This window comes from Vigna angularis, chromosome 7 (genome assembly GCF_016808095.1).
Source record: "Vigna angularis cultivar LongXiaoDou No.4 chromosome 7, ASM1680809v1, whole genome shotgun sequence".
In the NCBI taxonomy this organism is placed as follows: domain Eukaryota; kingdom Viridiplantae; phylum Streptophyta; class Magnoliopsida; order Fabales; family Fabaceae; genus Vigna; species Vigna angularis.
In genome coordinates, this window is record NC_068976.1 from 31,716,424 (window position 1) to 31,777,371 (window position 60,948).

At 35.5% G+C, this 60,948-nt stretch overlaps 5 protein-coding genes and 1 pseudogene across 5 annotated transcripts; 4 read left to right on the top strand and 2 right to left on the bottom strand.

Moving 5' to 3' along the window:
- Positions 1-13,239: 13,239 nt before the first annotated feature.
- Positions 13,240-16,175, bottom strand: LOC108345105 (laccase-4). The gene is made up of 6 exons (XM_017583677.2): positions 16,012-16,175; positions 15,528-15,679; positions 15,190-15,434; positions 14,863-14,991; positions 13,829-14,752; positions 13,240-13,708 (listed from the first exon to the last, which is right to left on the bottom strand). The coding sequence occupies exons 1-6, from the start codon at positions 16,105-16,107 to the stop codon at positions 13,578-13,580; spliced, it is 1,677 nt and encodes a 558-aa protein (XP_017439166.1). The 5' UTR covers positions 16,108-16,175; the 3' UTR covers positions 13,240-13,577.
- Positions 16,176-20,486: 4,311 nt separating this feature from the next.
- Positions 20,487-23,581, top strand: LOC108344601 (zinc finger CCCH domain-containing protein 63-like; annotated as a pseudogene).
- Positions 23,582-28,835: 5,254 nt separating this feature from the next.
- Positions 28,836-38,535, top strand: LOC108345257 (protein NRT1/ PTR FAMILY 8.1). Its single transcript, XM_017583844.2, has 6 exons — positions 28,836-28,923; positions 29,019-29,105; positions 29,325-29,475; positions 29,550-29,767; positions 36,141-36,697; positions 37,517-38,535. The coding sequence occupies exons 3-6, from the start codon at positions 29,370-29,372 to the stop codon at positions 38,352-38,354; spliced, it is 1,719 nt and encodes a 572-aa protein (XP_017439333.1). The 5' UTR covers positions 28,836-28,923; positions 29,019-29,105; positions 29,325-29,369; the 3' UTR covers positions 38,355-38,535.
- A 1,464-nt stretch (positions 38,536-39,999) lies between these two features.
- On the top strand, positions 40,000-40,996 carry LOC108345075 (uncharacterized). The gene is made up of 2 exons (XM_017583641.2): positions 40,000-40,156; positions 40,354-40,996. The coding sequence occupies exons 1-2, from the start codon at positions 40,117-40,119 to the stop codon at positions 40,791-40,793; spliced, it is 480 nt and encodes a 159-aa protein (XP_017439130.1). The 5' UTR covers positions 40,000-40,116; the 3' UTR covers positions 40,794-40,996.
- A 3,069-nt stretch (positions 40,997-44,065) lies between these two features.
- LOC108344694 (protein OCTOPUS) lies at positions 44,066-45,719 on the bottom strand. Its single transcript, XM_017583150.2, has one exon. The coding sequence runs from the start codon at positions 45,618-45,620 to the stop codon at positions 44,142-44,144; it is 1,479 nt and encodes a 492-aa protein (XP_017438639.1). The 5' UTR covers positions 45,621-45,719; the 3' UTR covers positions 44,066-44,141.
- Positions 45,720-56,734: 11,015 nt separating this feature from the next.
- LOC108344984 (uncharacterized) lies at positions 56,735-58,765 on the top strand. Its single transcript, XM_017583529.2, has 3 exons — positions 56,735-57,005; positions 57,142-57,282; positions 58,469-58,765. Exons 1-3 carry the CDS (start codon positions 56,811-56,813, stop codon positions 58,610-58,612), a joined length of 480 nt encoding a protein of 159 aa, XP_017439018.1. The 5' UTR covers positions 56,735-56,810; the 3' UTR covers positions 58,613-58,765.
- The last annotated feature ends 2,183 nt before the right edge of the window (positions 58,766-60,948 follow it).

Below are 60,948 nucleotides of genomic sequence, written 5' to 3' on the forward strand. Positions count from 1 at the left end.
CCCTCTAACCACTATCATGTGAGGAATGCAAAATTCCTTTGACCACGTATTGGAACAAGAAGAACAACCTTGTGAAGAAGCCATTTCTATCTAGCCACAACCACTTTGCTCAATTCAGTGAACAAGTTGTACAAACCCTCACCAACCCTAACCCTTTTCTTTTACCCAATAACTTCATCTTTTAACATTTCATTGCCATGTCAATTCACTTTACATTGCCACGCAATCAATAAGTGCACAGGTCATTCACATTTGGCCACGGAAGCAATTGCACTGTTATGTTTTTAACGCTGTAACCCAAAAGGACCAACTTGAACCGTTTTTATCGAAATATGGGTCATTAATGAACTTTTAAAAAAGGTAGGACGACTTTGAACACAACGCCCCAAACTAGGTACCAAATGATGTATTAAGCAAATTATAAATGCTTGAATGAAAAAGTTATGATGAATGAAAATTTTGAATTGTGAATTTTAGATAAAATTTGGGACCACTAATGCAATAAAGGTTTTTTTATACCGGTTAAAAAATATATTTTATATCAATTCTTAAATCAGTATAGAAACCATGGGTATAAAGAGATTGAACTGGATTTAAACCGATACAGAAAATGTCACCCTTATATCTCAATCCAAGAGGGGATGAATTGGATTTAAACCTTTTTCAAAATCTTTTTCAAATCTTTAAAGAGTTCTTGAATCTTGAAATCAATAACCAAAGATAAATGAATCAACCAAGTAAAGAAAGATGAAAGAAAAATTAAAGCACACAAATATTTATATTGGTTCAGCTTCTCACAAGCCTACATCCAGTCTTCTTCCAACAACCTGAGTTGAGAAACAATCCACTAAATCAAATTTGAGTTTGAGAATACAATGAAACCCTCAATTGATATCCTCACCACTCTCAAATCAGAATACAACACAAACAAGAGATGAAACATTCACTCTCCACCAATACAAGAGATGAAACACTCAATCTCTAATCTAGCCAACCCAGCACAGGTGTCACAACACTCAAATGAATGATAAATTGATTAGAACACACTCTTATAGTGTAGAAGTATCAGTCCAAATGAAGTCCAATTGATCTTGAATGAATTCTTGATTTGCTTGATCACCAATGAAGTTTGAAATCCTCCAAGAACACTTCTTGAGAAAACTTGTACTCAAAACTCAGAGAATGTTAGTATATGCCAATTAAACGTTAAAGAATAGGTCTCAAGTCTGGTTTATATAGAAAAATCAAATCTTGTCGCAGTTTAATCGATTCTGTTAATAGCGTAATCTATTAAGCTTTTCTTTCTGTTTTAATCGATTATGGTACTTATGTAATCAATTATTTAGACATTTATGCTTATAATTGCCTCTTTCAATTAACCTAACATATTAGGTTATTTGTATAACAGATTAGACCTTTCTCTCTGTTTTAATCGATTATGTAACTAATTTAATCGATTATTTAGCCACTTAACTTTGTTAATCATCCATTTGTCTCTTTTAACAGATTATGTTATCTATGTAATAAATTATGCATTTCTCTCTATTTTAATCGATTATGTAACTAGTGTAATCGATTATAACATAGTGTTTTGCCCCTATGTTCTGGCTTAATCTAACAGACTAAATCACATATGTAATCAATTATTATTACCAGAAACCTAGATTTTCAATCTGTTTAGGCTTATTTCACTAATCAAGAAAGGATTCAAACCACTTGTTAATGATTTAAACACATGTTATGCCATTTTCTTGTGCAAGAAAGATTAAAACCATTTCTAATCATTTAAAATTATTCATCATCAAACATCAATATATGTAAAGACTAGGCTCTCCCTATCAACAATCATCTTTTATTTGAAGCCACCAACCCTTCCTCTTTGAGTCTTATTTCACTTACTTTTATGTTATGAATACATTCAAACACCCAATTGCAAACAAAAACCAGTAAGCTCTAAGATCACAAAAAAGAGAAAGAAAAATACCACTTGCATAAGCAAAAAAATGCTTTGTTGGTCTAGTTTTAACGTATCAAAAGAAAAGAAATGACCTAGTAGATTTAAATGTGTTCCATATTGAGATATTATTTATCAAGATTTTGTGTTTCCAAGCCAGACAATGATACAACAATATTGTTTGACTTAGAACGTGAACACGAGTGATATTAGTCATAATAGACTAATTTAACATGTAAATGTAATAATTATAATAATTTATCTAACTAAAAACATAAACAAATTAATTAAAAATTTAGAAAATATTTTATATGAATAAATATTATTTTAATATTCATTTATATATATATATATATAAACAAATTTTCAAAATAAAAAATTTAAAAAAGATTGAAAAAAAATTAATTTAAATAAATAAAAATAAAAAGAAGAAAAAAATGACAAGTGAACTAGCTCGACTTGTTTGTCAGCATGTTATGTGTGATGAATTGTCATTGGTTCGCTTTTGTTTGATAGATCAACCCAACTCGGCTCGTTTTGCAATCCCCAAAAACCACTACAAATGAAATCTCTCATCATTAAAATAAGGTTTAATCATTCACTAAGTCCCTATTTTCGCATGGAATCTCAATTTCGTCCCTTTCTTTCTAAAAATCTCAATTGGGTCCCAATTTAATGAAAATTGCAACAAATCGATCCTTTCCGTTAATTTGGCTGGACGGCGTTAAAAAAATTGATGAGTCAATGTTGAGATGACGAACGAGCGCTCGTCCAGCAGCGAACGAGCGCTCGTCCAACAGCGAACGAGCGCTCGTCCAGCAGCGAACGAACGCTCGTCCAGCATCGAACGAGCGCTCGACCACCGAACGAACGGTCGTCCAGTGTGGAACGAACGGTTGTCCAGCAGTAAGAGGTCGACGAGCGTCCGTTCTCTGGTGGACAACCGTTCGTTCCACACTGGACGACCGTTCGTTCGGTGGTCGAGCGCTCGTTCGCTGCTGGACGAGCGCTCGTTCGCTGCTGGACGAGCGCTCGTTCGCTGCTGGACGAGCGCTCGTTCGCTGCTGGACGAGCGCTCGTTCGCTGCTGGACGAGCGCTCGTTCGCTGCTGGACGAGCGCTCGTTCGCTGCTGGACGAGCGCTCGTTCGCTGCTGGACGAGCGCTCGTTCGTCATCTCAGCATTGACTCATCAATTTTTTTAACGCCGTTTGACACTATTTAACGGAAAGGATCGATTTGTTGCAATTTTCATAAAATTGGGACCCAATTGAGATTTTTAGAAAGAAAGGGACGAAATTGAGATTTCATGCGAAAATAGGGACTTAGTGAATGATTAAACCTTAAAATAATTGTCAAATTTACATGTTAAAAATAGTTTATGACAAAAATATTTTAAATGTTGATAAATTTGCTAGAAAAGGAAAGCAGTCATGTGAGACAAAGTTGTAACAGGCGTGAAAATAGATGGCGAAAGTGAGTGATGGAGGTAGAAATGAGATAAACAAAGTTGAAGGGGAAAATGTGTGAAATACTTTGTATACTAGCTGTGGATTTAATTGGTACAAAAAATAATACTTTATATACTCTCTATATCTATATCATTTTTGAAATAGATATAAAAGATCCTTTTAATATGCATAAAAATGTTTTCCTGGTTATGTGTATCAATTTTTTTTAAAATTAAATTAAAAATAGTGTTGTATATATTAGACCGCTCCTTTGTAAATTTTCCTTTAAAAAATCCATAAAAATTAAATGACTAAGTTAATATATGAATAATTTCAAATACTTTTTTAGGTTAGATGTTGTGATTAATGAAATTTATATTTTCAAATCCTCTATGTTTTATATAGATTACAATATGATCCTTACAAACTTTTTCCAATAGTATTTTTCATACTATTTCCTTAATCAAATTCAATCGAACATATCAAAATACAAACTCAAGAATTTTAATATCACTAGTAAAAAAACGGATTTAAAAGCGCTATATACGCTTCGGTTTTAGCAAACCCGAAGCGTATACAAGCGTGGTGGCAGAACCGTAAATAAAACTAACCTATATGCCTCGGTTGCTTTAAAACCGATGCCTAAAGCATGATACTACCTCGGTCCAACACCCAACCGAAGCATAAACCTACCAGCTGATGTGACTTTCCAACCTCTGACTGCATTTACTAACTCGATTTACACGAAATCGGTGCCTAAAGAGAGATACGAACTCGGTTCTGCGCTGACCGAGGCATATAGGTTGCTCCAGACCTGCCACCACCTGCCATGCCAGAAAAGACGTGCACCTCTACTAACTCGGTTCTCCTCAGAACCGAAGCGCAAAGCTCTGCTCCACTGCCAACCTCTGACGTACGCGGTTTGGCCTCGGGTTTGTTCAAGACGTACGCGGTTTGGGCATCGGGTTCGTTCAAGACCGATGTTGTTTCGTCACAGAACTAACTCGGTTCTCCTCAGAACCGAAGCGTACGTTCACGAACAATAAGGACCGAGGCATAAGCCTCTCCTGCCACACGCACAATAAGGACCCGAGGCAAATAAGCCTCTCTTATCTCCTGCCACACGCTCCCTCCTCGCTCTCGCCTCCGTTCGCTCTCCCTCCCTCCCCTCGCTCTCGCCTCCCGCCCCTCGCTCTCGCCTCCCGCCCCTCGGTCTCGCCTCCCGCCCCTCGCCCTCGCTCTCGCCTCCCGCCCCTCGCTCTTGCTCTCGCCTCCCGCCCCTCGCTCTCGCTCTCGCCTCTCGCTCTCGCTCTGGCCTCCCGCCCCTCACTCTGGCCTCCCTCCCCTCGCTCTTGCCTCCCTCCCCTCGCTCTCGCTCTCGCCTCCCGCCCCTCGCTTTCGCGTCCCTCCCCTCGTTCTCGCTCTCGCCTCCCTCACCTCGCTCTCGCCACCAAAATCTCCTGCGAGTGCGTCGCCTCTGGACGAGCAACCGGTGGTCTCGCGTCAATGGTGGCGGCGATGCTAGGTGGTGATGAACAGAGTGTTTTCTGTGCTGGTGTGTCAATGGAGTTTTTTGGTGAAAAAGGTGAGTGCGATTGGGATTTGATGTTGATGGTGGTGGTCGCTGGTGGAGAGGGCACTAGATGGTGCGATTAGGGTTTGATGACGGCGGAGGAGGAGGAGAAGCGACGGAGGAGGAGAAGCGGCTCTGTTCGGTGGTCGCTGGTGTCCGCGTATGGGTTTCTTTGAGAGCTTAGAGCTCGTTGCATCTCTGTTCTGCAACTTCCTGGAACATTTTTTTTGAAAATCGAAAACTACTATACGCCTCGGTTCAGGTTCAAGCGGGACAATAGAATCCAAGATATTGACTCGGTTCAGCAGAAACCGAGGCAAAATGCTATTGTTTTTTGACTCAGTTCACAACCGAGGCAAAAAGAGGTAGATTTTTTACCTCGTCTGGATATGCCTCGGTTACGGAACCGGTGCCTATAACCGAAAATAACCGAGATCATATCCCTTGAATGCACTAGTGTATCAATAGCATTTAATAGACATTACATAATTATAATGAAATTATAGTTGAAAGTAAAATTTCTTACGAAAATATCATCTATGTTCCACACAATAAAGGAGAGTAAGAATTACTCGAACTCTTAGAGCTAAAGAAAAATGTAAAAGAACTAGCAAAATGTATGGTTTAAGTTCCATCCATAACTATAAAACGACTAATCTGCAATCAAATGTTTTCTCTCTGACAAAAAAATAATTAAGGAATGATGAGTATAACAGCAGATAATAGTGACAAAAAAAAATCAATTGCTAATTTCAACGTTGTTTAACAACTTATGTCATATTCTTTTTATTTTGGTTTAATGTTTCGGTAGGTTTCTATTTTCGTTCAGAATCTCAAATAGGTCCCTTTCTTTTTCGGCGTCTCAATTGGGTCCTTAGTTTTGTAAAATTAAATCGAATAGAGGCTTGCCGGCAAATTGAAAAGACGCTGTTAAGAAGGGTGTTACGTGGCGTGCTGATAGTATACATGTGTAAGGGAAGTTGGCATGCTGACGCCCTGATGGTCGGCCACTCGGTCTGGTGGTCGGCCACTTAGTCTGGTGGTCGGCCTAATGGTCGGCCACTCGATCTGGTGGTCGGCCACTCGATCTGGTGGTCGGCCTAGTGGTGCCAGGAGACCGTAGGGTACAAAACAATATGTTACTACTATAGCAAGTCATAAATCTTCATTGAATTGACTTCTCATATACCAATTCTCATAAATCTTCATTGAACTGGCACCACTAGGCCGACCAACCACCAGACCGAGTGGTCGACCATCAGGCCAACCACCAGACTGAGTGGCCGACCACCAGACCGAGTGGCCGACAACCAGGCCGACCACTAGGGTGTCAGCATGCCACGTAACACCCTTCTTAACGTCGTCTTTTCATTTTGACGGCAAGTCTCTATTTGATTCAATTTTACAAAAGTAAGGACCCCTTAGAGACGCTGAAAAAGAAGGGGACCTATTTGAGATTCTGGACGAAAATAGGGACCTATCAAAACATTAAACCTTTTATTTCATAGCACAATTGCTTCAGAAAAAAAAACATTATTTCAGGTTATCCATATAAGAAAATTAATTATTTTTGTTCTTTTAATTACTTAATTTTTACTAGTACAAAATTTTCATTTAAACTCGCACAATAGACCTCAGTTTACACAAAACCGATGCCTATCAAAACGTGGTGGCAGTTTTGCAATTACGGAGAACTTATACGCCTCGGTTCAAAGGGAACCGAAGCATAAAAGAGCTATAACCTCGGTTACACAGCGAACCGATGCCTAAAACACTGTAAAATTCCACTTGTCCGCTTGGCTTTTGGACTGACAACTTTATGAAATGGAGGTACTACATCGGTTGCACACAGAACCGAGGCTGAAAGCCTCTGCCACACCTGCAACACACTGAACATCCCTCTACCACACCTGCAACACAGTCAAGTCAGCCATAAGGCATCGGTTCCCCATAGGACCAAGGTAGTAAGTCAGTTATACGACATCGGTTCCCCACAGGACCGAGGTAGTAAGTGTTGTACAAGACCTGACAGTTATGACTTTTGAACGTTCTATTGGTTCTGTCCAACAGCTACTACTTCGGTTTTATAAGACCCGCTATCAAAAGGGGATTATGCCTTAGTTTGCTGTATAAACGAGGCATATAAATCTAAGATATTTTCAAAAATGTCATTTCCTTTTTTTTTCTCCTGTCAATTTAAGCATCGGTTTCTCTAATAACCGATGTGATAGGTTGTATTGCTTCAGGTCTTTTAGCAACCGAGGTAGTATCTGTCATTAAGTTCAAAAATTTCAACCTATTGTTCATTTCTTCTCGCACTGCTTCTTCTTCTTTCTCTTCGCGTTGTTGTTGCTTCTTCATTTCCTCAAGTGCCATTGCTTCATCGCACCATTTCTCTTCGCTCCATTGATTCTTTGTCTTCGTCGCTCCATTGTGTTCATGCCTTGCCTTGCGCCATCGCCGCTGTCGCGCCTTGCCTTGTGCCATCGCCGCTGCCGCGCCTTGCCTTGCGCCATTGCTGCCGCCGCCGCGAGACCGTTGTCCTCAACCCGTGTTCATTGACGCAATCGCCACCTACGCGCGACCGTTTTCCCCAATCGTCGTTCGCCATTGTTGCCATGCCAAACGTCTCACGCCATTGACGCCACCTGGGTTGTTCATTGCCGCCACCACCGTTGGTCGCCGAAGTTGCACGTTCGGGTCACCACGCTCCCAGGTTCCTCTTTCTTCATGATCAATAAGGAATATGAATGTTTGTATTAGTTATTTGATATAAAGATTCCCTTATGGTGCATTGTATTGTACTTTTGTTGATGTGTCTGTCATATAATAAAAATGGATTCAAATAAGTGTTTTTATGAGTGCAGTGGACACAAATTTAAATAGTGTGAATATTAAGTAGTATTTGATTACTTTAATATAAAAAAATTATATTACATTTAGATTACATGATTATCATAGTTGTTTTTATTAATACATATAATTATATTACAAAATTGAATAGTGTGAATATTCAGTAGTATTTATATTCCTTATGTTTGACTTTATGTCAAACCTTATATACATATAATTAGTTTTAAAGGACAAATGATTATATGATTACCTTATTCAACATAAAAGATGTTATTACAAATATTACCTTTGAATTAGTATTGTGCAATAATTAATGTGTTGTTTGCTTTTGTCCAGATATTGTATTTTTGTGGTGAGGTATTATAGCTTCTAAAACGTGGACATTCTTCATTGTTGACCGACTTTAACGCTACCAGGTTTCTATTTTTTAAAATTTTCTTTTAATATGAACATTAATTATTTGTTTGCTTGAAGTTATTGCATGTTGCATATGTAATTGTTTGTTTGCTTGAATATATATTGTTTTTGTGAAATAGCCCTAATTTTCCGTTTGAGATTCAATACAAAAATTATTTACTATCTCCAAATTGTTTTTGAAGAAATTTACCTTTTACAAATGAATAGAGAGGAGATGGTAATAATAATTTACAAGTATTGAATCTTAAATTATCCGGTTGGACAGTTTAAGAAGAGTAATAACTTTTTCATAGTTTATTAATATATATAAATTTTAATATACATGTCTTAAATTTCATGAAAATTTGTAGTTGTGTTAGGCTAAAATTTTAGTATATATGTTAATTTTAATATATGCTCAGATCCCATTGTACTTGCATCAGCAAGATGTTACCAATGAGGAGCATTGGTATCTTGAAGCTACTGTGAAATTTTGATGATGATAAAAGCTGAAGAATTCAAGACTCTAAATGCATCTTTGTTAAACGCATTTTGTAGAAACAAATGTATAGGATAAAATGTAATGATGTAAAAACTCTTAGAAGTTTTCGTATTTAGTGAGACATTGCACAAATAATCGATTATCAAGAGGAATAATCGATTATCACGAGCCAGTTTAGAAGAGAGTTGCTTGCGCAAATAATCGATTATTACACAGAATAATCGATTATCACTGTTTCATTTAATTCTGTCCAAGTCTCTGGAATAATCGATTATTGCTCTTGATAATCGATTATCACCATTTTGAAAACCCCATAACGGACACAAATAATCGATTATCACTTATGATAATCGATTATCAGTGGCAGTTGGGAGATGTCTTTTCAGTTTTTGACCCTGTACGAAATTAGGCTTATAAATAGAGGTCTTCACAGCTCTTAGAAAGTACTTTTCAATTGAGAGTATTAGAGCTTTGTGCCTAAGGGAAGCTCTCTGTGAGTGAAAAGGATCTATGCCATTTTGAGAATACAATTTGTCTGAGGAAGTTCTCAAAGTGATAGAGTGCTCTTGTCTGGTCTTGTGAATAGGAGAAGCTCGCGCTTTGTGTGTCAAAGGTCAGAGCTGTTCTCTTCAAGTTGGCAGAGCTGTAGCTTCTGGTTCGTGCGTCGAAGGAAGCTCTTCCGGTTCGTTTGTCGAAGGAAGTTATTTGCTGCACTCTTCTGGTTCGTTTGTCAAAGGAAGGTGTTTTCTATTCTTTGCTTATTTCATTATCTTGTAATCTGTACAACTATATTTTTAGTGAAAAAGGTTAATCACAATTTATAGTGATTAACGACTGGACGTAGAATCTTTTGATTCGAACCAGGATAAAAATTTTGTGTTGATTTTCTTGATCCCTAAACTCTTAGCACATCTATTCGATAAAATTTTTAACTTGTGTTGTGATCGTTACACGCTTTCCGCTATCTATATTTTATTCCGCTGCGCGACTCTATAACGGTACCGATTGTTCCGACACAAGATGTTAGGGAGCTTGCGTCAGAAAGAGAAGAAATTAATATTACACTCATTCAGTTGTGGATGATGTAAGTTTATGAGAACTTTTTTATATAAAATTGATTTATTAAGTTACTTATATCAGATCATTTCTTCATATATGTTTGGTGTCAATAATAAGATGGGTTTCAATGATGTATATGGGCTCATTGACCCCTATATGACTCATGAAGGAAATTGTTGAGATTGTTGATAAGGGGAGCACTAGTTTAGCCAAACCTTACAATCTCAAAGAACTTATGGTTTTTTATGATGACAACATAATTAATAACAACATGTGTTGTTATATGTTGTTAAATGTGTTACATGTTCATAGCTTTCATGTTTATGATTATTTGAGAACATGTCTGTGTTGATTTTTTCATTGCTGCAATTCACTGTGTTTTACATGAGATCTTATCTGTGAATGCATGACATATGTTTTAGAAAAGGAAAACCACATGCACTTTAGTTGAACTTATAATATGTGGCAAAACAACAGTTTTAAGTCGACTTCATTATGAAGTAAGTCGATTAAAACTCGTGGCTTTGCACAAATTTTTTCAAAGTGTGTTGTGAGTATTTTTGGAAAGAAAGTTTTTCAAAACTGCATTGAAGATTACAAAGTCAACTGTGTGCGCAAGCTACTCGACTTAGTTAGTTGTGTTTTGAAATTCTGTTAATGTTTGTGATGTCTAAACGACTATATTTTATATCTTTTACCAAGCATTGATTGTAAGTCAACTGTATTAAATGCGAAATCAATTAAGTTGGTTTTACTGCTACTAACTGTTATAACTGTCTGAGTAGAATTGACTTTATTAGTAGGATAGTGGACTTAGGAGCGTCAGTTTTATGGAAAACTATATACAGACGCTTATTTGATTTCTGCAAAGACTTTTGTGAATCTAACATTTTGATTGAATTGTTTCAGATTATTGATCTCTGGTAGAACGTCCTAAAGCTCCAAGAATCCATCAAGAAAGACCGAGGTGTTCATTATTTAGTGACTGCTTGACGAGCAAGAATTTGTGCGCATTGACTGATTGATCAACCTGAACTTGAGGTGTCTGATACGTGATCAACTTCTTCTCACAATCTTGTGAAGATTATGGCTGCCCTATTATGACTATAGGAAGAGAACGTGTGTCGTTCTGGACTTTGACGATTGTTCAAAGTGATTAAAGACTCTAGGAGAAGGGACATCTTGTTGTTGTTCTTTATTTGTATATGCCTATATTTTGATTATAGGGTTAGAGAGGTATTTTATATTTTGACGTGGAGGTCGCTATAAAATCCTTGTTGTAAAAACCTTGATCATTATAGTGCATTTGCTTCCTGGGATTGGAAGGACACTGGATGTAGGCAGTTTGGCCGAACCAGTATAAAAACCTGCGTTTGAATTCTCTATCCCTGCACTTTTAATTTTCTAAGTCGACTTTACTTTTCACGTAGTCAACTATTTCCGCTGCACTTAAAAAATCTTATTCCTTGCGATTCAAGAAACTTTTGAAAGATCATCCTTTATGAATTTTGGTATATGACAATTAAGTTATTACCAATTTCATGCGTCATTGGCAACTTGTGATCTCCTTGCCGGAGAACACTGCTATCTGGTTTTGTTCATTGCAGAAATCTCCTCCCAGCCTTCTTAGACAAGTAGTAGATTGGTAAGAACCTCAATGTTTCAACTTTCTTTGTTATATAAATGTATGCTAAAGCAATTTTTTGTTAATAGTTCCCTTGCAGCACATATGATGTTGTCTGGGAGATCTACTTCTACAGCTAAAAAGCTTGCATGGATGACCCTTAAGGTTTGGTATTTTAGTCCATACTTTGTTATATTTTGTACCATTCCAATGATGTTACTTAACATTTTATAATTATGATGATATTGTAGTGTAATAGACAAAATAGGTCATATGAGTGTGGTTACTACGTCATGTATTGGATGATGACCACTATTCGTGCACATATTACCAGTGGATGGGAAACGATAATATTTAGGTTTGAATTTTATTTTCTCTATAATTTAGATTTCATATACACTAATTGAAATCATTGTGTTTTATGCAGATATTCAATATGACTACTCCAATTCCAGAGAAATCACTTAAACTTGTGAGAAAAGCACTGGCTAAATATCTAATTTATCTATATAATAGTATGTAGTAGATATTAGGAAATAGTAAGTTCTAATTTTATGCTTCTAAGTTGTTTTATGTTTTTGTACATTATTATTAGTTTAACTTTGTACATTGGATTGATTTATGCTTCAAAGTTAATTTATGATTACATTGAATGGATTTATGCTTCTAAGAAGTTGATTTATGATTACATTGAATGCATTTATGTTTTAATATAATTTTTATTGAAAATATATGCTTCTGGATTGTTCTGGCTATAAAATATATGCAGGTCTGTTTCTGTAGTTGGGAATGTTGCAGAAACAGACATGTTCTTAAAAAAACAGAGGAATACGCCTCGGTTGTGACCATAACTGAGGCAGAAAACCCTCTATGACATCGGTTCAGGCCACAACTGAAGCAGAAAGTCTTGCGAAAAAGCAAAAAAAAAACACTCTACTGCCTCGGTTGGGACCAGAACCGAGGCAGTAGATGCCTACATACTGTCTCGATTCAAAAGGAACCGAGGGGTAAAGTCGTTCGAAAAAACAATAAAAACAAAAACCCTACTGCTTCGGTTATCTTTGAACAGAGGCAAAATCCTACCATTTTATGCCTCGGTTGTGAATCGAGGCATAAAAGGGTAGACTTTTTGCCTCGCCTTTATATGTCTCAGTTTAGAAACCGCTACTTATGGGCGAAAATAATCGTTATCGTTTTCCCTAACTGCAGTAGTGTTTGTTACCCTTAAGTGATTTTTCCACTGGAAAAAAATGAATATATATTAATATAATAGGTTAAACAATGTTTTTCTTAACATGGATCCTTCTTTGTACACAATCCTATTAGAATTAATGTCACATGTTAAACGTGAATACTTCATAAGAATTTAAATTTTAATTCCTTAATGAGATAATTTAATAAGCAAAGTCACACTTTCTTGAAATTAAGTTTATTTAACTTATTTTTCATTGTACATTTTTCTTAAATCACAACAGTACCTTTGTTCTTATTTATAAGAAAAAGATCACTATCTAAGATAAAATAGATTCTCAACATAATTTTCCCATTAATGAAACACAAACAGCTAAAGTTCTAGAAAAGGGGTGAGGAAAATCACATATATGGGCGAAGAGTATACCAATACAAAATTAACAATAATTCAAGTTTATCTTAATCCATTTGAACATGAAAAGAAGTATTTATTTGAAGATTTTTCCCTTGGAAACATAATTTTGATCTTAACAGTGAAAAAACAAATTTCATTCTCTTCAACTACATTGCATAACCAGTGCTGAAGCTTTGCAGAACCAGTGCTGAAGCTTTGCAGAACCAATAAACAACTTAACAGAACTGTTGATGCAAACACATCAGGCAAGGCTTTATGAAATCCTTTAAATTTAGATTCATGCTGTATATATAATTATATAAAACCCAAGTTATTTTTCAAGAAGAAGGAGATGAAAAATACAAATAATGCAAAAAAAAAAATGAAAAAATTACAGGGAAAAAACACAGAAACTGAAGACATGTTAATTGGTCTTATTTTCCTATTTTCAACTTGTTCTTTTCATTAGCTTCATGAAAATCTTGTTATTAGCTTTGATGGTTGAGTACATTTGGAAAGTATATTTCTTTACATGTTTCCCTCTCTTCCTCCTTAAGCAAAGATTGTACATTTGTCCTCTTCTCAACATTTGGGAAGATCACTTGGAGGTGGTAGCAATGACTCATTTGGTCCTTCACCATTGTCCACCACAAATGCCATCTTTAGTCCCCATGTAGTGTGAATTTCCAAATGGCAGTGCATAAACCAGACACCTAACCAAACAAAGAAAAACATGTGAGAAAAAATGTGACAAGCAATGCAAAATCTTCAATCTTTCTATGAACATTGAAGCCTCATAGTTTTATCAAACAGTTAAAAATTGAGCACTTCACCTGGATTATCAGCCCTGAATCTAATAGCAGTCCACCCCCCAGATGGAACACCAACTGTGTTTCTCTCCACAGGATCAACAAGATTAAACTTTTTGGTGTCCCTTTTGGGGTTGAAATTCCCTTGTCCTCTACCAACCACGAAGAAGTTGAATCCATGGAGATGAATAGGATGGTTCTCAGGCGTAATCATTCCAGTATCTTGCAACACTAACTGAACAGTGGAGTTGTAGGGAAGTCTGTAGACCCTTGTCCCTCTGTTGGTCCTCAAATTTGCAGGTTGTTGTGTTCCTGTGAAGTCATAAACCACTGTAGGCTTTCTGGGAAAATCATCAGTGAAAACTCCACTTATGTTGAAGAAATGTGCTTGGAGGAGAGAGACTTTTGGCATCACAAAGGTGACATTGTTGATGGCTGCAACCACCCTACTACCGTTGACACAAGTGGGACAAGGGTTGACTCCAAGGCTGACAGTGAAGAACAGGGAATGGTCAACCTTTATAGGGACTCTAGCAGGGTAGGTTTTGGAGTTTAGGCTTCTGAGTGAGTCAGTGAAGGTGGTAGCAACTGGGGTGGCATTTTTGGGAGGTAAGGAAGTGAGGGTTGTGATGGTGGAACTGAGTGAGCCTGCGTAGTGCAATGTTGCAGTGGCAGTCACATTGTCCACTGCAATAGGAGAGTCCATGAAGGGAGTGGCTGCTACTAAGTATTTGCCTGTGGCACGGTTGGCTTTCAGAAGCACATTTGTGGTTTGACCAGGTGCAATAACTATGGTGTTGGTTTTCAAAGGTTTTGTGTAGACAGCATCAACCTCAACAACAGTGAGTTCGTGACCTGCAATTTTAAAGAACAACTCTTCATTCAGTGCAGCGTTGATTATTCTTAGCAAGTAGGTGTTTCCAGCATGAACTTGAAGTTTGTACCCTCCTGCATGGTGGAAGTTACAATATATTCAGTCTTTGCCATTTCTGTAATTGTCAAAAGGAAATAGACAGTATCTGTGAATGAAATCATTTCCATCTTATAGTAAGTTTCACCTTGAGAGGCACACTGTTGAACAGATCCTGGATGACCATTAATGGTGTGAGCATCAGACACATTTGGGGCCAACCCAGATTTCAATGCTTCCTTTATTATGGCCTCTGTATCTGAATTCCACCATTCACCTGAACAAAATTAAATTTTTCAAAAACTGAGATTTATTAATTCCATATAAGACAAAAGCTTATGTTAAAATGTGTTATTAATGTATTCTTTTCTCTAATCTGTTTTGAATATCTTAACAGTTTAGCAAAATCTTATTTCTTTTCTCTGATTCAATGAAACAGTATGAAAATTATAGAGGAAAATGCAGGGAAACTGACTCAATAGGATAACTTTCTCTGCATTGGGTTTGGGAAAAGGGTAAGGAACTCCAAGCTTGGGCAAAATGACCAATGCACCATGCAAAGTTGACCTAAGCCACAGGATATGTGCATGCCACCAAAGTGTCCCTCTCTGCCCTGTGAGGGTGAAGTTGTACACAAACACCTGACCCGGTTGAATTGGGCATTGGGTTATGTATGCAGGCCCATCGGCCCAGCCCGTCCTCAATTGTCTCACCCCATGCCTGTTCAATTTTAATTCACCATCAAATTAGTAAAAAAAAAAAAAAAGAGTCAAAGTTTGACTTTAGAGTATATACTAATTCTAGCACACCCACCAGTGGATGCTAACATTGTACTTCACATGGTTAACCACCTTCACCAAAACAGTATCATCTTCCCTAGCATAGATAGTGGGCCCTGGAAACTTCCCATTTACTGTTACTATTGGCTTGGTTGAACACAATCTTGTGACATTCTTCACCACCACCTGTCCATAACATAAACCAGTTAAGGTTTGATCAACAAACATAATAAAGTGTAACTGCATGTCTCAGACATCCACCAAACTTGAGTGCCTTGCATTGCTCAACAATATATATGTCTCTACCAAAGATATGCATGGCTATACATATATACACATAAGCATGCATATCATTTATAACGATTTATAAAAAGATATAGGTTTAGTTGATGTAAAAAGTTAAGACCTCTATACTAAAATACAGTATAGTAAACACTTTTTACATGAAATGATGGAAAAAAGAAAGTTATATGATGATAACTAAAATGAGAGTGAAATGCTATATGCAATTCACCTACGTTGAACTTGTAGTGGCGAACCATGGCTTCCACTGAAAGAGGAAGCATGCAAGCCGCTAACAGAAGAATGATTCTGATCCACATGATGATGGCCATGAACAGCTTGAAGTCTCTCTGCCTCCACAGAAGATGGTAGCTTTTTGTTTTATGACTAGGTAGCTGTCTTTGTGGAATGCACAATGCAAAGCAAGTAAGAGGGGGCATGCTTATAAAGAGGTATAGATCTCTGATGTCATGTCCTTTTAATCAGTTGGTTGAAGACGGAATAAGCAGAATTAGTAAAATATTATATAGAGCAGAAGACAAAAAGAAGATGGGCAGAAAGTTGTATTATTTTTCTTGTATATCACATAAAGTAGCAAGTTATCCATCAACTAAGACAACTTTTGAAGCTAAGAAAGTTGAGTTTTCTGGGTGATGTTTTTTTTATTATGTTTATTTGTTTGTGATGGACTAGGTGGTCACATCAGATACTGGGTTTGGTCTAACCATATTGGGTGAAGTACAACGATTCTCAGCTAACATGGCAATTGGTGGAATGGATACACGGCTTCATCTTATGAAGTCAAGGAGATGACAGATACACCACAACAAATTATGAAATCTTTAACTATGAAAACTGTTGCTTTTAATTAGTATCTGTTATTCGAGTTTTTGGTTTGGTTGTTACAAACTAAATTTCTGACATAGAGCTTCCACTTCTTGAAAATAAAGTCATTCATGTACGGAAATGCAAATTATTAACTTGTAATTAATTATTCGCTCTCTGCCAAATGGAAAACGTGAATTTTGAATGGGTTTAGGGTATGATTAATTATAATTATGTTAATATAATTAATTACTGCCACAATTCATTATAATTAAAACTTTGTTTAAATAAATTTATTGAAAAGTTAATTTTTATGGGCAAAATTCTTGATCCAAAGATCTAATAGAATAATATGTGTAGAGAACTATATAGACAGGCGAAAAATATTTGTATAGTGATAATTAGTTTATAAAAAAAAAAAAGAGAATGTTAAAGAGTAAAGTGAGGGAAAATTAAAAATAGAAATTCTTCAAGAAAAGACTAATATACACTTTCTGGTGAGTTCTACTGCTACTTGAATATGATTTAATTTTAATAAAATATTATATTAATAGTAAAAATATATTAAAAATGAAGTTTCTAACAGATTCTTCCATAGATTGGTGAGGAACTTGACATCATGGTAAGAAAAGAATTATCGTAAAAAATTGAAACTGTGACTCATAAATTGTTTTTAATAACTTAAAAGTTTATATGTTTGAAATATTTTTGCCAACTCAAATCAATTCGCATTAGGCACACTTGCCAAACCACTTTTATTTGAATCAAGCTTTAATTCCTTTCACTTTGCGTTGAAATATTTTAGACGGACATCAAAGATGTTAAATGAATACATCAAGTTTCAGGTATTATTTTAACAAATAAACTTTTTAATTTAACTCAATCACCAAAAATTAATTTATAAAATGAATTTTACATTTTACTAGTCTCACATGTAAGATGGTAATAACTTAGTGTGAGATTGATGTAATAACATGATGGATTTCAATAATGTTTTGTTAAAATGATAGAAAATTTAACCTAATTCATTCTCACAAAATTGAATTGGAATATAAGATTATTTTCACTTACATAAGTGCAAATTAGTCTAATGTGGGTCTAACATAAAATCTCTAATAACATAATTTTTCTTTAATATTTATTGTTTGATATTCATTAATAGTGTTAATAATGATTAAGTATGGATAGTATACAATATTTTTTACCGTAATCTCATCACAATTATGGACATAATTTTTAAGGTAATTATGATAAAAATTAATGAAATAATAACATGGCAGTTTGTGATTCGATAAGCATGTAGCTTTTTAACATTACCAAAAGCAAAGAGTTGAACAAATGTTATTAATTATACTATTGGTGATTTTTCTATGGATTTAGCATTTTAACCTTTAAGGGGGTGTGGTAGTGGGTGAGGGTGACATAAGTATTAATGGTAGCCCAACAAAAAGAATATTGGTGAAGAATGGTTTTCAGAAATTGCTGACAGTGGAAGATTAATATTTCAGATCAAAATTACAAGTTTGTTTTCTTGAAAATCAGATATTGGAGGAGTTGGTAGCAGTTCATCTCATTAAACAACTCTTATCATCACATTCATCAATTTAATAATTAATTCAAATTGTACACATTTTTCTAACTCCTGCCGTCTTTCACCTGTTTTTTATTTCCACTAAATTCAAAACAGACGAAGTAATATCTAAGCATTTTAAGCCTAACAAATATTAGTCAATTTAATAATATTATTTTAACCTTTCAGCATTTTAACAGCAAACAACTACTAGAACAAAAAAAAAACCTTGACTTTGGTTACCTTGCATCCCTTCAGAAATGCTTCTGTTAAATAATTTCTTTGTAGTCGATACTTCAAAGCATCACAAATTACAGAGTGACATAATTTTGTTATGATTATTTTTTTTCTTTTATAATAAATGAATGTTGATATAGACATGCAAACGTGGTATTATCTGTGTTTGTCTGATTAAATTTAAATGAGTGAATGTGATGGTGTATGAAACTATTTACAAATAAGAAGTATGTACTTTGTGGTACAATTGTTGACATAACATAAATTTATAGTTGGTTAGGTTTATACACGTAAGGCTTTATTTTATTTTTCTTTTCAAAAATAAAATAATTGTATTGTAATGTATCACATAATGTTTGATGTACTCACCTAAAACAATCATGTAGATAAATTCTTCTATCCCTCTCAATCATAATCATAATGCATGTTTACCAATAGTGTTTGGATCACTCTCATGGTGGTGTAATTAGAGGTTTGATACCTTAAATTTGAATCATATACACAATTATCTGCATGATGTTATGTATTTCAAATATACAACAATTTATTTCGAAAAATATATAATATAATGTACTATATAATTGTTTGGTCAGTCACATACCAGATGATCACCATTAGGAACGAACGGTCAAAGAATCAAATTAATCGGTTAGTAATCAAGACAATTAACCTTAATGTTGACCAACTTAGAAGTAAAGTGTCCCAATTGGATCGTAATTAGGTCATTGTTAATCAGAAGTTCACCTTAAAATTTATAAATATAGGTTTGAGGTAAGGAGGAGGTGATATGCGTTTACTGCATCATTAATACTTGAACTACTAAACATTAAGTTGACTTTGACATTAAAGTGTCTTCTACAAGTACCCTCTGAATGGTTTGGATGAGCAGTTACGAGAGGACTTGGATTTAAAGACAACTTTTGGACCCTTGGACAACTTACTTGACGTTGGACCATTGAACTTGACCCTACACCCCGAAATATTTTGAGGCCCACTGTAGGATCGAGTATTCAACAACCAACAAACCCTATGATGACTACAAGGAATATGACGAGCAACGTCGTGGCATAAGAGTTAGAGGATCACCCTAGTCAGGTAGAGATTATCAGAAACATGTAGAGGCAGATGCAAGAAATGAAATGAAGATATGAAAAGGAATTGACGGTCCTCAAGGTCAAAAATGTCGCTATACGCCAAGAGCAAAGCGCTTGGCAGTCAGTGCTTCACACATTAGCCAATAACAACAGCATTAGTCTGGTCCAACCAAGCATAGAGAAGACCCATGAAAGACAACACATGAAGGCAACACGGGAGCTAGTAAAGAGAACTTTTCCATGTAGACAGTCAACACAACTGGTATTCTGCCTTTTACATCAATCATCATGGAGACTCTCATGCCTTCAATCCCCTCGACCTTCGAAAAGTATGATGAATCAACTGATCCAAACAACCATTTGAGGATATTCGTCAACCAAATTTCTTTCTACACTATGATCGACCTAGTGTAGTGTAGAACTTTCTCCATTTCCCTAAAAGGGGAAGCTTTGGCGTGGTTCAATTTGTTGCCACCCAATTTGATTGACAACTTCCTAGCCATATGCTAATTGTAATGTTTGTTTTTGTACAGTATTATCACTAGTACAGATTAATGAATAGGCACCGGTTATTTTCAGTCATCAACATCGGTTTTCAAACCGAGGCGTACTTAGGCGGGATAAAAAGTATACACCTCGGTTCTCTTTACCCGAACCGGTATCTAGGATTCAACTCGGTTAAATGAACCGAGGCAGTATCAGTATCAGTTCTTTCAGTGGTCATACGGTATCCTCATCGTTTCACTCAGGTAGGGTTCTCTTCCGGGGGAGACTTATTGATCTTGCAAGAAGCAGAAATGGTTGGAGACATGAAATTCTTTGAGTCCTTTGAACAAACAGCTGGTGATCGAACCTTCATAGGTTTCAAAATTTGATCTTTCCCATTTTTTTATCATCCAAGTAGTCTAGAAAAATCTGCAGAACACCAATAAAGCCTCTTCTAGAAAAATCTGCAGAATAAGTAGAGATTGGAAACGGGAAGACCATGGCGACGGGATGTGAGCCTCCATGTGCGAACACTGAACGGGAAACCCTAAATCAAAATCGTTCCTCCACCTGCAACCACAATCAGATCTGCAGAAACCAGATTTAACACCATATAACCATCACGTAGGGATCCAATTCAGAAATCGCGCCTCCGGAAGCAACGCGAACTGCATCAACCCTAATCGCACACAGGGGCGGCATGCTTTAGGGATTCTGGTGACGGTGGCATGATTAAGGGTTTTTGTTGCAGAGTTGCAGGTCCGGTGATGGTGATGGAAGAAGGTTGAAACGCGGTGGCAGGCGCGACGGTGGAGAAGAGGGGTTTCTGTTTCTGGATCTGTTTGAGTTTCCCTCTTTGCAGGTGATGGTTGCGCGCGACTTGGAATGGTTGCGCGTTCTCCGGTTGACGGCCATGGATGTGCTCATGGCGGAAAAGATGAAGATGGTGGTCGCGGCGTCCATGGAGTTTGGACGAGAACGAAGACGCTGCGGTGGCGGCTTGCGGGTTTGCGCGTGGTGGCGGCTTGCGGGTTTGCGCATGGTGGCCAACGGCGTGGTTGAACGGCGGTGCTTGCGGCGATGGCTGGTGGTGGCGGCGGCCTGGTGCTGGAGTTTGGGGGAGAGTGGAGTTTGGGGGAAAGGAGAAATCGTGAGGCAGAGGGTGAGAATCGCGAGAGTGCGAGAGTGCGAGGTGCGAGAGGCGAAGTTTGGTTTTTAACCTAAGGATACTACCTCGGCTATATTTAAAACTGGTGCCTAAACCCCAAACCGAGGTGTGAATATGCCTCGGTTGGCCTTCTACTCGAGGCAATAGCATCTATATGCCTCGGTTATATATGAACCGATGCTTATAATCACTCAATAATTATTGAAATGCCACCGCACTTTTATACGCTTCGGTTTCAGTAGAACCGAGGCATATATAGCGCGTTAAAAAGCTTTTTTTTACTAGTGTATGGATACAAAGTCTACTAGGATAAATAATGATAGTAGTGGAAAAACTTGTATTTACTGGTAAGCTGGGAGATGTAACAAAAATTAGTGCAAATTCAGACATGCAAAAACAACATTACCACATACTTCTTATCTTGGTATCAATGTCAAAAGCAAAATTTATGGAAAAAAATGTCATTCATCCTATAAGATTATCTCTAAGGATAGCTCCAACAAAACTTTGGTTCAAAAATGTGGGAACAGAGAAGATCAAACAAATATTGTAAAGGTGTCCAACAAAATATCTCTAACTATATACAAATATTGGACCAACAACATGTGTGTATACTGAAAAATGCATCAATTTGCATTCATGGTGTCATGGTGATAGATTTTCCTTGTTAACATAACTTCACCAAATCAAAAAGGTATTCACCCTAAAATCAATAATTAGTATTACAAAATATATTTTTAATAATGTATATTTAGAATAATAATTCAATCAAATTGGTATGACTACAGTTTTTAACATTAGGTTATAACTGGAATTACACTTCTAGCTGAAACCAACAAACTTTATTCTAGAAGCATTGATGGAATCGTTCGGATATGGGTAGGGATGGCAAAAAAACTCGTGCCCCCAAGTATTCGCAGATTAAACCGTTGTGGATAGTTGGTACCCGCGAGTAATAGGTATCTAGGGATAACGGGTATTTTAATACCCGCTTGTTAACGGATCGGGTTCGCTACCCGCTAAAAAGTTGAAATTATCCGTTTGAAGAATGCTATCAAGGTAAACACTTTTTTATCCTTGTTTTATTTTAATGTATAGTAATGTTCTACTTATATGAGTAGTATAAGCAAATTTATTACATAGATGTCTTTGTGATAAAGGCTTTGAATACCAAGACCAATTTAAAGTTCATTTTTTATGAACCCAAAGGATGGATCCTTCACATGATTGTTGGAAACAACATCCTTTTTTTTAGGGCAAAGGTAATAATCCATATAGAGTTTAAATGTTATATATGTTAAAATTTCATTTTTTTTAAATTCAATTAGTTAACTAAATGAGTTTTATGCTTCATTAAATTAAGATTTTTTGAATTATCTAAATATCTTATACCTTTTCCTTAACTATTCTTTCGTCATAGTTGCTTACACTACCATTTTTATTTTCTTTGATTGGGTTAAGAATTCTTGTTTTTTAAAAATATTTTCTTGTGTCCATTAACTTATGTTATGTAATTATTAAAAACTTTAGGACGATGTCATTAATGCATGGAGAGAAAGCTCTGAAGCTAAGTCTCCTTTTGAATTGGTTGACTCATTAATCAACCATACTAAATCTATGATTTGCCTAACTATTGGACATAAGATGTTGTACTCGGGATCCATGGACCAAAGTATAAAGGTATGTCTATCTTGAGTTGATATCGAAATATTACTTTTTTTTTCTTATATCATGTCAAATTTTCTTGAATTACAAAGTACTCAATTCAATTATCATTCACTACCCAAATCTTGTTACCTTGTTTTCTTCAAGTCTAGGACATGGATACATTACAATGTATAATGACACTCAATGAGTATATTGGTGTAGTCACATCCCTTATTTGTTGGGAGATTAGTTTTTGTCAAGTTCATCAATGACACAATTAAAATTTGGACAAGCATATAAGTGGAAACTAATTTGTTATGGACATTACACATAAATAGTAAAGTGTAAGATAATTAATCATTTGGTTGTATTTTTCTTAGAAACAATTTAACAATAGTCTTAAAGAAGCTGGTTAATTCACAAAATTCATATTGTTATTATATAGGTATTATATCACTTTTTGGGATGCATGATGCAAATAGCAAGCTAGTATTGTTTTCTTTTGTACAAATAATTTAGTTTGCATGTACGAATTACCATCTTATTTAACTTGAATTATATATTTTTTATACTACTATATATTGTTGTGTTGAATATTACTACATATCTTAACCATGTCCTTTTCCTATATAAATTTTCAGAGGAGTCGTTTATTTACTAAGAAAGACATTACATCATTTGAGTTAAGCGTTGATGGAGGACTCTTCTTCACCAGAGATGAGACTGGTTTGTTGAAGATATGGAAATGGAATGAGTTACCTAAGGTGGCATCCAATTAAGATGCTTTCTATATTCTTCATACATGAATTTATCTTTTGTTAACAAAGTAGTACATTGTGTCCTTTATTCTTATGCATGTCATCTTTTTATACATCTTACATCATTATTGCATTTACATAGTATGTACATTAAATATTGTTTTTTCAGGACACATGTATTGGAAATTCATCATCTTAAATCTTTAATTGGAAATTCATCATCTTAACTCTAGGTTCCAAGTTTGTTCATTGATATTTTTTTAGCACATTGTTGATATATGTTTCGTGATCATGATTACTTGTTGGGAAACGTTACACTTTACACATGTAGTCTTGACATTATGACAATTAAGGAAGATGGTTTTTTCGTTAATATACTTAAATATAATATGAAATGTTTTCTGTTATGTTTTTATTGTGACACCTATTGCATTTGGTTACTGGAGAATTGGTTGTCAATTATAAAAAGAAAAAAGAAAAAAAAATTGACACCCCTTTGAGACTATATGTTACTAGGGAAAGTGACACTCATTTGAGACCAAGTGTGCCAAGTGCAAAAGTATGGCAAACGCAAAGCATTTGAGTAAATTGACACCCTTTTGAGACTATGTGTTAATGAGGAAATAGACACTCTTTTGAGACCAGGTATGGCAAACGCAAAGCATTTGAGTTGAATATTCATGCTTAGTTGGTAGGTAAGCATCTTATAGGTTAGAAACCTAAGAGAAAATAAAGTTACAAAGATTATCTACCTTAATGTCTTGTGTTTTGCCTCAATTAATCAATTGCACTCAAAGACCCAACAAGTTAATCATTGTTCCAAAAACAATGTGAAATGTGTGTGTTTTTTGGGATATCATTATATGAATTGGATTTGAGATAAGACGATAGATTTCTATTTAAAAATATTCATCATTATGTTTGCATTATCATTATATTTTAGTTGAATTTTCTTTGCTTCACAAGACAAGAAAAGGTCTAAGCTTGAAAGATTTGGATGTGTGAATAAATTGCTTTGCATATGTACCTTAGTTTACGCTATTGTATGCATCATTGCATTATTTGAATGATTTCATCATGTGTTATATCTATTTTGAATCATACACTTGGGTTTTGTATCTTTCTTGAAAACATGTGTTTATAGGTGTTGAAATCACAATTTGGAGAGAGTTAGTGAAGCATATCATATTGCACTACTACAAGCTAGTGCAATTGTTGAAATGTATTAAGTATAATATTTTTTTGTGTGTGTGTGAACCCAACTTTAATGGTTGGGATTATATTTTGCCTACCATGGTACTCTATTATAGAGTACCAAAACATTGTAATAAACACATCAACTAAGAAATGTATCATTGGTTTTTTAACATGGTATCAAGAGCTAGACCTAGTGTGTCACAGTCACAACCATCGTTGTCGTCATCACTGTTGCAGTCATAACCATAGTCATCGCCATTGTCGCTATTGCTGTTGTAGCTGCCATCGTCTCTACTGTCGTTGTAGCCGCAACCGTCAACTATCGTCTTTCCTAGTGAAGTCAATGGTTAGGTTAGCCTTGAGAAGCGCGACCCAATCCTGGTGGTCTCCCCCTCCGCATGCGTATTCCTCACACGCCGCCTTCCCGATGTTAGAGCGCCACCACGCCACTACCAATCGTCTCGCCATTGCTCCCTGAGTGTGTTTTGGCCCCTGGTTCTGTGTTTCAGTGGTTGTGGCTCATACCTAGGCTTTTCTCCCTCAATTTATTTGTTTCTATTTTTGAACCCTAAGCCTTTTTTTTACTTCTCATATTTGGAATGGCCTCCTTTACTGGAATTAAGTCCTTTTATCTGTCACTCCTATCATTACATCTGCAAAACTAAATTGGAAAAATTATTTGTCATGGTCTTTTACTGTGGAATTATGGTTTCTTGGTCAAGGACACCATAATCACCTTGAACAAGATGTATTTCTGGTCCCAGATGAAGAGAAAACCCAATGGCAGAAACTGGATTTTCAGTTATGTGATATGTTTTGGCAATCAGTTGAGCAAAAAGTTCTAGATATTCTGAGACCCTACAAGACGTGTTCTTCTTTTTGGAAAAGGGCAAAAGATATTTTTGCAAATGATATACAACGCCTTTTTGACGCAACCGAAAGAGTATTTTCTCTCAAATAAGTCAATCACGATATGGTTTCCAATATAGCAAAAACTCGAGTTGCAGTAAAGGAGTTAAAGACCTTCTTTATAGCTGATTCATTAGAAAGCATCAGAAAAGGCTTGACAAATATTACATTGTCCTAATTCTGAGAAGTTTACACTCAGATTTTGATCATGTACGTGATCAAATTTTAGCAGGTGATCAAATCCAGTCAATGGATAGTTTAGTTACTCGATTCCTTCGGGTACCTACGTTGGTAAAAGATGGAAATTCAGGTGATGGTATTGAGACTTTAGCAATGATAGTGCCATAGGGAAAGGAGGAGGTAGGAGTAACTGAGGAGGTTGTGGTGGTCGAAGTGGGCGTCTGCAATGCTCATACTTAAGAAAATTGGCCAAACCTAGAAAGATACAAAATGTTGGTTGGAAAACTAATCTATCTTACCATAACAAAACCTGATCTTTCTTATCCGGTGGGAGTTATGAGCCAACTTATGCAAAAACCACACATTGATCATTGGAATGTCGTGATACGCATCCTCAGATATGTAAAAGGGAATTCAAGACATGGACTGTTTTATAAGAAAAAGGGAAGCACTAAGGTAGAAGGATATTGTGATGTAGATTGGGCTGATTGTCCAAATGATCGAAGATCTACCACTGAATATTGTATACTCCTTGGAGGGAACCTTGTATCTTGGAAAAGCAAGAAACAGAGTATTGTTGCTCGATCTAGTATAGAAGCAGAATATTGATCTATGGCCCTAGCTACATGTGAACTTATGTGGATCAAACAATTCCTTCAAGAATTAAAATTCTGTGAAAATAAGCTTATGAAGTTGTATTGTGATAATCAAGAAGCTCTTCACATTTCCTCCAATCCAGTTTTTTACGAGAGAAGAAAACATATAGAAATTGATTGTCATTTCGTCAAAGAAAGCTATTGTCCAAGGATCTCATTAGAGTTTTTTAGTTCTAATAAACAACTTGCAGATATTCTGACTAAGTCATTAAGAAGGCCTAAGATTCAATTTATATGTTCCAAGCTTGGTGCATATGATATATATGCTCCAACTTGAGGGAAAGTGTTGAAATGGATTAAGTTTAATATTGTTTTGTGTGTGAACCCAACTTTAATGCTTGGGAGAGTTTTTTGTCTACCATGGTACTTTATATATAGAGTACCGAGACATTGTAGTAAACACATCAATTAATAAATGTATCAGTAGCTTTTTAACATAAAGAATAGCATATAGAACGTGTAAATGTACGTTGGCGTCACTCAAACGTCAACCTTGGTTCTTCGCTCTGAATAGCAACCATTTCTCCCTCTCTCAATTATGTGTGCGCCTTCATCTTCACAAGATCTAAGTGCGATAATGACCATATTTGAATTACACGTCATCCAACCACTACATAATTGACGAATCTTACTGTCATTATTTGAATTTTCATAAGTTGAACATTGATTAAGGTTGTTATTTCCATTCCACCACAAAAATAAAGTTCGAATAGTTCGAATTTGTTATTATTTCCATTCTACTACAAAAATAAAAGTACCTGTTAATGCAAACCTAAAAAAACGAGATGAGAGTTTGCAAGTCAAAATGTTATATATAAATAAATCAAATTAAATAGATAAAATTAGCCACCAAAATATACCGGTAACTATTATTTAATTATTTTTTAAAATTAAAATAAATATCTATAATAAAAAATTACCTACAGTATAAACAAACACAATCTTCCATACAATTATAAAAATTATATGTATTTATTTTTATAATTATAATGATAATTGTATTATATTTAAAAATGAACACATATATTTTTTCCATTAATAATATAATAATAGTGGATTTTAGAATTATATTAAATTTACATATTAAATTTATTAAGTTACGTGTCCATTGGCGTTATCGATACTAGAAATTAGACACTTTTTTAAAAAAATTAAAGAATTTATGTAATGTAGAGCGACCATTAAGCTGCCGATATTATTATATTTTAATAAATATAAATAATATTTAAATACAATGTAATCAATATAATTCAAAATGACCTCTTTCTTAGTTTGTCTAAGATAATATCACAGTTTTATAACATAATATTATTAATTAATATATGTGTATATACATAACACTGTACAAATATTAAACATAATATACAACTGCCTTTTTTAACATATAAATAGGCACCCATAAGCTGGTCTTAAATGGTCATTTAGATCTGCAAAATAATTTGTTTTCGTATAAATTAATCATAATTAAATAACTCAACACGAGGAAAAGGTAAGCTAATATTTAAATCAAATCACACTATATATTTATGGCATGAAATCAATTAATTCACAATTGTATCATAGATAAACACAACATGTGTAACCATAAACTAACATTTAATTTGTGTGGATTATTCCTTATTAGTACATCAACTACAGTCACGATAATTCCTTGCACTTCTTTTATGTAGGTAAGAATATTTTTTTAGTTCCTAACTATCCCATATTTTAATCTACATTATTATAATTAGTGAAATTTTTTTATTGAATTTTCACTACTTATGTAAGGGGAAGAAACTTTTTTTATAAAAATTTTGATGGGTAAAGTCCTTTTAATTATACAACCTTCTAAATAATGCAAATAAGAAATGATAAAAATTTGTTTTAGAATCTTAGAAAAAGAAGTAAGAGAATTTATGTCATTTTTATTACTTAAAAATAAATAAATTATTCATTATTCACTAATGTTAAATTTCTTCATCAATGAAACGAATTCTTAAACCAGGAAACTTGTTACTCCTTAGTTATGATCTTTGAAATATTAAGTAAATCTTATCCATTAAAAAAATCTATTGGTTTAAAGTTAAGTAACAATAACACTAATTTTAAACCATCAAATTAATCTGAACTATATATATATATAACCTTTATTTCCAAACAAATATCCATTACTAGTTGTCATTAGAATATTTTACATGGGTCAGAAAACAAGAAACTGTTCATTTGTGATTGTCCTCTTGTTGTATTATAGATGTCCCTATTACAGCAATGATAAACCCAACGTCACGCACATAAACACATTACAATTTACAAATGATCAAATACTATTTTACTGAATTACTCTGCAGTTTAGTTTTCAGGGCAAACTTGGTTTATAATAACCATATACATGACAAGCAGAAGCATTCCGTAATGATTGGATTTCACCCCTTGTTTGCATAGGTTTGTATAAGATTCAGCAGATTCAATGCCTTGAACAAAACGTCATCCTCTTCTCACACTAGAAAACACTATATATAACTTTTTCTCTCACTCAGAGTCTTCATCAAACATTTGCAATGCGAAGTGTTTTGCTTCATCTCAAGCTCTGGTGAACAACCATAAACTATACTGTTTCATGTAAGGTAAGGGTTGTACTTTCTAACCATGTGGCATTCAGCATAAGAGGAATAATGAGTTACAGCTGATCAAGTAATTTTGTTTCAATCATATTCTTAGTTTTTGGCTTTTGACACTCTTAATAATTGAATTTTCAGTACTCAATCAAATTTGCACTCTTATACTGTAAATTTGTCTTATTTGTAGTTGATGATTGATCTCTAACATGACATGTCAATTTCTAGCTTGATTGGTTGCAAGTGAATCCATTATCCCTCAACTGAATTACAATGGCTGAGGAAGATGTTTACACAAAAGATGGAACAGTAGATTACCGTGGAAATCCTGCTAACAGAAAGGAAACTGGAACCTGGAGAGCATGCCCTTTTATTTTAGGTAACCACTGTGCATCTATATGCTCCAACAATTTATGTTTTGTGAGTTGAAATTTTAATTAGACCAATTTACAGGAGATGAATGCAGTGAGAGATTGGCATACTATGGGATGGGCACAAATCTTGTGACTTATTTCAAGACTCAACTAAATCAGCATAGTGCTACTGCTTCCAAGAACGTTGCAAATTGGAGTGGAACATGCTACCTCACTCCACTGATTGGAGCCTTTGTGGCTGATGCCTATCTTGGAAGATATCTGACCATTCTTTATTTTTCAGTAGTTTATGTTATTGTGAGTATAGTCTCTTCAATCTTTACACGGATACTGTTACGACCTAAGGTAGGGGTAATAATAAGGGTTAGGAAGTATACGAGCAGAGAGAATATTTAGTATAAGTTAATTAGAGTAAATAAATATAATATAAGTTAATTAGAGTAAATAAATATAGTATAAGTTAATTAGAGTAAATAAATATATATTTAGGGAAATATTCAATATAAGATATTTATAATTAAGGATATGTGCTAAGATAATATACGGAGAGATATTTATATTAAATATAGAGATATTTATATTAAATATAGAGATATTTATATTAAATATAGAGATATTTATATAAATTATTGAATATTAAATATAGGGATATTTATATCAAATGCAGATATATTCTAGAGGAATATTTAATAAGAGATGGGCGGGAAATAATTAATATAAATAAGGTTAGAGTCCAGGGTTAAAGACAGGCTTTTGATTATTGAGTTTTGTGACAGACATTATTGTCTTGTGAGGGAGGTTATGCTCTCAAAGTAATTGAAGGAGGTTATGCTCCCAATTATTGTTTATCCTTGTTTATTCATATATTACCATCAATAAAAGAGATTCATTCATCCAATATCATTCGTTTATTGTTCTGTTACGTGTGAGAGAGTGTGAAAGGTTGTATTTGGTTAGTTTACGTACTCAGGTACGTAACAATTGGTCCGACCTGCCGGATCGTCGAGGGAGGAAACTGCCGGATCCTATTAGAGACGAGTGAAAGACATCATGGAGGGAAGAATAAATGCAGTTGAAGGGAAACTGGAGAGCATGGAGCAGAGAATAAAGAACATGGAGTTCTCCCTAAGGAGGTTGAAGGCAGAGTTGAGTGGAATACGCCATGAAGTCCAAGCTCCAAATGGGAAGGGACTGCTGGAACCAAACGATAGTGGACTAACGAATCCGAACGTGAGCGAACGGCCAGAACCGAACGATAGCAGACTGCTGGATCCGAACGTGAAAGAACGGACAGAACCTATAGAGAGAGGACTTACCGATCCGAACGGGAGGAGACGGCCAGAACCAAGCGTGAGAAAACTACCTGAACCAAACGGTCTAGTATTGGAAGGAAGGATGAAGGCTTTGGAAGGAAGGGCAAATGGAAGAATCAATACCCTGGAGAGAACAATGGAGTCTGTGAAGAGATGGGCCGACAAAAAGAACAGGGGGCTTGCAGTGTTTGGTACACTGGCAGAAGGAAGAGCGCGATGTGAAGTACTGCAAGACATTGAAAACCATTCCCTCAGGGCTTATGATTTAGGAGAAGTGGTAACCAGAATGCTGGATGAAGAATGGAAGACATTAGAGAAGGTTTTACCACCACCCGAACCTCCAGACATGAATTGATGAGGAGCCATGAGGTCCAGCTCCCTGTTTCCAACCTTCAGGACAAGGTTGTTTTGCAGCGGGGTGTAATGTTACGACCTAAGGTAGGGGTAATAATAAGGGTTAGGAAGTATATAAGCAGAGAGAATTTTTAGTATAAGTTAATTAGAGTAAATAAATATAATATAAGTTAATTAGAGTAAATAAATATAGTATAAGTTAATTAGAGTAAATAAATATATATTTAGAGAAATATTCAATATAAGATATTTATAATTAAGGATATGTGCTAAGATAATATACGGAGAGATATTTATATTAAATATAGAGATATTTATATTAAATATAGAGATATTTATATAAATTATTGAATATTAAATATAGGGATATTTATATCAAATGCAGATATATTCTAGAGGAATATTTAATAAGAGATGGGCGGGAAATAATTAATATAAATAAGGTTAGAGTCCAGGGTTAAAGACAGGCTTTTGATTATTGAGTTTTGTGACAGACATTATTGTCTTGTGAGGGAGGTTATGCTCTCAAAGTAATTGAAGGAGGTTATGCTCCCAATTATTGTTTATCCTTGTTTATTCATATATTACCATCAATAAAAGAGATTCATTCATCCAATATCATTCGTTTATTGTTCTGTTACGTGTGAGAGAGAGTGAAAGGTTGTATTTGGTTAGTTTACGTACTCAGGTACGTAACAATTGGTCCGACCTGCCGGATCGTCGAGGGAGGAAACTGCCGGATCCTATTAGAGACGAGTGAAAGACATCATGGAGGGAAGAATAAATGCAGTTGAAGGGAAACTGGAGAGCATGGAGCAGAGAATAAAGAACATGGAGTTCTCCCTAAGGAGGTTGAAGGCAGAGTTGAGTGGAATACGCCATGAAGTCCAAGCTCCAAATGGGAAGGGACTGCTGGAACCAAACGATAGTGGACTAACGAATCCGAACGTGAGCGAACGGCCAGAACCGAACGATAGCAGACTGCTGGATCCGAACGTGAAAGAACGGACAGAACCTATAGAGAGAGGACTTACCGATCCGAACGGGAGGAGACGGCCAGAACCAAGCATGAGAAAACTACCTGAACCAAACGGTCTAGTATTGGAAGGAAGGATGAAGGCTTTGGAAGGAAGGGCAAATGGAAGAATCAATACCCTGGAGAGAACAATGGAGTCTGTGAAGAGATGGGCCGACAAAAAGAACAGGGGGCTTGCAGTGTTTGGTACACTGGCAGAAGGAAGAGCGCGATGTGAAGTACTGCAAGACATTGAAAACCATTCCCTCAGGGCTTATGATTTAGGAGAAGTGGTAACCAGAATGCTGGATGAAGAATGGAAGACATTAGAGAAGGTTTTACCACCACCCGAACCTCCAGACATGAATTGATGAGGAGCCATGAGGTCCAGCTCCCTGCTTCCAACCTTGAGGACAAGGTTGTTTTGCAGCGGGGTGTAATGTTACGACCTAAGGTAGGGGTAATAATAAGGGTTAGGAAGTATATAAGCAGAGAGAATATTTAGTATAAGTTAATTAGAGTAAATAAATATAATATAAGTTAATTAGAGTAAATAAATATAGTATAAGTTAATTAGAGTAAATAAATATATATTTAGAGAAATATTCAATATAAGATATTTATAATTAAGGATATGTGCTAAGATAATATACGGAGAGATATTTATATTAAATATAGAGATATTTATATTAAATATAGAGATATTTATATAAATTATTGAATATTAAATATAGGGATATTTATATCAAATGCAGATATATTCTAGAGGAATATTTAATAAGAGATGGGCGGGAAATAATTAATATAAATAAGGTTAGAGTCCAGGGTTAAAGACAGGCTTTTGATTATTGAGTTTTGTGACAGACATTATTGTCTTGTGAGGGAGGTTATGCTCTCAAAGTAATTGAAGGAGGTTATGCTCCCAATTATTGTTTATCCTTGTTTATTCATATATTACCATCAATAAAAGAGATTCATTCATCCAATATCATTCGTTTATTGTTCTGTTACGTGTGAGAGAGTGTGAAAGGTTGTATTTGGTTAGTTTACGTACTCAGGTACGTAACAATTGGTCCGACCTGCCGGATCGTCGAGGGAGGAAACTGCCGGATCCTATTAGAGACGAGTGAAAGACATCATGGAGGGAAGAATAAATGCAGTTGAAGGGAAACTGGAGAGCATGGAGCAGAGAATAAAGAACATGGAGTTCTCCCTAAGGAGGTTGAAGGCAGAGTTGAGTGGAATACGCCATGAAGTCCAAGCTCCAAATGGGAAGGGACTGCTGGAACCAAACGATAGTGGACTAACGAATCCGAACGTGAGCGAACGGCCAGAACCGAACGATAGCAGACTGCTGGATCCGAACGTGAAAGAACGGACAGAACCTATAGAGAGAGGACTTACCGATCCGAACGGGAGGAGACGGCCAGAACCAAGCGTGAGAAAACTACCTGAACCAAACGGTCTAGTATTGGAAGGAAGGATGAAGGCTTTGGAAGGAAGGGCAAATGGAAGAATCAATACCCTGGAGAGAACAATGGAGTCTGTGAAGAGATGGGCCGACAAAAAGAACAGGGGGCTTGCAGTGTTTGGTACACTGGCAGAAGGAAGAGCGCGATGTGAAGTACTGCAAGACATTGAAAACCATTCCCTCAGGGCTTATGATTTAGGAGAAGTGGTAACCAGAATGCTGGATGAAGAATGGAAGACATTAGAGAAGGTTTTACCACCACCCGAACCTCCAGACATGAATTGATGAGGAGCCATGAGGTCCAGCTCCCTGTTTCCAACCTTGAGGACAAGGTTGTTTTGCAGCGGGGTGTAATGTTACGACCTAAGGTATGGGTAATAATAAGGGTTAGGAAGTATATAAGCAGAGAGAATATTTAGTATAAGTTAATTAGAGTAAATAAATATAATATAAGTTAATTAGAGTAAATAAATATAGTATAAGTTAATTAGAGTAAATAAATATATATTTAGAGAAATATTCAATATAAGATATTTATAATTAAGGATATGTGCTAAGATAATATACGGAGAGATATTTATATTAAATATAGAGATATTTATATTAAATATAGAGATATTTATATAAATTATTGAATATTAAATATAGGGATATTTATATCAAATGCAGATATATTCTAGAGGAATATTTAATAAGAGATGGGCGGGAAATAATTAATATAAATAAGGTTAGAGTCCAGGGTTAAAGACAGGCTTTTGATTATTGAGTTTTGTGACAGACATTATTGTCTTGTGAGGGAGGTTATGCTCTCAAAGTAATTGAAGGAGGTTATGCTCCCAATTATTGTTTATCCTTGTTTATTCATATATTACCATCAATAAAAGAGATTCATTCATCCAATATCATTCGTTTATTGTTCTCACTAGTGCAGCGAGGGGCTTTTACCGCGGTTATTTTTCACTATACGTCGCGGTTTACGAACCGCGGCATATTCAGCCGCGATAGTAAGTCAGAGACTTTATGCCGCGGTTCTGACCGCGGTATATAAGTTGCAGAATATGTCGCGGTTGTCCAAAGAACCGCGGCCTAAATCCTTTTTTAAAAAAAAAAAAATTGTCCACTATATGCCGCGGTTGGGGTTACAACCGCGGCATATTCCCCTGCATGTGTCAGCACCTACTACCACATAATCTACTTCTCATTCCATCTCTGTGCACAAGTGTTTCTCTTTCTCCCAATCAATCACCGCATCTCAAATTGAAGAGAAAGAACGCTCATTCACGAAAGGAGCACTCCAGGACAGTGCTTCCAGCTCACACGTGACCGTGACCGTGACCGTGCTTCTCTTCTCCATCATCTCTTCACACTCTGAATCATCACTTTCTCCCTGCTTCCAAGCATGAAGCTTCTCCAGCAAAAATGAAAAGGGTCGTGTGCATCCACACACTTCACCTACCAGCTTGCTTCATTCTCAAAATAAAGTGGCCATGAGTAAATCAGCAAATAGAAGTAAAAATCAGCTCTTAATTCATCATCCAAAAACAGCGTTCCAGTCAAGAAATGAAAGACTTCAATCGAAGTGCATAAAAACTGATTCTCGAAGTTGTTGAGCGTCTGCGCGAACAAGACGATTCTGTTCCAAAGTTTTTATTTTTAACTTTGACCGGGGAATCTACCGCGGTTCACTACTTAACCGCGGTAGAAGATGGCATTTTTAAAATTATTTTTAAACTATATGCCGCGGTTCGGAGGCAACCGCGGTAGAAGATGACATTTTTAAAATTATTTTTAAACTATATGCCGCGGTTCGGCGGCAACCGCGGTAGAAGATGACATTTTTAAAATTATTTTTAAACTATATGTCGCGGTTCGGCGGCAACCGCGGTAGAAGATGGCATTTTTAAAATTATTTTTAAACTATATGCCGCGGTTCGGCGGCAACCGCGGTAGAAGATGGCATTTTTAAAATTATTTTTAAACTATATGCCGCGGTTCGGCGGCAACCGCGGTAGAAGATGGCATTTTTAAAATTATTTTTAAACTATATACCGCGGTTCGGAGGGCAACCGCGGTATATTCCTCCAAATATTTCTAATTCATTTTAAATTTATTTCATGTAGGAGAATAGGTTGCGGTTACTCTGAGAACCGCGGCATATAGGCTGTAATTTAATTTTTTTTTTCAGACGTGGCGTCAAAGGGGATGGTTGACTGGCGTATATGCCGCGGTTCCCCTCTGAACCGCGGCATATTCCTTCGATTTATTTACAAAACTGCCACCGCGCACCATTATGCTGCGGTTTCTAGTGAACCGTGGCATAATGTGTGCTGTAAAAAGCCAAATTTTTACTAGTGTCTGTTACGTGTGAGAGAGTGTGAAAGGTTGTATTTGGTTAGTTTACGTACTCAGGTACGTAACAGATACCGTTTACTATCATGGTAGAGTCAAGAGAAGAGATAATCAGAGAATCTGTAAAATGTGAGAAATAATAACCAAATCTTTTATTTTCTTGCATAGGGAATGACACTCTTGACATTGTCTGCATCAGTTCCTGGGATGAAACCAACCTGCGATGCACAAGGCAATTGTCATGCTACTGAGGGAAATAGTGCAATTTGTTTTGTGGCTCTTTACCTTATAGCTCTTGGAACTGGTGGGATAAAGCCTTGTGCTTCATCATTTGGTGCAGACCAATTTGATGATGCAGATGAAACTGAGAAGGAGCACAAGAGTTCTTTCTTCAACTGGTTCTATATGTCAATAAATGTTGGTGCCCTTGTTGCTGCTTCTCTGTTGGTGTGGGTACAGACTAATGTAAGTTGGGGATGGGGATTTGGCATTCCAGCAGTGGCCATGGGAATTGCTGTGGTGAGTTTCTTCTCAGGTACAAAGTTGTATCGGAATCAGAAGCCAGGAGGTAGCCCCCTCACTCGCATATGTCAGGTTATAGTTGCATCCATAAGAAAGTATGATGTTGAAGTACCTAATGATAAGTCTGAGTTATATGAGATAGAGGAAGACTCAGAGTCAGCCATTCAAGGAAGCCGCAAGCTAGAGCACTCAAATGGATTAAGGTAAACCATAGCCACAAATTCTTTATGTTTACTACTCTATAATTGAAAAATACCCTGACACACTTTATTGTCTCATGTGGTTGCCACTGATAGAGAATGAGTCCAAGTTATTATATCCACATAAAGTTTTATCCAGTAATAGTTGAAAAGTGTATCAGTGTGCTGTGAATATTTCTCCTATTCAAAACTAGAAGCAATGTTGATGTTGCTCTTGATTTCTAGCCTAGAAAGGTGGTAATTTGGCCAACACTTCACATCCATAGGTTAAATATGACTTTAGCATGTAAACTTGGACGTAAAATTGGAATTAGTTCATATCTCAAACTTTGGTATATTTTATTTTCTAGATTTTAATGAATATAGTCATTCTAACCTAATAACGTTGACTTTTTAAATGGTATTCTAGACCGGTATTTACACTGAAACGTGTTAAATGATGTAAACAATTCAAACGTAACTTGAAATGCAATTTAACACGTTCGTGCTGTTGGGTTAAAAGAACTATTTATTTACTTTAAAAGTTTGAGAACAAATTGTATCAAAATTTGGGACAAAAACAAAATTTAATTTTACATCCAAATTTAGTGACCGGAAACATATTTAACTCTTATCTATCAAAGACAATTTTATAAATTAATAGACTTCTAAATTTTCTGGTGGGGCTATAATTCTTGGAAATCATGAAACGTTTGTCTAGTTTCTCTTTTAACCTATACACAACAACTTAATTTTTAATTGACAAAAGATAGATAAAAAAAGGCATTGCCATATATTGTTTTATCTGGTGTTTTATTCACATTTACCACTTGTGTGTTGCAGATTCTTTGACAAAGCAGCAGTGGTAGGAAATTCAAATAGTGTGAAGGACCCAGTAAATCCATGGAGACTTTGCACTGTGACTCAAGTGGAAGAGCTAAAAGCTGTTGTAAGATTGCTTCCTGTATGGGCCACTGGCATCATATTTTCAACTGTTTATAGTCAAATGAGCAGCTACTTCATACTGCAAGGGGGCACCATGGATAACCGTGTGGGCAACAACCAAAAGATACGAATCGCACCAGCTACTCTTTCTGTCTTTGATACCATCAGTGTCATATTTTGGGTCATAGTATATGACAGGATCATTGTGCCAATAGCAAGAAGGTTCAGTGGCCGCAGAAATGGCCTAACTCAGCTGCAGAGAATGGGCACTGGCCTTTTCATATCCATATTTTCTATGGTATATGCAGTGATTTTGGAGAATGTGAGACTTAAAATGGTGAGAAGGCACAATTATTATGAACTGGACCAGGTTCCCATGTCAATATTTTGGCAAATTCCACCATATTTGATCATAGGTTGTGCTGAAGTGTTCACCTTCATTGGCCAGCTAGAATTCTTCTATGAACAAGCCCCTGATGCCATGAGAAGCACATGTTCTGCTCTCCAACTCCTCACTACTGCATTTGGACAGTACTTGAGCTCTTTGCTTATAACAATTGTCACAAAGGTTACAACTATGAATGGTGGTCCTGGATGGTTACCTGACAAACCAAACTACGGTCACCTTGACTATTTCTTCTTGCTACTCACTGTGTTAAGTGTGCTGAATTTTATTGTCTTCCTTCTGGTGTCAAATTTCTATACATATAAAAAATCTGTCGAAACTCTTCGCTGAAAACTGTTTTAACTTGAACAAGATGTTCAAATTATGCAGTTTCTATATTAGTGTCTTGTAAATTAAGTGCTATGTTCTGGTGCATGCAACATTAGAAATTTTTGTGCTTTTATTTCACCTTGTATTACATCATCAACTGTTGTCAAAGTAATGTGTAAAATCCTTATTATTATTATTATTATTATTATTAGTGCTTACATTTTCACACACTCTGTCAGATCGTTCTCATCAGCATGCTTTCATTTGATGCTCAATAAGCCTTACCATGCAGCTCATGATATATTGAAGGAATCAGAATCAATATTACCTTCACAACTACATTCAGTAATTGCTGATCTTAGAAAAAAAATTATAATGTAATTCTGAAAGTTAATATGTATAACTATGAAGGTATATTTAAAATATAACTATTTATGTTTCATATTGTATAACTATTAGTTATTATAAATTAAGTAGTCTTCTATTTCAGATTGTTTAATTTAAAAGATTTCAAAATCAATATTGTTATAAAATAAAATAAAGTAAAGTGGTGATCTTGAAATAAATGGGGTACACGAAAAATATAATGGGAGTGTAGGAAGTAATAGTTCTACACTTAAGTTCTGAGGTGTTTCAGCCTGCACCTCACACTTCACCCTATATGTCCAACTTTTTTAAAAATTTCTTTTTTAACTTTAATAAATATCTTTTTAATTTTCTTCTTTTTTATTAAAGTAACCATGTATCCCTTTTCTTTTAACAAAAAATTTTAAGACTTTGTTTTTTATTTATAATTTAATAACTATTTAATTAATTTTAAAATCTAATATTATTTAATATATTTTCATATTTTAATAATTATTAAAATATAATTTATATTATTATAATAGTTATATTAAAAAAATTAAAATTCAAATAATAAATAAAATTAACAATAATAAAAATTTAAAAACCAAAATAACAAAAATAATAATGTAAAATCTGATTTAATATATATAAATATATTAAATTATATTAAAATACTAAATTAAAGAAATAGGATTTCGAAATTTTTAGATTACTTAATTATTATTATTTTTAATTTAATTTTTTTAATATTCCTATTATGATAATATAAATTATATTTTAATAGTTATTTAAATATAAAATATATTAAATAATATTAAATTTTTAAATTAAATTAAATAGTTATTAAATTATAAATAAAAAAAATTTAAAAACTTTGTCCGCTAACATAGTTAATGGGGGATGATTGACTTTTTTTAAATTTTATTTTTTATTTAAAATTTAGTAATAATTTAATTTAATGTAATATATTTATATATATTAAATCAGATTTTATATTTTTGTTTTTGTTTTTTAATTTAATTTAATTTTAATTATTTTAATTTTAATTTTTTTAATATAATTATTATAATAACACAAATTATATTTTAATAATTACTAAAATATGAAAAAATATTAAATAGTATTAGATTTTTAAATTAAATTAAATAGTTATTAAATTATAAATAAAAAATAAAGTTTTAAATATTTTTGTTAAAAGAGTGTAAGATTAAAGAAATGTAGGATTAATTTAATAAGAAAGAGAAAACGTTAAAAAAATATTTACTATAAAGGAAATTTATGAAAAAAAGTTAAAGATGCATGAAGTGTTGGAGGTGATCCTATAATGGGCTTATTCAATGTCCAATAACTTTCCAGGCCTTGGCCAACGCTACGAAACCACGTCATCGCCACCAGTATTCAATGATGATCGAATGATCGAATTCTCACTCTCGCAATGCCTCGGAAGCGCTTTCAGGAGCCACAACCCAAAACAGGTATCTCTCTTTCTACATACCCAAAATTTGGAAAAACTATAAATATCTTACCAACGTACGTGTTAAACCATATCAACGGCATGCGGGTCGATTTTCGCATACTCAAACCTTGAACACAAGGTGTTTGATAAAATGTTTCAGACAGGAATCTTGCATCTTTGATTAAGTTTTGTGGACCCGTCTATGTTCTAACGCAGGTGTACAACATGCCCAGGATTTCCTGAGGAAAATTGGGTTGGGGAAGGAGAACTACTACTTCTGGAAGCAGATTGGAAAGGCTTTGGTATGCACGTACGCAGTGATGGGGGCAGTGTGGTGGTACAACGAGACATCGCCACTGGGTTGGTGGACACTGAAGCCAAAGCCAAAGGAAGAGAAGGAGCTTGCTCATTTGTACGAGCGGAGGATGTTTCCTTACCCGGGTGATGAAGAGGCAATGCAGGAGTTCATTGCCAAGGGTGGAATGATTGGGACAAGCATTGCTCCCAAAGGAGCTGCTGAGGATGATAAGGATGAGAGTGATTACAAGAAGGAGATGAAGGACAAGAAGTTTGAACAGGAGGCTCAGAAACTTTGGATCAGGATGAGGAATGAGGTCATTGCTGAGTTCAAGGAGAAGGGCTTTGATGTGGAATGAATGACTGAAGTGAGTGCTCAAAACTATTGGTGGTAGTAAATATTGAGTTTGTTTGGATATTGTAATTTCAATAAATGTGTCATAGGGAAAAGACTAATCACTCTATTTGTTGTTCTTTGTTGATGGATATGTATGTATATGTGAACCTGACTAGTGTCACAGCAATTTCACTTATTGAACTGGGCTTTTTTCTGTTTTCCTTATTTACAGTTTTCATAAATTCAAGCAATGGCAATGCAACGAGCATTGGTAAATATATTATGAAGCACTAATAGAAAAATGCAACAAAGTGAAATAAAATTTCTAAAGAAAAAAAAATGTAGAGATTCTAAGGAAACAGAACTACATTTTTCTCCCATTTTTAATGTTCTGGAGGATATAACAATGATTAACTTTCAAATTGAAGTTGTTTTGGAGGCTTTAAGGTTTCCAAATGGAAAAGGTTGAGATTTAGAAGGAAGGGGTTTATAACAGATACAAGGATATTGAACCAGGTGGTGTGCTTGTCAGTAATAGTGGATGGGGATAATTATTAGGTGAAGAGGAGACAAAAATTGAGTAATAACAGCGGTGTTGTATTGGTAAAGGAGATAAGTTGCTGGGCAATACTCTGAGGATTTGTCAGTCAGATGGAGGACACTGTAAAATAAGAAAATGTTAGCTTAGTGAGAATAGTAAAACTCTGATATACAGGTTACACAGTGCTAATTATCTTTAACAGAGAATTTTTCCTAGCTTCTTTGTCTTTTCAAACCATGAGTAATGTAATGAAGCAAAATTTATCTTGGAGGAGAGTTTGAGAATTAATTTTCAAGGATGGAGGGGGTCTTTTTTGCACTATCAGTCGTGAGAAATAAAACACTCATTTGCTTCATTTTGACATCCATATGCAGTATTTAACTCCATTTTATCTTCTTTAAACTAAAAAGTTCTCAGGTTTTAACTTTTCTAATATTATATTTATTCGTTTGTTGAAAATAGAGTAAGTTAACAATCTATTTGGATTTAGGACAAGTAGTATTTTTTCTAAGATTTTCTCTCAAAATTCTTTTTTCAAATTAAAATCGATTATAAAACTACATCTTTAAATTGTTAATTTTATTTAAACTTAATTTTTATGATGGTATAAGCAATTGAAATAGTCTTTGTTAATAACTTTTTAAAAAATTATATTAAAAAATATACTTTCTAAACAAGCACATAGCAAGTGTGCCCTGAAAATATTTAAATCTTCTTTTATCATCCTTTATCAATCTAACAGTATTGAGGAAAATAATATTGCGTAAATGTGCCCTGAAAAACTTGATTATACTTTATGGAAATGAGGTTGTGCTTTTATTCCGAAGCACCTTCGTAAATAAGTCAGATATTTTTATAATCTGCAATGATGTGGTATGGTCACACCACATTATTGAAAGAGCAGTGAAAAGTGAAGTGTTTAATGGAAAGTAGTCAGAATTTCAATTTACCAATGCTTAAGAGTTACAGTAAGTCCTTTTTCTGTAGGGTCAACATCTGCTGCGTTATTGATTTCATTCATCAGCAAAACCTATGACCATCAGCATAAAATACAAAAACAAAAGTCAAAAAGAAACTATTTTCAAAATCAAAAAGTCAATTACAGATATCTACAAATTATTTTTTATATAATTGTACAATTGTTTTGACGACTACGAAGGAGATGAAAAAAATGTGAAATAGTATTATAAAAATATTGGGTAAATTTTATAACTCTAAACAAAAACTACAAGGATTATGGGCTTGGCTCGCAAGCCAATATATTAATAGAATAGTGAACTAGCTGGCCAGGGCAAAAATTAAGAATCGCCTTGAAGGAGTCCATGGTCATATTTCTAAATCCTAGCAGCATATAACTTCAATGAGAAACATAATGCTTAACCAGAGAAATAAAGCACAAAAACAGAAAAGGAAGTTCCAACGGAGGTAAACAAAATTCACAGGCACCCATTCCTAACTGCAAACCAATCTGTGGAGTAAACAAGGATGTGCCTCAATGCAAAAGAAAAGAAAAGTAATCAAGATACCATCAGAAGTAGGACCATGATAAATTTTAGGTTTGAAAAGCCAACACACAAAGGATAATAAAGCAGTGACACCAGATTAGACTATAATATTTTCTCCGTGTTTTCTAATAACAAGCAATGTGCTTTTCTCTCAGACAGACAATTAAACAAGGAAAACATTATATGTTGTTCACGGAGAAACCGTAAAATCTCTACAACCAAGTATTATGGGGAAGGATTTTGCTGTGTTCTTTTGGAAAGTTATCCTACATTATGTAGTAGATGTTTATCTTCCACAGAATATAAACGTGTTGTCCTTGACAAGGAAAACTAAAAGGAAATTTATTCATTCGCTGGGACAAATTCTAGATTCCAAGTGGTTGACAATGGGGGTTCCTGTCCCCATTTCATTTAAAAGAACCCATTACTATAGTAGAGACTAATCATTTTTGCCGCCATTATGTTTCAAACTTTTCCCCTCTCATCTAGCTGAGTAGGAAAATTCTTAAGACAAATTATAATCCACCTATCTTTACTACGCCTGCCCGACAGCCCAAAAGTTTTTTATCTGTCATAAGGCATGAGAAAGGATATTCAAAACTCCATTTTCGAGTTTGCAATGAGTTATAATAACGTAAATCTAAAATATGTCCTTCAATATAGTTCCTGTATCAATTACATATATCAGACATTCTCATCTACGCATCTACGTCATAGTCTTAATTTTTCATTTTCAACCTAAAAAGAATTGTTTAGCAGATGTAACAATATAAAGGTCATCGAGTATGTAGATTATTAAGAAACGTACGTAGGTTACACTTCAAAATTCACACATCTAACCAACCGCATAGCTGAACTAGAACTTGGAAGCTGAAACTTACTCTGTAATATGAAAATGCAGCATGAGAATCTCAGTGAACCTTTGTGCTGCATTTAGAGAGAAAGAGAGAGAGAGAGATAGAGTGAGGGCAACACCTCCATCTTGCATGAAATGCCATAGCCAGCACTTGAGGCAGCAAATTACCCCTTCATACACATTTCATCAACAAAATATAAATCATTAAACAGCGTATGACACGTCCTTACAGTAAATTCTAGCAAAATCAAGGTTTGCTCCCAACCTCCTCGAACCATCACAATCAGGAAGTTACCATCTGAACAACATCGTGGAAAGAATACTTTATTTTTGCTACCAGCAAAATTAGACAAATTGCAACCGTAATCTAATATGTTACCTTACCAGCACAATTAGAAAAATTGGAAATTAATATTATATATGTTTTTACAACCAAACATACTTTCAATTTCAACAGCTAATACAGTTTCACAAGCTAATTTTGGTTGCTGAATGCAAATCTTTAACACTACTCTTTCCAGCCTTGCTTCTCTTATAGCTCTTCGACGGAGTCAAATAGAATCTCAGCAAGCCAGTGTCAGGATTGTTTGGCGAATATCTAACACTCCGGTTCCTCTGAAACATAAACTCGTGTCTCCCATTACTCCCTTTGCTCTCAGAATCATCGGCGAAACCATCCGTTCTACAAGGGCTTCTACAGCTAACGCTATAGCTTCGCATAAGCTTCTGACCAACAGGCTCACTTGCTTGCACATTAACCACCCTCCTAAGCCTCTGCAAAGACTCTGCAAGTGGCTTATCATCCACAACACCAGAATCACACTCCTCTTCCCCAATCCTATCCTCCCTTCTCTCAGTTCTCTGTACCAAACCCAACTTGCTCCACACATCCCGCCATTTCTGCAACTTCTTGACACCCTTTTGCCTATTGGCTGCACCAGAAACATCCTTGGAATCAGATTCCATCACACAACCAGATTCAACAGCATCAGCTGAAGATCTCACATAACTGTCCATCAATTCTTTTTCAGTAATTAACAACTTGGCACCATAGAAGGTGGCCGGAGACACCTTCGGCGACACCTTCGCATTCACATTCGCATTTGACGTTAATTTCAACTCATCAAGCCCCGAAATTGACTGTCTCCTACGAGAGCTTGATCTATCAAAACCAAAACTCCTTCTACCGTCGCCAGAACTTCCCAAACCAACACTGTTATTGTTGCCGTTGCTGTTAATGGAATTGGAATCTTCATCGACTGAAAGCATCGGTGAAAGCCTAGAACACGATTTCCCAATCAAACACCCATCCCAGGAAGCGCGAGGGCAATCGAACGAGATTCTTCCCGCTTCAATCGAAAACCTCGGATCCGCGTCGCAGGATCTTCTCCCTAAATTGCATTCTCCAACCTCCGATTGAGTCTCTCTCAATCCCCGCGCCCTTCGCTTCTCTGCAGTTCTCTTCACATTACCATCAGCGTCAGAGTTTTTCTTAGCCCTGTGTTTCCATTTCCACTTCTTGAACTTCTCCGCGGCGGCATTCCAGAAGTTCCTGGAATCCCTGGCACCGTTCCTCTTGCGGAGCTGCAGCTCGAGATCTATAAACTCCTTCACCGTCTTAGTTTCCTCGTCGGCATCATCGTCGCCGTCGTTGGAAACCCTAACCTCGGAGGCGTGTTTGCGCGAGCGGGATTTTCGTAAGTCGTCGCGGTCGAAGAGATCGGAAAGGGAGCTGCGGGGGCGGACCTCACAGGAGCGGCGGCGGGGGTCGGCGGCAGCGGCGGCGGGGCGGGAGCAGGATTTGGAGCGGCGGAGTGAAGGAGAGGGAGGGGAGTGGTCGGAGGGGATACCAGCGAGGCGCTCGCGGAGACAGAGGGCGCAGAAGCCTGTGATGGGGGCGGTGGGGTGGCGGTGGCAGGCGGAGAGGCGTTGGGATTTGGGAGTCATGAGTGCAGCATGCGTTGGTGTGTGTTAGTGAGTGTTGGTGGCAATGCCATTGTTGTGTTTGTTATGAAGAGAGTGGGAGACACCGCATAAGTATGCACAGAAGAGTACGGAATCTTCTCATCATTCATCATTCATCATTCTTAATTATACAATTAAACCCTCCTTAACCCCCTTTTTTCTCTCTCTAACTATTTCCTTTTATTCAACATAATCTTATCATTTTTTTCAAAAATCTCTATATAAATTAGGTGAAGTCCTCTCGATAGGACATTTGGTGGCCCTTTAATGCAACTTAACGAAAAGAATAAGAAATTAAAACAAAAAAATGAATAAAGAAGATTTAAATAAATTAAAATAATTAGTCTCAGTCCTATCAATTGAGCTGTTAACTAACTACTGTTGTTACTTTATGAGCGTCGATAAAGGCCACACATTCAACTTACACGTCAAGAAATTAATCTTATTAATTACACAACCAAAACATCTTAATTACACATTCAATTCTCGTTAATACCTTCCTCGTATACGAATCTTCAAAATTCGGCCATTTATTCAACGTTTTAAATTTCCAAATAATTGCAAAGTTTAATGCCATAAAATTACTCTCACTTTAACGGTTGCGGATTTAGGTGATTTTTTTTTTTTAAATAACATTTATTTTTTCTAAATACATATTTATTTGTACGCACGGAATATAAGACCTTTTCTTCGTCCAATCCCTTTCGAAAGTTCGTTGGAAGTTTGAAATCGTAAGCATAAAGCTTCAAATCAATGAATGCAGTGTCTTCTGCAACCAAAATTAGAGATAGAGACCAGCGTGAAACTACATCTGTAAATAATAATTAGAATATAAAAAGAACATTTTATATAATTAATTTTGAATTATATAAACTAGTTTTAAGTTATAAAATTAGTATTGCAGGGTGGATTTAAATAGGTTATAAAATGATGAGTTGACCTTAAGGTTTGCGCAAATTTACAAGTCAACCCTTTCAACTGAAGCAAACGGGCACAGTGATCTGTTTGGTTTGGCGTGAAGCGTGGGAATCTTACAGCAGTATAAATTTTTGGCAAAGTTAGCAGCACTGTGATGCCTGAGATTTTAATTGGGATGCGAACCCTAAATGGTCACCACACGTGCACCACTTCTTGAAATTATCGCTTTCAGCCTTTTCATATGTTTCTTTTAACATTATCAAAACTGATAAAATAGTAAAAGCTTAAAGGCTTAATTAATTCTTCAATTTCATCAGCATGTCACCTTACATCTAATTAAAGTCAATTTTATGAGATTTTTTATTTTTTATTTCGGGTGAAATTTAATAAATTAAGATAGCTCAATATGTAGTTCTATTGTTAAATTAATGACAATTGCTTCTTGCACCCTATCATTTTGTTTAATTTTGTTTTTGCGTTTGGAAATTTTATTTGAAGCATTTGGGAATGTAGAGTGGTATGATCCGGATAATGGATTCCATAAGGGGTATGTGGTTTGGAAAGGAGATTTCGAAAGAGGTAACTCATCTGTAAAATAAATTTTGGAAATCAGTTTCGAAAAAAAATTCCAAAAAGAAAAAAAAATTGGAAACATATTTTGCTTTTGTTATGTAACTTTCAAATAAGGTCAAAATCAGAAATTAAATAAATTGATAGGTGCAGGAAAAAAGTTATACATTGGAAGAAGCAACATCCTAAATTAATTGGCTTAATAGGTTATTTAATCTCCAAGTTAAGAGCTGAATTTTCATTTAGTACTCGGTTTTAAAAATGAAGACATTAGGTTCTCAAGTTAAGAAAATTGTGTAAATTAAGTCGTGTCCGTTAGGGTGGTAGCAACGGCGTTAAAGGTTAAAAGATGTGGCAAATTATTTATCCAACGTGGCAAATGCACATATTTTAGGTTTGGCCAAGTATGAAAATGTATTTTTTATTTGGAAGAACCAAATGCATACAGATTTGGCCCAACATTTTAATCTCTAACGAGCTTAGGGGAAGGAGGTGATGTGAAGGTTTGGAGCTGAGGTGGGGTGCCCTAAGTTGTTCGTCCTAACTCAGTCTGTGAAGTTCGTTGTTTCTGAGGTGAGTGCCCTAAGTTGGGTGGTTGGGATTGAGGTGGTTTTGTAGGTGTCGAGGAAGCAATATTGTGTGGTTGGTGGAGGCAATGTCAATGAATCAATGCTCGTCTTGCTCATGGGGGACCTCACGTGGTGGTTCATCAGGAGGAATGGTTGGCAACCAAATATGCTACTGTGGAGAGCTTGCTGTATTAAGAGTCGCAAAAACTGTTAAGAATCAGGGGAAGGATTTTTGGGGTGCCCTAATTACAAGGTATTTTTTGTACGTTGTGTTTTGATTTTAGGGTACATTAGTTCGGTTTATCCTGAGATGTTTTGGGTTGGATGTTCTGAACAGCGGAGTCGAAACGAGGAAGTGCGAGGATGTAATTTTTTCAAATGGCGCACTGAAGATTACATAGATGAAAGGGATAGTACAATTGGATGGCAAAGGAGAAAGATAATTTGTTTGGAAAAATCACTTGTGGTTTGTCAGAGAAGGGAGAAGGTGTTGTTGGGGTTTTTATGTTTGATGGGGTTGATTAACATCATCTTTGTATGTATTTTGTTTTAATTTTGTTCTAGTGGTGTTTGATGGGGTTATAATGTAATGTTTGTTAGTTAATGAAGATTGTGGTTGTAATGACATTGTTCGTGTAATGAGATTTTGTTTCTATTATTATTCAAGTCAATGTTATGTAATTTACATTGCCCTGTCATTGACAGCCAATGAATGTTATGAAGTGAATGAACATCACATAAAATTATAGACTTCCTTGATTTTTCATCAGCATAAAGGTATACAAACCATCAATATTAATAATGTGTTGAAAGCATCAATATTGACAAGGTCTACAAAGTCATTAAACATCACATAAGAAGCTGCCAAAGCATCAATTTTAACAACCTGGCAAACATTGCAGGTTATAGCTTTAGAAGATAAAACACAGAGCTGTTCCAAAATGATATCATATTGATGATTAAAGATCACTTAAGAAATTACATCACAGATCATCCATAATACATGACATCCAAAATATAGTTATATAGTGCAAAATACATCACATCCAAAATAATATTGAAGGTCAAACATGACCTGAATATGTCTTAGCAAAACTACTTAAAGTTGAAATTACATATCCAAAATACAAGTCAAAGTTGAACAATTTTTAAAGTGTTGTTGCAGTGTGATCGGTCTGGGGTTCTTCAGTAACTTGACTTGGTTGAGTGGGTTGTGGTATAGCTTGGTGGTCTTCTTCTTGAGTAATCTGACTTGCTTGAGTGGGTACTGGTGTAGCTTCCTGGTGTTGTTGTTTAGTTGGTTGAGTGGAGTGTGGTGTTGCTTGCTGGTGTTGTGCTTGAGGGCAATTAGTTCTTATATGCCCTAGTTGTCTACAAATGCCACATCTCTTTGGGATTCCAGTTTGGCCAAGTTGTGTATCATCCCTTATTTGCTCCCAACTCACCATTCTTCTTTTTTTTCTTGGTCTACCTGGCAACACCCTTTTCGGAGGAGGCAAAACATCAGCATATGAAGTCCTTTCCCATAGTTCAGGTCCATTGACAGGGAAAATTAATGGAATGTAAGTTTCTTCATAAGTTGAGGTTCTAAACCAAATTGGGATGTAGTCTTCTGCATTGATGTTTAAAAACTTCATGGCAGTCAGTGCATGACAACAAGGTATTCCTGTTACAGTCCACTTCATGCAGCTACAATCTTTTTTCTCTACATCAACCACAAACTTTTCAGCAATATTGGAAGTATGGTTGATCTAAAAAACTTGCATACCTGACCAACTGCCAAAGTATTCAAAAACAATATTAGGAAGAAATTTATAATGGAATCAGTCAAATAGAAAATGAGTAAGTGGTTTTGTAGTTTACTTACTTAGGTATCCAATATTGTGTCTTTTGTAACTCCTTGTGTAGTCTCTTTTGAATTTTGGGACAAATGGGACCATGAAACAACCTTATCTTCTCTCTATTGGATGCCCACCTCTTCATCAGGTAGCTACGAATCTCTTCCAATATTGTTATGATTGGTTTCCCCCTAGCATCTAAGATGACGCTGTTAAAAGCTTCAGATATGTTATTGACAAGTGTGTCACAAACAGGTGTTCCTGAAAATCTTGACCTAGACCAAAATTTGCAACAAGAGAAACTTAAGTATTTGTAAAAGAAATATGCATTCAGCCAAATATGAAATGTAATGTGAACTTGAAATGTACTTGCCTTGGTGGAATAGCTATCAAGTATTTAAAGGCCTCTTCGTTGACTTCCTTGATTTGTCTCATCACCGATTCCCAAGCTTGGGGGTGTGTTGCTGCTGCTACCTTCCATAGTAATTGTCTGAGATTTATGCCAGGATATTTCTTCCTAAAATTTGCATAAATGTGCCTTACACAGAAACGTTGGTCCACACCAGGTAAAAGTTGTTGTATAGTTGGCAGAAGTCCCTGTCACAGTAATGAATGAAAGTCAGTTTGGGATGGTGAACATCCATAATCAATGAAAAGATACTTATTTACTTACTTTCTGTTGATCTGACACAAAGGTACACCTTGAACATAATCCCCCTCCTCCAAGATCATCAATTAACCATTCTAAAAACCATGTCCATGTTTCCTTATTCTCTACTTCAACAACAACATATGCCAAAGGTACCATCTGGTCATTACCATCTCTTCCAACAGCAGTTAAAAGCTCACCTCCATATTTGCCTTTTAAAAAACATCCATCCAAATGTATAATAGGTCTACATGAGACAAAACTGTCCTTACATGCTTTGAAACACACATAAATTCTTTTGAATATAACCTTATCCTCATATTGTTCCACACTCAATTTCACTGTTGACCCAAGGTTTGACCTCAGCAATTCTTGTGGATAATCATACAGTCTTTCATATTGTTGTTTGAAACAACCATCAATGTTGGTTGTTGCCATTGCTTTTGCCTTAGTTGTTGTAGACCTTGAGACACCAATGTTCTATTTTTTAGAAAACTTACTGTGTAGATTTTTCAAATTTATATCTGGATTTGCTTTCATGCTCTTCTCTAATTTGCCACTTAACCATTTCGAGGTAACTAAACCAATATTGAATTGTCTACTACATGTATGCCTGTCTATGATCTTCCTTAGTTGCCATGTACTTTGGGTACTCCTATATGCACAGTATGCATACCATGGACATTTCCCTTGTGAACCACAACATTTAACACAAATTCTTCTCTTGTCATTCTTAGAAATCTTCAACTTCCTACCGTTATACACTCCATAAGTTCTAATTGCATCACTGAAATCTTTTTTTTCAGGAAAGTAGGTCCCCAGTTGCCATTTATATTCTTTCATACTTATGGGCTCTGAGAAGATCCCAAAATCTCCATTTCGGGGACTTTCATCATCTGAGTCATCACTTCCATATATACTGCCACAACTATCAGATTCTCACTCACTATCAGATAAGCCCCTAGCTTGTGCATGGAAGTTTGACGTAGTGCATCCACTTCCTGTACCCATTTCAACAAACACATTACCTTCGCAATTTTGCTGTTCAAGTTGTTCATCAACATCCACAAATTCATCTTCACTCAAAGAAGCCTCTTCATCAGACCCTATCCAACTACTAACATCAAACTCCTCCTGCACTTCGTCAGCACCTTCTGTCTCATGGCCAACATCTCCAACTTCAGCACCTTCACCACCTTGTCCAACTTCACCATCATCACCACCTTCACCCTCTTCTCCAAGTTCAGAAACATCACCAACATCTCCAACTTCTCCAACTTCAGCATCTTCAGCACCTTCACCACCTTGTCCAACTTCACCATCATCACCACCTTCACCACCTTGTCCAACTTCACCATCATCACCACCTTCACCCTATTCTCCAAATTCAGCAACATCTCCACCTTCACCCTCTTCTCCAACATCTCCAAATAAACCATCTTCTGTCTCATCACCATCATGTCCAACATCACCAACTAAACAATCTTCAGTTCCTTCACCTTCACTATCCTCACCACGTTCTTCTTCAGCCCCTTCAACAAGTTTACCTTCACCATCCTCACCACGTTCTTCTTCAACCCCTTCACTAAGTTTACCTTCACCATCTTCACCATCCTTACCTTCTTCACCAACATCATATTCCAACATATTAATATAATCAGGTTTGGATACCATGTGAACCATAAACAAATGAGCTTTACCATTCAATAACGCAATGCTCACGATATGCATTGCTCCTATGTCATCACTTAACAATTCCAACCTATCTTCTAATACACGACCACCCAGGGAATACCACAACTCCTTAACATTTCTATATCCCATCTCCTTTAGTATGGCCAAGATTTCAAAATAACTCCATCTATCTGTGTCAACGACCAAGGTACTGGTTTCACCTCCATGGTATCTAAATGACCCATCATTCATAAACTTACCCCCATGGTGAAACACTACCTCAATATCAGGTTCAGTCATTTTGTTTATTTGACCAACTATTATATGCCTATATAAAACAAAGTGTCAGACTACATGCACTTGGTTAATGACCTTCACATGCATCTACTATCACTATTTAATGACCTCCACATGAATGTACATTGTAAACATGCCACGTTACTAATAACTATGACACCTGTAGCCATACAAAAGTAATCACACGCATTCAATGTATCACCTACAAAATTCCATCTTGGCTTAAACCTTAAATCAATATGCATCAACCATAACTTAAACAACAATCACACAGTCAACAAAACCATATCCAAAATAGTACTACGCACTAACAGGACAAAAGCAAAAAACTGTCCCCACTAATTGGGGACCAGAACCAGACAAACAATACCACTACAAATCAAATGTTATTAGGGGGACCACAACACAACAAGAGGGACCACAACACAACATAGTAAGGGGACAAGAAGACAACATACTTCCATGGGGAAAGCAACTACATAAAAAACTCATAAAAAGCGTACCTTGGACCTTTTCGCTTCGAACAACTATTACTGCAACGTCAATCCTTTTCGCTAAACAATCTCCTTCACTAACCCTTTTCGGTCAACAATGTCCTTCCACACCGTCAACCCCTGCACACCTTCAATCCTTCGAGAACGTCAAAAATCCCCAATCTATGACCTCACTTCTCTAATCTTTTCATTCCAAGATAAAGAAGCCCTATATTTTAATTTCCCCAATTTGATATGAGGTTTTTTTTCTTTTCCCTGCCACGTTATTTTTCCTTTTCCCTGCCACGTCAAGTAACCTACCCCAAGTCATTGCCATGACCACATTTCTTGCACACCTCACATCCACACTCAGGTCAACATTTTCAATTTTAACGTCGTTAAACGATGAGGACTTAATTTACACATTTTTCGTTACTTGGGAACCTAATGTCCTCATTTTTAAAACCGGATACTAAACAGAAATTCAGCTCTTAACTTGGGGACTAAATAAGCTATTAAGCCAAATTAATTTATTACAAAATGGACTTTCTGCAATCTATTGTTTTCTTTTTGTACCCCACACTTTTTATAAAGGCCAAAATAGCCTATTGATTTGACTAGGTTAAAATACCTATATGACACATTTTTCTTTTTTCTCTTCCTTGAGTCCTTTCACCTCTTTAATCATGGGTTGTTTTATCCCAGTACTTCAATTATTTCATCTTACACCTTCAATTTCTAAAAATAACCTTAGAGATTACATTTTTTTTATCAGATTTCGAAATTTGATGAAGGATTTTGTCTTCATCAAATTTTGAAATTTGACAAAGAAAGTGAAAAACTTCATTGAATTTCAAAATTCAATGAAGAAAAAATCATTCATCGCATTTCGAAATCCGATGAAGCCTTGAGAAATTTTTCATCAGATCTCGAAATTCGATGAAGAAAAAATATTTCATCGCATTTCGAAATCTGATGAAGCCTTCGGAAATCCTTCATCAGATTTCGAAATCTAATGAAGAAAAATCTTTCATTAGATTTCGAAATCCGATGAAACACAAAAAATAAGGTGTATGGTTTTTTTAATTGTAGAGGATAGTTTTAGAATTTAAAAAAAGAAATTGAGGTGTAAGGTGAAATGATTGTAAGTGCTTAGTGAAACAAAACCTTAATCGTTTTCTTCTATTTCACAACTTCCCTCCCCACTAGGGCAAATTCTTGTAGTGTGTCACCCTATTGTTACCTAGTTATTCTAGGCAATGACCTCCATTGACCTACATGTCCATTTTCGTCATTCTCCACTCACATCGTCATTCTTCATTAGTTGTTGGATTGTAGAAGAGTGATGTAGGCTTTTGTTCTGGTGTAATGAGCACATACCAGAGTGAGAAATTGGATTTGGGTATCAAATCCAGCGAGAGAAAATCAGATTATGTGTGTTTCGGTTAACATAGAAAAAATATTGAATTACAGGATGTAGTGAGCCTTAGTCGGACTGTGTGGGAAGTGTTGTCATCGAATTGACAAATCCAGTTTGATTGCACCGCATTGGGAATGTGAGATGTTGATTTTTTCTTTTTTTGCATTTATATTATGGTAGGAGTATAGTGCGACCAGAATGTGCGAAGATCCTCTATCAAGCGAAGTGCAAATCTACAATTGAGTTCAACACGTGCAGTGGTTGCTTGCATTGGTGTTTTTCGGCAAATACTAATAATGTGATGGTGGCTATTTCATTACAAATCTACACCAATGTGGTTGACAATGGTGAGGCGTAATGGCTAGAGTTGGGTTTTGCAGTCACGACAGATAACAAAGGAGGAGATGACGGAGGTGGAGATATGAAAATAGGAAAATAAGAGATTGTTTATGTTTTTTGCATAGTGACATGACCTAGTGAACAATGACGTGGAATCAAATCAATCAAATGAATGAATCAGAATTCCTAGCCACGTCATCGTCTTCAACCTTAAACTACATACCTTAGTCACACAAGATCACAATAATGTTGCCATCGAACCATGTCGTCAACCACTACAAACAACACCACAGAACCTTGCACCACATAGAGGACCACTATAAGGTAGCACCACCCATTGATGCAGAGACCACCATGAGCAATTGCACCTCCACCACCATAGAGCCACGAGCAACTTGCAAGAACGAGCAACCTGCAAGAATAAGCAACCAAGAACACTCCATTGCACCATCGTGAGCCTTAATTCGAAGATCCACTACACAACCTTGCTCCACCATTGCAAAACGAAAACAGAAAGAAATTGGAGATTTTCAATTAACAACAACTATTGCTTCCGTTACTTAAATCTATTTCACATTCACATTTGCAATTGCGCTTAGTCAATTTATTAGTTGCAAAATTTTACCATTTCTACTAGTTTTTAGTTCTTTATTTCTTTTAAAATCTATATATGATGCTTTTATTAATGTTTATGAAGAAGAACGAGTAATAGTGTACCTTTAATTAAAACACGAAAATTTCTCCAATTTTTTATTTTAAAAAAACAAAACATTTGATGGAATGTTCAAACCTTTTAGTTACGATGAGGATGAAGGTCCATCATCTTCTTCAGCATATTAAGAAGGTTAGGCCAATAATCTGTCAATTTCGCATTTTAGTAAAGAGCATGAGTGTACTAATTTATCAATACTTCATTTTGGGTCCCGCTTCTGTTACTGAAAATGTGGATATAATATGTTGTGTCAATGTGATTAAAACATGATTCAATATACAGGAAATGAATTTGGAATATTGAACCATTCTGTCCGCAAGATTTTTTTTTAATCTTTATTTTCAAAAAAAATTAAAATCAGGTTTTTATTCAAGTTGAACATAAGTTTAACCAAAAGATTTTCATACTTGTGTCACTTTTGTATTTTCTTCTTGAAGCATGGATATGGAAAAATCTATTTTATTATTTTTGGTTCCCATTTTAGTTAATTAATAATATTGAATATCAACTATTGACCTATTTTAGCTTTAAAATGTCAGATTTACCATTGGTTGGGAAACGTAAGAGGAGGAGATAGATCCTTCATAAGATTGTTAAATTTGAGAATGAAAGTCCAAATGTTTCAACTTTTATATTAAAAAAAATCCATATTACTAACTTTTTTGTTGTGCCACGTCATTTAAAAGTTTTATGTTAGTGTGTTTGATCACATTTCTTTTAACGTTGTCAAATCAATTTAATACAAAGACCGCGTTACTTTAATTTTTAAATTTTTCATAATAACAGACCTAATTAAAATAAAAAAAAAAATTGAAAGATCGATTAGAAAAACGGAAACCTCTAAAATGATTACATCAATATCTTACAAGTATAAAAATCTAAAGCATTTATTTTATAGTGACTGATGCAAATGTGAACCTTTCAATGTACATAAATTTTTGCCACAGAATGACGCAAAAACAGAGAAGAAAAAGAAAAACAAATATTATTATATAATTTAACACTGTATAAATCATTTTCACAATCACCTGATTAAAAAATCTCGTTTAATGCATCATATTATAAAATTCAATTTAATCCAGGCATTGGATTATAAATTTGGTTTAATTCAGACATTTAATTACAAAGTTTGATTAGATCCAAACTATACATCGAACTACAAAGTCCAATTTAACATACTAGATTTGGGATAACAAACTGCATTACATAATTCAAAAGAACTAACTCGATTAGAAAATCTAAAACAACATTCTTGATAACCATAATAAACAATCTAGTTAATTCTTATGAGGAGTGTAATTATCAAATTTCAAAAATTCGGTATAAAACTTTGGATAAAAAAACATATTCCAAAGTTGTACACCATATTCTCCGATTCAATAACTACACCTTTAGAAAAATTCACCGGATTGCTTGATTTAGTTCATATCGCATCACTTAGATTTTACTGTTTTTCCCTATTAGTAATCCGATTTGTTATCCGAATGTGAGGAAAGAGAAAAAAAAAGAAAACAATTTTATTCATTTATTTAATATATAATAAACAGGGGCGAAATGGAAATCAACATAAATTTGGAGGTTCGGTAAGAAAACAATGGCTGCAGGAAGAAACCCCTTTCGGCCTTTTAAGTCAATTAAGCCATGTATTGAAGATCCAGATAGCAACCAAAACAGGTAGAGAGGAACAAATTTGTGGGCGGAGCAACGCAAAGAATGGAGAAAGCAAAAGAGATGCTAAGCCTGACGCAAGAACAGTACGACGCCGTGTCACGACTCCAATTTCTTCCTCCTGTCAGAACCGGCGATAACTCCTCCTTCTACGAACACTTCGTCCTCGCCGGAATCCGAGTTGACCGAGTTGAACCCGGTTGCGTCTCGTGCTCCTTCAAAGTCCCTTCTCGTCTCGCCGTAATTTCCGTTTCATAAACTTCTATTATCGTTATCATCGATCAATAACCCTCTTTCGCCATGATTATTTGGTATGATTACATTTTAATTGAAGTTGCTTCAACTTGAGGTTAATTTTGAATGTGTTACGTTACAGGACAGGAGTGGGAAGTTGGCGAATGGAGCAATTGCGAATTTGGTGGACGAAGTTGGAGGCGCTGTCATCCATGAAGAGGGTCTCCCCATGAATGTTTCCGTCGACATGTCCATTTCTTTTCTCTCAACTGCTCGCGTTGGCGTAAGTTGTAACAACTGTAACATTAAATGAAAGTAAAATGTAGAAATTAATGATTCATGTGTATCCAACAACCCTATTTTCGCTTAATTAGCTATTGTCCTTGTGTTTAGGGTGCCAAATTGATGATGACTCTATCAAACCTACCAACTAGGTAGTTACTATAGGAATTGCATTGGGGACTGGGGAAGTTTGTGAATTCATAAACCCGAATTTCATTTAGGTTGGTCAGATTACTTATTAGTTATGGCCTTCATTTTGTAGAGAGACATGATGGTTCATAATGAACTGCACACCTACTCAACCTTTCTACCATTCAACCACTCAAAACCTGGGTAAAAACTGAACACGCATAAGATTCATCCTGTTCAGTTCTTAGACATTAATGGCGTATTTGGATAAATTTTCTCATAAACACTTTTAAGAAAAATAATCGACAAGAGAAATGAAATAAACTAATTTGCCGAAGCTCGGTTATTTTAGTTTCTCCAAAATTAAAGTTGTTTATTCATGTATAAGTTAGTTTTAGCTTGTGAAAAAACTTATTTCACAATTTCTTTATACATTTCTTAAAATAGTTTACGAAGTAGTTTACCCAAATAAACCCTAACAACTTTGTTTGTGTTTGTATTTACATTCAGTTCATTGTAAAGCCAATCCTGGTCCTCTCTTCCTCTGAGTTTCTGCCACAAAATGTCTAAATTTTTTTATTAAACTTGAGTTGAATGGCTTTCCAAACACAGTTATTCTCTTTAAAAGTGTCCTTTTTAGTTCAATTGGCGAGTCAACTTAAATAAGGACTTGGATTAATCTTATAAACCGAAAGAAAATAATAGAGCTTTATCTCCTAAAATGGATTCATTGATTAATCTTAGATTAAACTGAGGGTTTAAAAAAAGTGTCCTTTTGAGAAGATTCAGAGTTCGGGCCTGGTAATGCTAGCAACATGTTTATTGTTTGTATCCATTCCATGATTCAACCGTTTCTTATTATATGACTCCCGCTTTAGGTTTCATAAATTGGGTTCATTGCTCCACAACCAACTTTCTTGCTCCCTTTTCTCCCACTTTCCTTCTGGTTCTTGCATCAACATATGCATTCTTCCATTATGAACTTGCTGTTTAGGGTGTGAAATGTGCTTCTACATAGATGTTTTATACCTTCTGAATATATTGATATAATGTTGCAGGATGAACTAGAAATTACTTCTAGGTTGTTAGGAAGGAAAGGAGGTTATTCTGGGACAATTGTTCTCCTTAAAAACAAAGCCACGGGAGAATTGATAGCCGAAGGTCGTCATTCACTATTTGGTAGACATAACAGCAAAATGTAATTCAATAGATGTGTATGAAATGTCTGTAAATGAAGATTGTCTTTGGGAAACTGACTTGAGTATGAGTCATCACTTATTAATTAGATAAAGTTCTGAGTGAGAGCATGATATGAAGACGTGCAATTAAAAGTGAAAAAAATCATGCTTGGTTTATATGGTTACTGTGACAGTACTTCTCCTATAACTGTAACTCCTTATTTGTTGTGGGGTTTGAGATTCACAGATTTGGAATAATTTTATGAATGAGCTTATAATCTCTATAAGTGAAAAAAAGAGTAAAGCCTAGTGAATTACTAATTCCACTTATTTAATGTGATTGTGTTAAAAATATTTTCAAGTTAGTTCAAGCAACTCCCAGGACTTCAGTTTTCTTTGACTTGTCCAGATCCTGTCATTTTTTCAAATGCTGTCCCCCTCTAGTAAAAAAACCGGATTTTCAAGAAAAGTTATTTTCAATCCCTTTAAAGACATATTTAATATATCACAAATAAAGTAATTTTGGATTCATTGAAGAAAATTTAAATTTTAAATAAGATTTCTAGTAAAACTGAAGGATCCATGGATGAGTTGTGGAGAGAATCATTGCAGCTCGGACACCTCAATTTTGGGCTGAAATACTGTGGATTCCACCTTGCTTAATAAATAATTCAATTTTAATTTTAAAACCTGTTCAATTCTTTTAAAAAAAATTGAAAACTCTTGGTTTAAATATAATTTTTTTATTGAGGTTGGATAAGAGAGAAGTTGTAATTCCTAAAAACAACTATCACTTTTAACTATTATTCTTATAATATTAAAAATAAAGATTTTATTGTCTAAGTTATTTTTATACTTGTAGATGGTTTTCAGCACTATACTGTCAATAGTATATTCTGACATAAGTTTATTAATCACAATATACATTATTTAAAAATAAATTATACAGATTTGGATAAATATTAGTTAGACTTAAATGCTTACTTGATCCATTTGTTAAGTGGTTTTCTTTTTCAGAAGTTCTATCCGTTAAGTTGGTAGGAATGACGTTAAATGTTATCCAACGTAGCAACATACATATCCCACTTCAGGTCCTTTTAGAGGAATGTGTTAAGGTCAACTTTCTCTCTCTCTTCTATATTAATGATTTCATAATTATAGGATTTTTATTCTTCTTTTGCATTATTCTGGTATTTAAATCTCATTTAATAAATTAAAATAAAAACTAAAATCACATAACTTTCCTTTTGCCGTTAAAATAAAAAATATAATCTTTATTAACACTAATATATAAAATTTCAAGTCTACATAATTTCATGCTAATCTTTTCTAAATCCTGATGAATATTCCCAATAAAAAGAAAATATAGACAAAATAGAGGACCAAATTCTAGTGGTGCTGCCAGTCACAGACTTCGACATCGTCATCGACTCGCTGCCAACGGGGACGATCAACGACCTCCACGAGATCCCAGACGCAAACTTAGGACCACCCTCAATCCACAAACCCACAAAGAAGAACAGAAGCCAAAACCCTCAACCTGCGAATCACCAAAACGTTGTCATCCATTTGCAAAGCAGAAACATAAATCATTACCCAACGCGATGCACCACCCTAGTGGTCGTGGGGATGCTGATGAACCAAGACCGTCATATCACGAAACCTCAAGTCCGTTATTTCCCTCCACGACGACGCCATCAACAGGGTTTCTTGCACCACGGAGATTTCTAAGGTTGAAACCTCGCGGAGGCGTCGCTGCTGCAACAATCACCGCACCATGAGAAAGGTGTTCGCGCCTTACCTGCAAAACCCCCAACCAGAACCGCGAAGGAGAAGAGGAAAGAAGTCTTTGCCACGCGGTAAAACGAGAAAAAAGAAAGGGAAGAAAGCTTCCCTGTTGCGTGAGCTCCATAAAGGTAGCCCAAAGCTGGTCTGTCGAAAGAGAAAGACCAAAAATTAGGAAAGAGGAGTGAGGTTTGAGAGAGAATTGCCTAAATTAGGGTTCTTCAATCTGAATTTCAATTTGGGAAAATTAATCAGGGAGAAACTAATTAGAGTTTTAATTAGGATTTTAAAAAAACATTTAATAAAAAGAAAACTTAACCTAATCAAATTATAATTAGAGCTAACGTGGCAAGGACTTATGTATTTGGTTTTGTAATCAAAAGGGCATTTTGATATTTGTCTTTGCTAAAAAAATTACTTTTGTCACGCTGGATATTTATTTTGTCACATCAATTAACATTTAACGCCATTCTTACCAACTTAATGGATAAGACTTCAGTCATACAATTTTGAAAACTTAGGGACCCAATGTATGCACTTTTAAAACCGGGTACTAAACTGAAAAGAACCACTTA

What these genes read in the sequence shown, in the direction of transcription:
- LOC108345105 (XM_017583677.2), bottom strand. Translation starts at nt 16,107, where the DNA reads ATGGCCATCATCATGTGGATCAGAATCATTCTTCTGTTAGCGGCTTGC. An exon ending in TACAATGTTAGCATCCACTG is followed by an intron (nt 15,435 to 15,527) that starts GTGGGTGTGCTA and finishes AAAATTGAACAG; the next exon opens with GCATGGGGTGAGACAATTGA. An exon ending in AGAGAAAGTTATCCTATTGA is followed by an intron (nt 14,992 to 15,189) that starts GTCAGTTTCCCT and finishes AATTTTGTTCAG; the next exon opens with GTGAATGGTGGAATTCAGAT.
- LOC108345257 (XM_017583844.2), top strand. Translation starts at nt 29,370, where the DNA reads ATGGCTGAGGAAGATGTTTACACAAAAGATGGAACAGTAGATTACCGT. An exon ending in TTTCAGTAGTTTATGTTATT is followed by an intron (nt 29,768 to 36,140) that starts GTGAGTATAGTC and finishes TTTCTTGCATAG; the next exon opens with GGAATGACACTCTTGACATT. An exon ending in GAGCACTCAAATGGATTAAG is followed by an intron (nt 36,698 to 37,516) that starts GTAAACCATAGC and finishes TGTGTGTTGCAG; the next exon opens with ATTCTTTGACAAAGCAGCAG.
- LOC108345075 (XM_017583641.2), top strand. Translation starts at nt 40,117, where the DNA reads ATGCCTCGGAAGCGCTTTCAGGAGCCACAACCCAAAACAG. An exon ending in GGAGCCACAACCCAAAACAG is followed by an intron (nt 40,157 to 40,353) that starts GTATCTCTCTTT and finishes GTTCTAACGCAG; the next exon opens with GTGTACAACATGCCCAGGAT.
- LOC108344694 (XM_017583150.2), bottom strand. Translation starts at nt 45,620, where the DNA reads ATGACTCCCAAATCCCAACGCCTCTCCGCCTGCCACCGCCACCCCACC.
- LOC108344984 (XM_017583529.2), top strand. Translation starts at nt 56,811, where the DNA reads ATGGAGAAAGCAAAAGAGATGCTAAGCCTGACGCAAGAACAGTACGAC. An exon ending in AAGTCCCTTCTCGTCTCGCC is followed by an intron (nt 57,006 to 57,141) that starts GTAATTTCCGTT and finishes GTTACGTTACAG; the next exon opens with GACAGGAGTGGGAAGTTGGC. An exon ending in TCTCAACTGCTCGCGTTGGC is followed by an intron (nt 57,283 to 58,468) that starts GTAAGTTGTAAC and finishes ATAATGTTGCAG; the next exon opens with GATGAACTAGAAATTACTTC.